The following is a 70000-nucleotide window of genomic DNA, read 5'->3' on the forward strand; positions in this document are numbered from 1 at the left end:
GAGAAAGCGGAGGAGATTTTTTTTTAGATTTTAAAATGTTCTTTATTTTTACATTAAGGTTGTTGTGCAATCACTCCATGGCTTCTAGCCAAGGGCAAACAATACATACATTAATCCACATTAATCAACAAATGCAATCATCTACAAAACATGGCTGTTAAATACAGCTCACAAAGCGTTCTTGTAAGACCACCTTGCTTCAAATGTTTCCAAATCATTTCTAAGCTTATGAAAATGAAAATCAGCAAGGACCCTTGACTTAACCAGAGAAGGAAACACATCTGAAACATCAACCCCAGGTATTCTATCTACTTATTTCCTCCGGGTAACATACTTTGTACATAGGAAGAGAGAGAGATGGTGAGAGGGCGGGAAAGAAAGAATGACAAAGAATGAAAGAAAGAAAGAGGAACTGAGAGGAAGACAGAGGCGAAAAGAGGAAGGCACATAAAAGAAAAGCCAGGGGCAAGAAGAGACAAGTCCAGACGCCTTGCAGTGTGACACATCAAGTGTAGAACAAGAGACCTTTCACAAAAGGTTTCTCTCTCTCTTCCTCTCTCTCTCCCTCTCTCTCTCTCCCTCTCTCTCTCTCTCTCTCTCTCCCCCCCTCTCTCTTACATACTAAGTTATTTACGTATTTGCTTGTGTTGAATTGGTAAGCCGAATTGAAAATGTAATGTAAAGGTGTCATTACATTTTAGTTATACCGTATGCACCTCCCCCTCTCTCTCTCTCTCTCTCTCTCTCTCTCTCTCTCTCTCTCTCTCTCTCTCTCTCTCTCTCTCTCTCTCTTTCTCCCCCCCCCCTCTCAAGCCTCAGCTCTTTGATTGCCTCAGCAGGGGAAAACGTTCAGAGCGATCCAACCACAACAGACGCTGGACTAGCTCTCTCCCACTACACCTCCACCACACTTCCACCACCTTTGCAGCTTCCACAACCCCCAACAACCCCCTCCCCCCATCTCACCTTCCCCTTCACATTACCAGGAAAAGTGCTTTACTTTAAAATACTATCACCCCCCAACCTCCGTCCACCACACCCCACACACCCTCTTGCTCTGTCCCGCCACATACCTCAGCTCCACCACCACCTCCTCTGCCTCAACAACCACAAACCACCCACACACCTCCCTCCCTCCACCTCACCTTCCCCTTCACATTACCAGGAAAAGTGCTTTACTTTAAAATCACCCACCCCCCACCACCCCCAGTCCAGCCCAGTGCAATGCACCTCAATGCCCCCCTCTTCACTCTCTCCAGCCCTGTGATTACCCCACTAAATCTATACCCCTGTCATGACGCATCACGGCTTCCTGTTCGGTGGTGCGCAGCATGACGCTGTACATAGTTCTGCAGTCCCTGGCCAGAGATGATGAATGCTGCACTGTAATAGCCTACTGTACTTTTCAAGAGAGAAAAGGGCCTTTCATTGTATGGTACTGTCTGTTCACACAGATCTGCTAAGTCAACATGAGGTGTTAACTTCAATGACTTGTTTCAAAGAGGAGACGTTGGGGTTTTGTTTTTCTTCAGAGGAATCAACTTGGTTAGTCAGAGATGAGTAGACTTGGTCCATTGTTTTAGATTGTGTGTGACATCCGTTGGTCCTTGTTTTAACAGTCCTGAAATGAAATTGTCCTTTTTTCCCCTTCCTTGTTTCTTTTCTTTCTTTTTTTTTTTAAATTCAGTTCTTTTTCTTGAATTGAAGAACGTTTTCTTCTCAGATGAGCTGCTTGTCATGGAAAATTCCAGAATTCCTCACTCTTAGGTAACTCCTTTTTATTGGCATGTCCAGCACATTTTTCAATATAATTTTACATCGCTTGCTCAACCATTTGCTATTTCCTAGCACCCTATCACATTGTACCCTGTCATGTTTTCATGAAGGATATCTCGAGAGGAACATAACTGAGGTATGTCGCCTCATTGAGGGCTCACTCCTAATTATCTCTTTATTATCCTGCATTACAAGCGGGAACCTCTGACAGGCTACATAGTGGAGAAATCCTGATTCCCACTACTGCAGGGGTTCCCAACCTTCTCCAACTTGGGGCCCACTTGAAAATCTCACACATGTTTTGGGGCCCACCTCTGGCCCAATAAACCAATACATTAAAACAGCCAGTCAACAGCCAATAGGGGCTTGCAATGCTCAGGCTTTGAAAGACACATTCAGCAATGAAACATATACAGTAATTCAGGACAGAACTTTGTTTTATTTTCACACACACAAACACTGTCTCTTTCTCTCTCTCTCACACACAAACACACACACACACACACACACACACACGCACACACACGCACACATGCACGCACGCATGCGCACACACAAATATAAATAGGCCTATTACTTTTTTAGAATATGCTTTCATGGTTTACTTGCAATTTTACTTCTGCGGCCCAGCAATGCACCCCGTCCTACAGGTTGGGAATCCATGCAGTGCACTAGTAAACAATGACCACACAGCCAGCCACGGATCATTACATATCCATCACCCGCCAGGGCTCATTGCTACCTAAATGCTGTACATGGGGGCCATCTTGTGTGTGTGGAAGCCATCTTCTCAAACAAGCCATCTTCCAAACAAGCAAACTCTGGTGGCCGTGTCACCTGGATACGACACAGTTGTCACAACAAGACGGTGGGAGGGAGGCAGATGAAATGATGCCTTGTTTCCACTCTGAGGTAATCAGAGCAGGTCAACTTGCGATGTGCTTAGAGGAGGTGTAGTGAAGGGTAAACACAAATAAAGCTGAATTTACTCACCTCCCGAGTTTCAAAAATAAAGAGTATCCAAGTATACAACTTAGAAAAGTGGATCCATCCATCCTTTACTTGTCTCCTACAATAGGCTACTATTAGGATGTTAGATGTCCCCACTCTAGACCCTAACAATCATAAATGCAGTGACATGTTCGACAGCATGTATGACCGCTAACTGGTGGATGCATGAACGGGAGTTGCTGCTTACCTCCTCGGCCGTAGCGTCGACGCATCTGGGTATCAGGGATGGCCAGCGCAAGCAGCTGCCCCTCTTCCCGCAAGCTCTCCTCCACGTTCAAAGATGGCCGTGGGAACCCCAATGCACATTCGAAACTGTGAGTCCGAATTCCACTGCACAAAAATCAGGGCTCTAAATTAACACCAGCCAACTGGCCAAATGCTGGTGAAAGTTCAGTTGGTAGGAAAGACCAACTTACTAGCCACTTTCGCCCATTAGTGAGTGTGTGTTTGGCTCGTAAGAGTAGCCGCTTAATGCACGCCGTATCTCCTTTGGCACAATGCAATAGACATTGAGGGTTAACATCTAAGCCATTTTGGCTGGTGATGAAAAAAGTTAATATAGAGCCCTGTCTACAATATTCCTCAATATCTTGGGAAGGCATGCGGTGTACAAACAATGAAATGCTCACAGGTTTGCTCTTAGCCTCAGTGTCTTCTTCATCCTGAACCAAACGTTCTGTGATCTTCTTCCTGTTTCACCCTCATACCTTTTCAACCTTTTGTAGGAACCAAGACATTTAGGCCAAGTGGTGCCCCATGTGGATTGGACGTGTCAGTGTTCTGTCTATTCTGTGCCCTAACATCTTAATACTAACAGTCAATATATCTGATGTTCCAAAGTCACAGTACATCATCATCTGCAGATACTTACAACGCGAACATTAGGGATCATTTGAAAGCCCTCCTATTGTTTGATATGGTGCATCAACCACACTGTGATCACCCAAATTTTAGATTTAACTTAATATCATGTCCTTGGTGCTTTAGGTTTAACCGAAATATTCACAAGCCATTACAAACACCCTCCTATAAAACTTACAAGTTAAACAAACATGTTAATAACACGCTAATGTCTCACAGGGCTCGTAAAGAGCTTATTCTCATTCAGTTTATATTTGTCCCTAGCCATTTCATCACATGGAGCAAAAAAAAACCCAAAACGTTATGGTTTGGGAGTAAAAAAAAACCTAAATTGGGATGACAAGATGGTTCATTAGAGGTTGAGTACGTGGTGCAAACAGGCCTGTGTGAGCCCTCAGAGGGCTTTCTGTGGGCAATGTGGGTTTCTGGGAAACCAGATCAGATACCACACGGGCCCTCCGTCTGCATTAGCTCATCGCAGGGCATCTGTTTCACATACGGGGCCAGGGAAGCCGACAGTAGGGGACACAAAGGGGTCAGTTGTCCCAGGCCCAGGGAGATGGTGCAAGGGGCCCAGAATTTGCTCCTCATTTCATTGTATGTATTCGGCAGGGTGGGCCTTTCAGACGACTTTGTCCTGGGCCCGCCTAAAGCTGTCCGCGGCCCTGTAAGTGGGGCCACTGTGGGACCAGATCTGGGCACGGTCAATTTGTGCACACAGCCACAGAAATCCCATGTGGGCAGCAGCCTGGAGTGCGGCCACCAGGGTTAACCACCTTGCGTGGGTCACATCGTCTTTACAACCAACCCCTCCCCTTCCACGCTCCCTCCACCAGAACAGTTGGCTCCTTCGCTAGTGCGGATTAATTGTGAACTCACCACTTATTGCTAGGACACGGAAAAAAAGTCACATATAAGGCCACTAACATAGCATAGCGTAGTAGCATAACGTGTGGCTGCCATCCATGTGAGGTACTGCAGGCTTATTATACTGCCAAAGCCACATGGGTTAAATTGCCCTCAGGAATCCCACACAAGACCCAGAGCAAGAGAAAGAGAGGGAACCGATTCGGGCTCAAAGCAGACCTTCAGCCCTGTGTGAAAGCACTGGGGATGTCCCGATGCGGCCAAGCCCGCTGACATTAAATAAGCGGTAGGCTAACGTCATTTAGGACCTCAGCTATCTTGCATACTTCCCAGATACACAAGGGCTGGGTCACCCTGATGTGCGGGAGCAATTGCTACTGACATGCATCGAGCGCTAGGCCATGTGTTCGGTGAAGGCCATCTCTGTATGCCTGACGACAGAGCTGCCCCACTCTGTGAAACTAGACACCCATAGTACATCGAAATGGGAAATGGGATGAGTACGTCAAAAATAAGGGGAAGGTGGGTTGGGAATATTGAAAATATGTTTTCCTTAAAACGATTTCTCCCTTTTTTTTTTGAATGGGGGAACAAGGACCTGAGGTGACCTCTTGTCCGTTAATAGGCAGGATTCATGGCCACACTCTGTCAACACATGAAAGGTTAAAATCTTACTTTTAAAGTCACACAAAGTGGTTGTCGTAGTAGGCTAGGTTTTTTTCTTCAACTTAACAATGTTTCCTGACAAAGCGTCAACTCTGATACCATCTTGAAAGTGTTGACCTCGGCCCTGCCGTGGCGAAACGGTAGGGCACTCATCTACCATGCGGTTGACCCGGGTTTGACTCCCGGCCTGGGTCCTTTGCCGGCCCTTCCCCGTCTCTCTCTCCCGACTCGCTTCCTGTCACCGCCTTCACTGTCCTATCATAAATAAAGTCAAAAAGGAAGAAAGTGTTGACCTCAAAAACACTAACTAGTTGTATGGCCCTTTATTGACCCCTTTAGAAGTTACGTCATCACTGACTACACGCGCATTGTTAACACACACACACACACACACACACACACACACACACACACACACACACACACACACACACACACACACTCTCACACACACACACACAAACACACACACAGACAGACAGTGCAGACCCTAAAGAGAGAAGACCTGTGGTCCTGAAGCGTGTACGGTTGTGAAGAGATCCTAAAAGTACACTTGTTACGCTATTCCAAGGGAGAATAGGCTGTTCCAGAAGCATAGTAGATGTTATAAGAAATTAAACGTACCAACTGGACAGAGGACACCATCAGGAAGGCCCGTGTCTGTGGTGCCTACTTCATATCTGAAGTTATCGTTAATTAGTCCTGTATAGACTCAATGATAAATATACAGTAAGTGTGTGTAGCGAAGGGGAGTAGAGTTGCCCAGCTGGGACTCGAACCCAGACCTTCTGGGGTAGTAAACCGGGGCTCTGACCGCTACACCAAAGAGCCAGGCTCGATGGCATGTTAGTCAGAACACACCCACAACCCTAGTGATGGTCACTCCATCACACTGCCTTCCCCTTCGGGAAGCGCACCCGTGCGCTTCACACACTCATGGTGTCCCTCACGCAACTGCCCATCATGCTTCTCCCATCCAGTGTGCCCCATCATCAATGCTTCACCCATCACTGGGGTCCCTCACACCGGGGTCACCAATCCTGGGGGTCCCTCACATGGAATTACGGCTTACACACAATGGGTACGCTTCCGATGGCCTCACGGTACCATCCCACTTCTGACACCATTTGTAACGAAGGGTAGTAGAGTTGCCCAGCTGGGACTCGAACCCAGACCTTCTGGGGTAGTAAACCGGGGCTCTGACCGCTACACCAAAGAGCCAGGCTCGTTGGCATGTTAGTCAGAACACACCCACAACCCTAGTGATGGTCACTCCATCACACTGCCTTCCCCTTCGGGAAGCGCACCCGTGCGCTTCACACACTCATGGTGTCCCTCACGCAACTGCCCATCATGCTTCTCCCATCCAGTGTGCCCCATCATCAATGCTTCACCCATCACTGGGGTCCCTCACACCGGGGTCACCAATCCTGGGGGTCCCTCGCATGGAATTACGGCTCACACACAATGGGCACGCTTCCGATGGCCTCACGGTACCATCCCACTTCTGACACCATTTGTAACGAAGGGTAGTAGAGTTGCCCAGCTGGGACTCGAACCCAGACCTTCTGGGGTAGTAAACCGGGGCTCTGACCGCTACACCAAAGAGCCAGGCTCGTTGGCATGTTAGTCAGAACACACCCACAACCCTAGTGATGGTCACTCCATCACAGTGTGACTGAGGTGTTCCTGGGAATTACACCCCTCGGGTCTCGAACTCACCACCTCCTAGTCGACACAACAGTTCAAGTATTATGGGAGGCACAGCACGATATCGCTGAGCTAAAGGACGAGTCCGATAGCTCAGTGCTACCGATACTGTATGAGGCGTCGGGAGGGAGGTTTACTAACGTTCCACGCTACCCTCTGCTAGTTGGTCTCCGTTACATAAGGTAAGTATGTATAGGCCTACTTTGTAGATTCATGTGCAGGATCAGTTGTCTTATATGTAGATTAAGGGCCTGTGTCCACGGAATGTGTTTTTGGCACAATCTGCACCTCTGTTCAGTACAAATCTTGTGTTTCAGTGTCAAGACCACAAAGCGCCTCCTCAGTGATAAAAAGATGCCGACAGAGACCATTTTTTGGATGCGGCACACTGAGTGCTGTGAGTTGAAGTTTGTTTAACGTCAGGTCCTGGTATCCTGCAAATGTGTGCATTGTTTGATATTGGATAGGCCGTGTCTTCGTATTACTAAAGGTAAAGCTTATGTATTTAAAAATGATCGGTGACCATTCAGCAAGCTATCATGCTAACATACCATAAGTAAGCAACAACATCCACAGAGTCCACAGAACGTCAGAATGTGGCTGGGATTCAGGGTTATGAGTGCTCTCTGCAATAAAAACATGCTGTTGACACAGGCCGTCTCACACAACAGCTCTCTCTCTCTTTCTCTCTCTGGCAAGAATGCTGTGTGGTGCTGTGGGCTTCACCATTTTCTAATGTCAGTGCTTGAGCGTACATTCTGTGTCACTTTCAGATTGATTTAAATAATTCATGTGCAAAAATAATAGTAGCCCACGTTCACCCAGAAAAAGCCAATCCAACCAAATGATAAAAGTCAATCAGCGGGGGTGTACAAACAAATTATGTGTTTTTTGTACAAGGTTTTGTACAAACAGTGAAATGTAATAGCTTAAAAAATCGCTAAACAATACAGTTTAATCTACAAATATGTTACTGGTAGTAGTCATAGCAGGTCATTGGGTTTGGAGGGTCTGGTCCTCTTTCACAGCAATGCGGGTGCAGCACATACTAATGTGTCAGCTATTTTGTGTCACTTCTGAGGCCTGTACTGTAATTGGGTGACTGTGCGTGTGTGTATCATATCGTGATGTGGGAAAAATGTCACAGACCATAATTATTCTGAGTCTATGGTCTGAAGCGGTCACATCAAAGACAAACCACTGGCCCCATGATGATAACACAAGTGACAAAAACTATATAGGACAAAAAAAACACTGCAACCAGACCTCATAGCGAAGTAGTTACGTGTCACATTTCTCATTCACTCCTAATGTCATATCTCTTTCCCCATAATGACGAGTTCTGACGACCCCCCTTCCGTATCCTCACTAACCAGTTTTGACGGCCCCCTCCGTATCTAGACACGGTATGGGTAAGAGGAGACCGGTCACTCGTGTAAGCATCCATAGAATTGAGGATTCGTAACGCAAATATGGCATCTACCTGCACATCTCCCGCCTTTCTGGCAACAAGAGCCAATTGCCTCTGAGCTGCGCTGTCATTGATTCAATTATCTGGCTGCATCGGCTGCATAGTTGCGAAAAGCTGTCACTCTCGTGCTGTTATGGAACTACTGCGCCTGCGCTCTGTCAAAGAAAACGTGAGAAAAGGGGCTTAAAAAGCTTTATTTTGACTTAAATGACACAACTTAGCATTCTAGATTGGTCAACTTTTCACGGCGGTTTCAACCATATGGTTTTCACAGCCGTTAGGTTCCCTCCCTTCCTATACTCAGTTATCCCATTCATGTTTCCCATTGACTCTCAGATCTGGTCTTACTCATCGCGAATTAGCACCACGAAGGCATCGCCAATATGGCGGCCGTGTGTCTCAACTTAATAAGGGAGTAACTTTGCCTTATCCATAATGACGATATTTGACGACCCTATGAACGTCTTCCAGATTTTCCCCAAAGTTAGCTAAATTAGTGACCAATGGTATTAATACCAATAAACACAGATGGGTACCAATACAAATATATAATATGTTTATGATTCAGGCATATTGGAGTGTAACAATCACTTGTAATCGCATGAGCAGTTTCACTTGTTTTATTGAATTAGCCTATACTTCAAGGGTAGCCTTAGAATGTTCTACAAGGCTGGTTCTTCTTAAGGCGTTCCATGAGGGAAAGAGCTAAAGCACTAGAGTTGAAGGTCAGTGAGTCAGTGCCCCTGATCTTAATTTCCGAATTTCCTGTATTTCACAACAGACCAAACCCTGAGATATGTAGAGCAGACACCACAAGTTAAATAAAGGAAGATAGGCCTACTTCGTGACATGGACGCCATGGGACCGCTTTGTTGTTGTGTGTTTTCAAACCATTTACACGGAAAAACGTCACTTACCACATCTGGCTGCTGTCAGCTGATAATGTACGGACAGGAGGCCTCTATTTCATGAGTTTGGCATCGAAGATGGAAGGAGGATGCATGTCATTCAACAGAAATTGCGTCTCAGCAGATGCGGATCTATCTCGCCACTATTGGGTCCGCGTAAGCATGCATTCTTCCTGAAAGACTTCAGTGTTTTTGTGGCTGAGGGAATGTTATAATCCCAGGTGGGAGATGCAGGTGTGTGTGGGTGGGTGAATGTTTTTAGCAACATGAGGGCACATACACACATACTACACATGCACATGCTCATGAACCAGCATACACACACAAACACACACACACACACACACACACACACACACACACACACACACACACACACACACACACACACACACACACACACACACACACACACGTGTATGCACACATGCACACACACACTGTCCCCTTATTACTTTTTTTTATTATTTTTTTTTACATATACACATAATACACATACATACATCTGCATATAAATCTAGATATAAACATATGCATACACACACACACATAACCATGCATGCATACTCCACATCACATGCACTTTGTGTTTTAAAACAATCTATTACTGTGGATCCCTACAAGCAATTATGTTGCCAAGGGTCTTAGTGTTCTGGAACATTTTCTGAAGCAATTAAATGACTAAGTTGAATGCAGATGTGGTGGGAAAAATAGAAAAATACAGTATGGAAAAACACAGTGTTGAAAAGGAAGAAACATACTCAGAATGTGTGACCAGGCCCGTTTGACGTCCAGCCTTTCCCAAAGCATGGAGGATGAGGAGTTTTAAAAACCTGCTATTTGAGAACAACCTATCCCACTTTTAGCCATGCACATCAATGGCAAAGAGGCACATTTCATTATGATCATTTGAAGCATTAAATAGATTATTCACTTTCTAAGAAAGGGCACACAAACTACTGTACAGTTCTGCATCACAGGTAAGAAACACCACTAAACATGTATGTGGACAGCTTTTGCAGCAGTTGTTAAAGTTACAAAGCTATTTAATTTAATCGTAATGTTTAATTTTGTGGTTCCATTCATTGATTCTATAGCAGGCCTATATGTGACAACATGTCCACTGCACATACCTAACAAGGATCCTTACTAGGGGTGACACATATGTCTGACAAAAATCATGGACATTTCAATATTAATTGATCCATCTGCTTGTAAACAATGGCTCCATTGATTCAGTGTCCCTCGGTAGACCATTAAAAAAAACGGGACACTCAAGGGAAAATTGGGACAGGTGGCAATTCTAATCCTTAACCTTTCGATGTTTGTACAGTTTACCTACATAAGGAGCCTGTTCACATCCACACATGTAAGCAAGTGACTCATGATAAACACAGATGAAGTGAACAGTAACCAAAATGTTTTGGAACCTGACTGCTCAAACCATATGTGGTGGTGTACTAGCCCAGTGTTTCTCAACCTTTTTTTAGGCGAGGCACCCTTTCAATTCATAAAAAATTTCAAAGCACCCCAAACCAACAAGCCGTAACATGGCACCGCATCCGATACCACACAAGCTTAGAAAAGTAACACATTTGGACACATTTGCAGCTGACTGGGGCGACCTATATTTTCTTTATTGTGCGTAAATGGCAGATGAGATTCCACTGACTAACATTAACTTGTCAATTTAGACAAATATGTATTATACATAATTTATTTCTCAGCCACGTTTCCGCGGCACCCCTGAGGGAGGGCTGCGGCACCCCTGTTGAGAAACACTGTACTAGCCCCTTAATGTGCACTGTTCCACCCGTGGAACACTGTAATAGTCACAAAACCTTTAGTACCCTACCACACCACTATGCCTGTGGAACACTGTAATAGTCACAAAACCTTTAGTACCTAGAACCACACCACTATGCCTGTGGGGCTGACAGTAGGTCTGTGGTAGTAATGCATTACGACTTGGTCATTGCCATTCTGATAACAGCTCATTTATAACAAGGGCTGTGTCACAGGGTTCATAGCCATATGTTGTGCAGTATGAATGCTCACTGTGCCTGGTGTCTTTGACCAGAGTTGTATAAAGTAGAAGTACTCTTACAGATGCAGTGGTGTAGTCTACGTACAATCCCCAACTCCGATGAAGTTGGGACGTTTGGTAAACAGTGCATAAAATCAAAATGCTATCATTTTCAAAACATTCAATCTATTCATTAGATGCAGAATAGTGAAAAGACAACATATTAAGTGTTAAAACCGAGAAAAAATATTGTTTTGGGGGACATATGTACTCATTTCTAATTTGATAAATCCAACACGTCTCAAAAGAGTTGGGACGGGAATCAGTGAAATTTAGTAAACATCCAAATAAGATAAAACAACAAAGAAGAACATTTCAAAATGAATTGTACTGACGGACAATATAGGTGTCCAGGTATAAGATCATCACAGAGAGGCTGAGTCACTCAGAATTAAAGATGCAAAGGGAATAATTACCATAGTTATTACATGCATTTTTGAATTCACTTTGATTTACCACGATTGAGTGTATATAAGACATATTTTTGTTAATAAAATCATTGTATAGGTTCATGACATCATGACATATATATTGGCTGTAGTCTCACTCTAGCACTCCAGGAATTAGAGCTATTGAAAATTTACCATATTAAGAATGCTTAATGCATGAAAATGATACAGGGGTGTAACATTCTCCTAAGCACCTGAGCTCACTTGAAATAGACCCAGAAGACATGGGAAACTGTCCTTTGCTTACAGAAGTCAGTAGAAGTTGTAGAAGTCCATTCTTTTTGACAATAATAGAGCATTGCACATCCTGTGCTACAGTGAAAATGGACCATCCAACTTGTGTTAGTGCTAGCTTCAAAAGTCAGCCTCCATGATGGCATGCGGGTGCAGTAGTGCATTGGTTAAGATGTTCTCACTCATCTGTAGAGTTAAATACAGTGCTGGATGGTATAAATGGGTTTTAAACAGCATGAAAAGCCACTCATGCATTATATTTTGAAGGGAGATCTTCGATTACTGCCACATAGTGAGGTCAAATTACATTCTCTACTATGTTTTAACAGTTTGGCTCCATCATAAGGACCAGCAGGTGATAAAACGGTGGGTTTTTGGTCAAGAGCTGTCACACTGTAAGCACTACAGAAAGGAAAACATTGCAAAAGATGACAAGGAATACACCCACCATTTAAGCTGGTGAAATCATGTCCAAGATAGGAATTAACACTGTTTTTTATATAAAATCATCTCATCGGTTAATGTATTTAACGGTTAAGTGTTGAATTTTGTTTCATTTTTAGTCTTCCTCGACATATGCTGCCATTTATTGTCCCCGTCCCAACTCTTTTGAGACGTGTTGGATTTATCAAATTAGAAATTAGTACATATGGCCCCCAAAACAATATTTTTTCTTGGTTTTAACACTTAATATGTTGTCTTTTCACTATTCTCCATCTAATGAATAGATTGAATGTTTTGAAAATGGTAGCATTTTGATTTTATTCACTGTTTACCAAACGTCCCAACTTCATCGGAGTTGGGGTTTGTAGAACCCAGGTACACACAGTATACCCACTTCAAAATTTCAGGGGTTTCAGTATGCCAACTTAACATTGATTGATCCATTATTTAGAACAGTACAAATGTATACAGTATACCCACTTACAGTATACCCAGAAATGCTCAAATAAACAGTATACCCACCACAAAAAAGTGGACTACACCAGTGCTTCCCAACCTTTTTTGTCCTGCGTACCCCCTTAGCAACTTTTTCATATGATGAGTACCCCCTCGCCCTCATTCAGGCTCTGTTCCTCTATCCCAATGTGACTACACTCAATATATTTGTTATTATTACATTTTTCTGTGTACCCCTTGAGGCAGAGAGAGTAGAGAGAGAGAGGTTCCATTGGCCCATTGTTTCCGGGTTCTATTATTGCAAGGGGAAGGGGGGGAAATCCCCCTTTAGGCAGACCTAGGCAGACCTAAGGACTGTTCTATTCATACTAGGAGCATTATGACACGCCCCTTTAGGTAGACCGGAACCTGGTCATGTTAGGTGCCCATAGCAATTACTTTAACATATCTCTATATACTTAAAGAATCTCTGCTTGAGGTGTGCTCACGTACCCCTAGTGGTACATGTAGCCCTGGTTGGGAAACACTGGACTACACTACTGTGCAGATGTAATTACAACACAAGGAGTATGATATTACAAAGTTACAAGTATGTAATACTATACTCATAGTGCCGTCATTACATCTGTGAGAGTGCTTCTTCTACTTCTACAACTCGTCTTTGATCATGATGTAGCACTTGTGAAGGCCATGCTGAGCATTACCAGAGGGTTACTTTTTCATTCACTCACAAGCATATGATCTACTAATGTCTTGACATCCTTTTCAAATCACACTATGAATGATTACAAATGACTACAAATGATTGTTTGCTTTTAATTATTGATAATGTTCATTAAGAACTAGTCATTTAAAACGATCAAAAAAAGGCTGTGTCTAAGACCTTGCTGTGGTCAGTATTTTTTTTAGAGACTATCTGAAGCTCCTGGAGGGCTAACTGTTGCTCGGCAACATCACATTGGTGACGCCTGACATCGAGAATGTAGACTGTTCTGAATTATGAAGATAGGCTACAAAAGGCAACCTGACTGGCGGACATCAGGTAAGACATAAGACCACTAGTGTGAAGAAAATGAATCTAGGATTAAACAGTATCATTATGAGATTTACTGAGGACACATATTGCACTGACTAGTGTGAACAACAGGCTCTTGTTAGATTTTGTGCACAATTTTGGTAACAATGTACCTGATTGTGGGAGGTAACAGTAGACAGACAGTTAGGTCATCCGTGACACACTGTGTCACATGTTTATCCACATCAGCTTACTTTAATATATTTTAATTGGTAGCAGAACCATGATGGGGGAATTCCAAATGTAGCCTAGTGCAAGCATAGTCTGATTGTGCAAGTGACTGAGGCTTAGCTCAGGGACATTTAGAAAAGCGGAGAAACGTCTGCATTCAGTATTCTATATGACTGAGAAAATTGCACTTTTCATACATGAAAAGTGGAATCTTCTCTATGGTCCACCATGTTGAATTTCCAGAAATATACACTTTTGGCTGCAAAACTTACTGCGCTTTGGTCATACAAGTAAGTATTGGTTTATTATTCAGAAAATATTAATGAAAAGATCAAATTTGGCAATAGGCAGTACAGTTTCAATGAGCTGCATAGCCTACAGTAGTTGCAATACCTACTCTGGCCACCCTGCGCCACCATCTTACACGGTGCACCTTTGAGGAAAATGGGATTAAATGGCATCCATCTTAATATTATGATAATAATTGTATTTGTATAGCACTGTATCATACAAGGCATGCAACTCAAAGGCCTTAACAAATGGGAAAAACATCATTGTTAGAGATGGATTTAAAAGGAAAGGTAGAGAGGAGAGGCAGAAATAGCAGGAAGGAGATAGATAGAGATTGTAGAGTCATAAGGGTCAACGTAGGTTAGGACCAGGATTCTTAGAGGCGTAAGGTGTAAGTGGCTGGGTCTAGCATAAGTCATAGATAGTCACACTGAATTTGGGAGCTCAGATGCAGCCCCTGGTGGCATCAGGGGTGAGGAAAAACTCCCTTTCGCTTGATTCAAAGTTTGTAGGTGGAAAAAACTCAATGAGGTCTGAGAAAAAAAACCTATAGCAAGGAAGAAACCTCAGGCAGAGACCAGCGGCCACCTAGGGGAGCCCCCTGTCAGGGCTGGTTGTGAACAGTAAGGATGCTGCGGCAGCTGGGACACTGTGACGCCTTGGCAGCTAGGAGCGGGCAAGGATGAAAAGGTGGGTCTTCAGCTGCTTCTTGAAGGAGTCGACGGAGCTGGCTGATCGGATCTCGATGGGGAGGGCGTTCCATCTCTTGGGCGCATAGCAAACAAATGCGGCGTCGCCAATCTTCTTTTGCGGGGGGGTGGGAGTCCTCAGCAGCTTGGCATCAGTGGACCTGAGAGCTCCAGCAGGGGCATAAAAAGAGAGCATGTCAGAGATGTAACTAGGGGCAAGTCCATTTAAAGGGCCGGAGGGTTATAGTCCCATTCCTATCTAACGTATGAAATGTGGGTACAGACATGGGCATAAGGTCGCTTTCTTCATAGACTTCCATCAAATGAACTGATTTGGGGTTATCTCTTATTAACAAGAAGACATCCTCAGAACAATCGATGAGAGAAAGGGTGAGGCCAGATCCACACTAGAGCGTGTCGGCCGGTGTGTTCTACTCGGCCTTTCATATCGACAGCGCAGGCGTGCACGGCCTGTCCTGTTCAAAGTGCCCCCCCCCCCCACAGCCAATGCTAGTTTGTTTCTTTGCCATTCATTTCAATGGGGCACTGCCATGTAAATTCTGCTCAATGGGTGCAGAGCAAACCCATCTCTCGTGCCGGTTGGTGTGGAAGGACAGATCTGTTTCAATGTATTTTTGCCACCACCGGTAAAAAATGCTTCCGTCCCATCCCGCTTCCCCGCTCTGGTCTGAAATAGGCCTACAGAAATAGGTGATCCAGATAACAGCTTCTGATAAATGTTCTTCAAACAATGCATCAATTGACAAAGCCAATTTCTCAAACCCAGTGATGCCCAATGGTGCAGATACATATGGAGTATTTCACATGTTCAAACAGTTTATTTCCAGTTTACTTCATACATGCAAATCTGGGGTGCTTAGGGACAGTTCGTTATTTATTTTCGGGGTCTGTTTTTTTTTTTTTTTTAAATAAATGGGCCATACATTTTTGAATGACTCTCCTCTTGAGATTAAAAAAAATGTCGGGTTGACCCTCAGCGCAGCAAATAAACTGGCAAAGAAAATGGCAAAGAAAATGGCATGACCCTCCCCTATGTTCCTCCGGTGACCCTGAAAATGAATAATGAACAGTCCCTTGTGATTTCGGATGAAACGGATGAAAGCCTGCCACGTGAACTGACGGAAATCTCGCGCCATGTGTGCTGACGATTAGAAGGTATGGAAAGAAAAATGTATGTAGGCCTATGTAATTGACAAACGTAGGAGCCTTGAGAGGAGGGTGGGGGGTTGTTGTCTGAGTGCCACCACCCCTCCAAAACGCTCAATCCTCTGGTGGCATCCGGAGGTCTTTGGATAAGGGGCGGTGGCACTCCCACAAAGTGTCGGCCGAGTGACACGTCGTGGCATCGCAAGGGCCCACTTGACCAAACAACATAGACCCATGACGACCTGAAGTCAGGCATGAAAAAACATAACATCATCACACACACACACACACACTAACCCCCCATCACACACACACACACACACACACACACACACACACACACACACACACACACACACACACACACACTAACCCCCCATCACACACACACACACACACACACACACACACACACACACACACACACACACACACACACACAAACCCCCCATCACCACCGCCCAAGCCTGTCAGAACTCTTCATAGAGGCAGTACCAACACAAACATGGCGTGAATGGCATAGAGATATAACTACAAGCAAACCCTATGGCAACAACAGTGGTCCCCACGGTAATGAGGCAAATGTTTCAACCCCTTCTATTTGGAAGAAGGGCGGGAGGAGGAAAGAAGAAAAAAAAGAGAAAGAAAGAGAGAATGAATGAAAGTAAGAACGAAGAAAAAAACACGCACACTCGTTTGGTTCATTTTTCCTCTCAGACGCTCAAGGGCACCTGTGATGCAGTTTCCCCCTTTTTTTTCCTACTGTGGGCGATCAATGATGACATCACTGCGGGGGCGTAATCAAGGCAATGACAGATCAAGAGCACAAGAGTGCGTGTTTGAAAGGGATGGAGGGGTGTTGTGTTTTGGGGTGGGGGTGAGGGTGAGGGTTATACCGTTAAGTCATTATTATCCATGACTTCACTTATGAATGTCTTGAAAGTTGTTTCTGTGTGTGTGTGTGTGTGTGTGTGTGTGTGTGTGTGTGTGTGTGTGTGTGTGTGTGTGTGTGTGTGTGTGTGTGTGTGTGTGTGTGTGTGTGAATACTTTATGGTCTCATGTCCTCCAGCAATTCCTAATCCCCAGTATTTGATCCGTGAATGTGTGTGTGTGTGTGTGTGTGTGTGTGTGTGTGTGTGTGTGTGTGTGTGTGTGTGTGTGTGTGTGTGTGTGTGTGTGTGTGTGTGTGTGTGTGTGTGTGTGTGTGTGTGTGTGTGTGTGTGTGTGTGTGTGTGTGTGTGTGTGCATGTGTGTGTGAATGGGTGAGTGTGTGGTGGGTGGGTGGTGTGTGTGCACATGGCTGCATCTCATCTTTGTGTTCGTGTATAAAGCTCAGGCTCCTCAGGCGCGGCACTCACTGACAGATGAGGCTGACTCAAGTCTACTGATACACACCCCGCTGTCTTCCTCCTGAAAAAAATCTGTGTGTGTGTGTGTGTGTGTGTGTGTGTGTGTGTGTGTGTGTGTGTGTGTGTGTGTGTGTGTGTGTGTGTGTGTGTGTGTGTGTGTGTGTGTGTGTGTGTGTGTGTGTGTGTGTGTGTGTGTGTGTGTGTGTGTGTGTGTGTGTGTGTGTGTGTGTGTGTGCATGCGTGCACGCATCGGTGTCCATCTGTGTATGTATGTGCGTGTGCGTGTGCGTGTGTTTGTGTGTGCACCATTGCTGCTATAGCTCCCTCCTGTCATTTCCCTCTCTTTACATGTCTTTGCATTTGCAATTTAGTCAGCTGGCAAAGATTTGTATCCAAAGCAGCCTCTTGTCGAAGGCTGAGGGGAAAAAAGAGAAAAAGCCAGGTATGTTTCCCCTTCCCAGATTGTCAGACACATCATGTACTATATTTTTCGGTGGTGTTGTTAGCAACTTCTTTTAGCAGTTGAGCGACAGGATCAAGAGATGAATTGCCCAGTGTTTGCCATCACATCACATCATGGTCTCTCTCTCTCTCTCTCTCTCTCTCTCTGTCTCTCTCTCTCTCTCTCTCACACACACACACACACACACACACACACACACACACACACACACACACACACACACACACACACACACACACACACACACACACACACTGTGCCATGCATGCACATATTTCCACTCTCTCTCTCTCTCTCTCTCTCTCTCTCTCTCTCTCTCTCTCTCTCTCTCTCTCTCTCTTTCTCACAAAGTACACACAAATGATCAAAAGACTGAAAGGCCCCGGCTCTGTGTGAGTCGTGCGCTGCCGGCTGCCATGACAAAAGCCTCTTAGGGCTCAACACTGAAGTTCAAAAATAACAAGGCAAGGAAGCAAGATGGAAGTCCGATAAGTGGCTAAGTAATTTTTATGAGGGGGAGACCATAAAGGTGTGTTAAGTCATCAGAGTCATTTTATTATTATAAGGTGTGAGTAAGATACTTGTAAGTGAGTAAGTGATTGTAAAATGGCAAGGCGTAAGCAGGAAAGCTTAAAGCAACATTAGATCAAATAGGTTTTTTCATCGTTTCAGTGGTTCATCAGGTTGTAAACAGGTTGAAAGGTACTTCTCAGTTCGCTCATGGGCACACACACACCCACACACATGTACATCAGCCCAAACAAAGGTGTGGCATCTTTAATGATACGCCAGTTACTTTGGCAAAGGGAACTGTGCAGGGCCCAGTAGGCCCATTCACTACTCCATCCAAAGTCAAACTCCTTACTGTAGGAACAGACCGGAGTCGGTAAAAGTATTAAAAAGCTGAAGAATCCCGACTGAATTGCACAGCCCAGAGAATGCAAACGCAACAAAAAAATTCAACTTCTAACATTAGACCACGGAGAGCGACCAACACGCTAATGTGTAGAAAAATATAGGCGTTCTGTTAGCTGAAGCCGAATATATTGTTTGGCGAAAATCAACTTCTGTTTTGATGCCTGAGACGCCCTTGACGTCAAAACCACTTTTGCTGCTTGATCTTCCATACAAATTTTGAATTTATTTTGCGCTTTTTCTGTCTGCGGTCTGTTCCTGCAGTTAGTCAGCCCACAGAATCAGCCAGACAGGACCGTATTGAGACATTGTGGTGCCCTGGACCGGGCACTACACCTCACAGGTCCCCCCTTTATGAACAATATTTGTAAAGTTTGTATCATATGGTGCCCCTTAACTGGCTGTAAGTGGTTGGTGCCACTGCCTCTTATGGATAATCCGGCCCTGCTCCAGGTGTCCGTATCATACATGCTCTGAAGAAAGGTGCAGCATGATGATGATGATTGTAAGAATGGTGCTGTGTGTTGCACCCAAAAAAGGACAGTAAGGGCTAGTATAAGGATACACCAAACAACACAGGCTTTCCGGCCAGAACAGAAATTAATAACCCCATTGAAGTCACACACACACAGTTTGAAGGCCTCGTGCCCCATGGTCTGGCACCACGACAGTACACCAATCATACCATGCACAGCACTCCTGTGCATGTTCCCAGAGCGTGACTGCAGTCGTGACTGTGTGATGGATAGATACTCTGTTGCCAGAATTCTGAAGGATGATTGTACAAAAACTGTCCTGAAATAGATGAAAGTGGTGTGACTAAGACTAAGCCTAAAAACAAAGCAGTAAAAAACACAGCACTTTGGAGCCATAGAGAGATGACGAGGATGTGTGTGTGTGCGTGTGTGTATGACGTGTATGGGTGTTTATGGATTCTGCGAATTCTGCGATATGCTCTGGAGTTTTGCAAAATGAATGAAAAATCTAATTGAAGAGTGCATCTAGACTGGGGGGAGGAGAAGCATGACGGGAGTTGGGGTTAGGGAGGGGTGGTTGGGTGTTGGGTGTTGTGGGGTTGGGTGGTTAGTGTGAGTGGACGTGCAGACACTCGTAACAAGTCTCCCCTCACCTCCCATCCCCTATCTGCCCACTGTCCACTGCATGCATTGCTCACCCGATCCACTACACCCCACCCCACTCCACTCCACTCACCCCACCCCACTCCACTCCACTCCCCATCGGCCATGGTCATAGTGGAGCCCCAATACAGGCCCGGCCCTGGCCCTCTCAGCTCAGATCAGCTCCCACAGCCCAGCCAAGAACAGACACCAGGTTTCTCCCATGCAGCCTCAGGATTTACGGTGTGGGCTACCACAACTTCCAAGAAGCCAGGATGACTTTTACGAGCCCGCTGTCCACATGATTTAGCCTAAAAGTATGAATATTCAAAAAAAAAAAGGAGAGAGAGAGACAGAGAGAGAGAGAGACGGAGAGAAAGAGAGAAAGAAGTCTGTGTTGAAAGAAGTGGAATGTCATGTTACGCACGACAAAAAAAATATCTCTTTGAGCTCTCAGGCAGGTCATTTTTTAATATGAAAAAAGTAAAATATTTCACTTTCTTCCCCCCGCTTTGAATAAAAGTCCAAAAATAACACCGTAACAGGAGCTATTTAAATGGGAATACATCGTCTAAATTTAGACGGTGTTCGTGTTCCAACCAGAGAGCCTGCTGTTAATCAGCTTTGGGTGTGACAGGCCCTGGACCATGTTTTCAAGCCACCGATGCTTTCTCAGACTTATAACAGTCTAGATGCATGGGAGGAGCACACACTCTTTAGGAACAACACTAGGCCTCTTTCAGCCTTCAGCTATAGACAAAAAAATAAAAGATGGGAAAAGTTTTAGAAAAAATAATATGTGTATGCAACAGTCCCTCGAAAGGTGTAACTGAAACTAAAGTGGTCACACAGATTGGTTTTCACGTTGTAAAAGAAATAAGTGCCACATTTTTTCCTGTGTACTAAAGTGCCTACTAAACTTCCAACGCTATAACATAACATAATGTAACATAACCTGCACACTGAAGACTTGCGTCACCACGTGGCATATTTTCATGTTTTAAAGTGGATGATGAATGTGGTGTAAGAGTGAGATACATGAACACCCAAATGAAAATCTCCTTTAAGAGGCTATCAGGCTCAATGCTTGTCCACGTTCTTTGCTGTTCTTTGGATTTATTGCCCGCAGTAACGTGACGTTCAGAGCAGACTAGCGCTGGAATGCTCTTCACAATGTACTCGTGTGAGGGTCAGCCAAGTAATGCATAGCTCAGATAAGGGGGTGACGTTGGACGCCGGGCTCTCTAGCATCGATCTGATCCAGAGCTCAGCTGAAACAAGCTAAGCTGTCAATGACTTACTGTAGATCTCTTCTCTAAACCATGTGTGTTTCTCAAGAGCTGATTGTTTGTGTCACGGCTGCTTTACACAAACCATGCACAGAAACCGCCGGGGATTGGCGGCTTGGCTGCCTGCTCCAGTTGGCAGTGCTGCGGAGGAGCCACCTCATTTTGGTTATTTGACAAAACATTGGCACTTGCTCCTGCGGCTTGAGACATATCAACACAATTTAGTGCAGTGAAACATAAGCAAAAGGGATGAAACTCCTGATATACCTTGCTTACCAGACAGTGTGTGTACAGTAGCCTATACTATACCTGTCTGACCATTTTCTTTCTTTCGTGTCTGCTTGCCTATCTGTCTGTCCATTCCACATCATGTTTTTAGTTCTGACAGAAACACAGTTCTGTGGTAATAATTGATCAGTCCAGCTAAATTAAAAAACAGAACCCTGGTCCTGTGATCTGGACAAATGCACGGCTGATGAAAACAGGACCACAGACCCTGAAAAGCCAGCAGGATGAATCTCTGCAGTCGAAATTCTCGGACAAAACCAAAGAGAGGGAAACGGATACCACTGTTTCTTGGCATGGCAGTCGGAAAATATCCAACCGGTTGGGAAAAACGAATTTGAATGTGTGTTTGAAAGGTTCATTTTTCTGTTTTCCTTTTTCTCTCGAGCTGAGATCAGTGTAAGAAGAAGTCTGAAGAGCGGAGTAGAATTTGATGTGGATTCCGAAGACTTCAGTTGTGCCTGGTTGTCAGGTTAAAGGCCATAATAAATGACTTGAAGGGCTCTTTCACACATTACGGTGGCTGACGCAAGCTGGATTATGACCAAAATAGGGCTTGGCATTTCAATCTTAAGTGCATGTAAAGTAGCTCTTTGTCGTGAGCCAGCAACGTGATTAATCCAGGAGCAGACTTCTTGCATATCTATGAATGCAAATAGGCCACGTTGCCTGGTTACTTTATGATGTCATCAAACAGTGTCCAGATTTACCTGATCTATCCACGTGAATGACTCTCAGCTTTGTGTAAACAATTACACACACGTGCGTGTGTGACACAAAGTAGCAGTCTGCAGTGCTAGTGCATGTGTCAAACGGCTTTTAAGAATACATTTTTACAGTCATAAAGGCATAAAAGATGATGCTTCATTTGTATGTGGTGTTTTGCTGTGCGTCTACTGAAAGAGTGAATCTACAGTAAATGTCTTGTGCAAAACGGCATTCCCCCTCAGGCTCTCTCACATAGAAACAGGGCTCCCTGAAAGTGTCCCCACATGTTACATGGCACAATTCCTTTGAGTTTTTTTTTAAGCACTGACATTGGTCAGGAGCCCAGCGCAGAAACACAGTCCACAATCACAGATTGTGAAAGTGCTGGTCATTAATGGTTTCCAACAGCGTTTCCCATCCAACTTTTGTCTGGAGTAAGTAATGGTTTTCAGCAGTGATTTTGAATGCTGCTCCTCCAAGGCTTGAGTACAGCATAAATGGAAAAACTGTAATGTCATAGTGGAGATGCCATTGGGTTTGAACAAGACATTAATTACTACAGTTTCTATGGCCAGAGAATAATATATAATATATATAATAAAAGAAAGTACATGTCGAGAACCATGAACAGAGAACTGTATAGATATACTGGACATATCACACACACACACACACACACACACACACACACACACACACACACACACACACACACACACACACACACACACACACACACACACACACAACCATGTGCACGCAAGCGCACACACAGACACAGACACACACACACACAATTCTCTCAAATACATTAACACACATACATACCCATATGTACACAGAGACTTTGCACTACCCCCCTCTCTCTCTCTCTCACACACACACACACACACACACACAATTCTCACAAACACACACACACACACACACACACACACACACACACACACACACACACACACACACACACACACACACACACACACACACACACACACACACACAATTCTCTCAAACACACACACACACACACACACACACACACACACACACACACACACACACACACACACACACACACACACACACACACAGACTTCTCACTCCTCTCTCTCTCTGCCTCTCTCTCTCTCTCTCTCTGCCCTCCTCCTTCTCTCTCCCTCCACCTTTCTGATCTTTAAAAGCTGCCGTCGGTGGTGTCTGGGGCAACAGTCTGCTCTTGTGCGTGATCATCAGTCTCAGGTTGCTGCTTTTTGGGAGCGTCTCCCACTTCGGCCTCACAGCTTCAATTAGCCGGCACACTGGTGGAGGAGCGGCAGAGGAGAGCAGAGGAGAGAGAGAACAAGACCACAGAACACCACGAACGGAGGGAAAAGAAGAGGAGGAGGAAAGGAAAAAAGGGAACAGAAGAGTGGAGAACGACAACAGAGGAGAAGAAAGGAAGACAAGAGATAACAGAAGAGAGAGCCAAACATCTTCATAGCTGGGGGCTAGTTACTATACACAGGTTTGGGCAGCACCCCCACTTGTTCAAAACCTCCTTTTTTTGGACCGTTTTGTTTTGAGAGTGTGTGTGTGTGTGTGTGCCGTCTCTTGTCTGGACACCCCCCAAATGAAAGCCATGCTGCTGTTCCCCAACCTCCTGACTCTCTTGGTGATCCTCCCCTTGGCTGTGCCCGCCAGCAGGGCACCGCTCCCCCGCCACGGCTTCCGCAAGATCTGCCCCACCTGCAAGGACGCCTCGGGGGCCGGCAAGGGGGGCCGGGCAGCTGCTGGTGGTGGTGGTGCAGGGGCTGGTGGTGGTGGTGTGGCCACAGCAGGGGAGCGTCCGGTGGAGGAGAGCACGGCGGCACTGGGCCCAGGGGAGCTGTGCGGAGTCTACACTCTCGGCTGTGCCCGCGGGCTCCGCTGCAACCCCCCGCCGGGAGACCCCAACCCTCTCCACGCCCTGCTCCAGGGAAAAGGGGTCTGCAGCCATCTCAGGAGCCCCACCACAGGCAACCCACAGACCACAGGTAAGCGCACCAGAGTCCCCCCCCCTCCTGATGGGGGGAGATGATGGAGGGATGAGAGCGAACGAGAGAGAGAGAGATGTTTGAGGTTTGGATCGGCTTGAGGTTGTAATTTTTCCATCCAAGGAGCAGTGAGTGGAGCGGTGGAATTTTTAGAATGGAATTCTCTTTTGCTCCACAAAGCCACTAGTTGCTTTAATTCCACTCCTTTAGACAGCTCCTTTGTTTACTTCCTCTTCCAAAGTGTGTGTGTGTGTGTGTACGCTTCCACCATGTGTTCAGGGAGAAAGTTGGAGAGGAGAGGTTCCTCTCTCTCTCTCTCTCTCTCTCTCTCTCTCTCTCTCTCTCAGCCTTGTGAATTCCATCTTTAACCCATTTAACTTTCGCTTTGATGCCATGTTTCATGAAACAGTGAAAGTTTTGGACCACTTTGGTTTCCACCTTCATTACCTTAACAGAGGACCAAAATGACTCCCACACACACACGTGCACTCTTCCCTCCATAATGTAACATATACATGTTATGTAGCCTAACTTAGAGCCTTTATTCAGTTTCTTATTTGTATCCATTGTTCAGCCCAATATTCCTTGAATGTACAACTCCCCATGGTGAAGAGTAATGAGTAGTAATACATTTTCTGTAAATTAATTATGGATTTTCTGTCAGCAGAGAGAAAATAGGCTATAACCCTAATAATGGAGCCCGTTTGAATACATCAGCTGAAACATAATACCGAAAATCCTTCCAAACATTCCACCCTCTTTCCAAGATAAATACGCACACTTTGGCTGATCCTCTTATGCTCAAAGATATATTGTGATACTGAAACCACCCGTGATATCCCTCAGGGGGTAGAACTAGAGTTTAGGAGAGTTCGAGTCATAATGCGTCAGTCGTGAGGAATCCCCGGCTTCATGCAATGCACGTGTGTCATAGGGGTCCACAAAACGATGGCTGCCTGACACACCCCAATCTGCTCGGCTCGCCTACCGAGCTAGCGGAGTCAGGTCAGTTCAGGTGAAAAAATGACCTCCTTTGGTAATGAGAAAAATGGAGCTGAGTTGAAGACCTGCATGCCAGTAATGCTGTAGGCTAGGGCATGACTGTCTATTGGCCAGCTGCCATATCTGAAGCACATTAGGATTTGCACGTGTGTGTACGTGTGTTTAAAAGTGGTGGACTTGACAGGCAAGGGTGGATTTTCTTTCAGAGAGGGATGATAGATCTATTGGGCGAGCTCACCGCTTGACATACCTTTGACAGCGGCCTGGCCAACCGAAACACGCAGGCTATCTTGGAAGAAGGTAGAGGAGCGGACGGAGATGCAGTGATGAGCCGTTGAAATTGAATGACGATGAAATGGCACAGGTGATGACATACGTCTGCCCGCCAAGCCAGGGCGCACACTCGCGCTCGTGCTAGAACGACATGGCCACGCCACTCGTTTATCGCGAGCGCACGAGTCACAAATCACTTTTATGCAGCAACTGCCATTTATGATGTTGTTGCCTACATGTTTCTTCTCAGATTGAGTGTGTGAGAAGAAAGACTGTTCGTTCAGTGGTTGTCCGTCCTCGCAGACATCCAAGAACCAGGGCGTAGCCGTACCTGCTGTTCTTCAATGGTCATTCGAACTCCAAAGTATATTTTCTTTGGCTGCGGTTCATTTCATTAATATAGTGTGGTTAGCCCGGGGCACGCTAGATTAGACGAGGTGCATTCTCAATGAGACATGCTGTCAGCAGACAGGTCTACTTCTCGTTATTTATGGAGTGGTCATTTTTTTGATGGAGGCGGCTTTTGTTGTGGGTGGGCCACACTTTTGTGAGTGCAGACACAGTGGTGGGCGTATTTCAAAACCGTAGACGCTGGAGCGGTGCCGTGCTGGAATGCTGAACTTGTACTCAAGCTCTCAGGAAAGAGTCCACCCTGTTTTACGATGCGCAGTGGTGCGCTGTCTGTATCTGTTCTGCGGCCTGACTGGGCACTTGTGGAAGAGAAGAGGGAGGGAGGATGAGAGGAGGTAGAGCTGTAGGTTCGAGCCCGTAAGGGAATAGATGGAAAGTTCTTTGGAGTAGTCTCATGTAGCCATAGTGTTTTTGCCCTTGATGAGTGATCATGGGAAATACAAAGGTGTGTTTGTGGGTGTGGTGATGGCCCATCAGGATTTTTTTTTTCATGACAATAAAGCTTAGGCTACCCTACACCTTCTTCACACTCCCCTTAGGCCTATAGGCTACTGTCCTTGAACATCATGTACTTACTGAATAAAGACGCCATATTTAATACATCCATCAGTAGCCCTGATGCAAATCAAACAAGCCATTACGAACAGAGCAATACAAGGAATTCGAAGCAGGTGTTCAAGGCTCTAGTAGCCTAACCACAGCGTTGCGCCACCGCAAGCGATCCATTGGTAGGCAGCCATCTAATGGCTATATTGCCATCTGGTGGTGATATAATGTCAATACACACTTTTCTTTGAAAACCTGTATTTTGGGCTTTGTGTGTTGTAAAAAAATTTTCCCCTTTGTATTTCAGTATCACAGCCATCTACAACAAGTGAGGACTTTGAAAAGGTAATTCAATTGCAGACAAATGTTGACAACCAGAAGATAATGACACACTTTAGCCACTCTTTGGACCATGCTTTGTCTTTGTGTACGTAGATGATGTATTCATGTATGGCATGTCATGTGTTTGGTTGAAGGGCCCGTGCCGAAAGGAACAGAACAGAATTCTACCTGATCTGGAGCTGAAGATCATCCAATCGGATCATGTCATTTACATCCCTAACTGTGACAGAAGAGGTTTCTATAGGAAGAAGCAGGTAAGCACAGTGGCATGCATCAGTCTCACACATATCTCGTAGCTTACTTGCATACTTACTTGAGTCTGTTGCACGGGTAATAAATGTAATTGAAAGTCATTGTAGCCTTATAAGGAGCAATGTTCCATCAGTGGGACAATACATATTTCAGGGGAAGTGTCTTAACACAATGCAGTTATAGTAATATTTCTCTCTTTCTCTCTCTCTCTCCCTCCCTCTGCAGTGCAAGTCCTCGAGGGGGATACATCGTGGGGAGTGCTGGTGCGTGAATGAATTGGGAGCGCGGATGCCGTCAAGAACAGCGGAGGACGGCACCGTTTTCTGCGATGCGGTCTGAGGGGAGCCTCTATTGCCACAGCGGCCCCTGGACCCCTTAGCCAAGTGTCTGCTTGTCTATGGGCCTTTCAAAACCTAGTGCAGTGCACTTCCAAGTGTATCAGCCTAATTAGTCACACCCAGTGATTGGATACTCTTTATTAGTCACACCCAGTGATTGGATATTCCGTAGAGTTCACCAAAGAGTATCCAATCACTGGGCATGATTAATTAGGCTGATACACTTGGAAGTGCACTGCACTAGATTTTGAGAAAGGCCCTGTGTGTCTGTCTGTCTGTCTCTGGCGTTGTTCATAGAGTGTGGCGTGCAGTTAAGAATACACAAACTACACAATTACACAAGCCGACACAAACAAGCAAATATCCATAAAAAGGGACCCTTTTCTGTAGGCTACACAGGCCTTCTTTATGAAAGACACAAAATGGAGTAGGTATAAAAAATGCATATTTCCATTGGTGAGTGGTCTTGATGTTTTCTTGTGGAGAACATTCTGTACATCTCCATAAGCACATTTCTAATAAACTAGAAACTGGAATATGGCATAGACAAGAAATAGGCAAACTACATATGGAGGGACGCCATACCACTGAATTGTGAACAATTACTGAATGTGTAGTTTTCCGAGGAAGACAGATGCTACCCTAATATGGGCCTGTTCTGAATCATAGCCATTGACAACTTCATGGTTTGCTGTGGTGTTTGATGTTGCAAATCAGTGCTCTTATCAAGATACTTTTGTATATTTACTTTTTTATAAACCTATATAAGTTAATTTGAATTATTTAACAAACTTTGTATTTTTATAATATAATTTTCATTGTTATTTATCTCTATTGTGTACCTTTTTTTGTACCGTGATGAACTTCCACCTGGTATGGTGGACACTTAAATGCCATTCGAAAGCTCATACCTGCTGAGGAAAGAATGATTTTATAAGAAAATAAACACATTCTCATTTAAATACAAACTGTGTATAAGCCCATTGCCTTTGTACTGCATAGACAAGGTATGAAGGTGTGTGTGCCCATGTGTGTGCGTGTGTGTGTGTGTGTGTGTGTGTGTGTGTGTGTGTGTGTGTGTGTGTGTGTGTGTGTGTGTGTGTGTGTGTGTGTGTGTGTGTGTGTTTGGCAGAGGTGTCAAAAGAATAAATAGATTTATGGTGTACTGTAAGTACAACACTAGTATATTGATGATTTAGTACTATTATTGCGGCACTACCCTGCAGATCTATGATACTCTACAACTCCAAGGCTTCATTGTCTAAAGGGGGCCGCTGTCATTTCCCTGTCTGCAGAGAGGAGCCCTGACTTTATGTTGCATTAACGTGAGGGGGCTGATGTTTGGCTGCGGTATAACCCAGAGGCAGGGTGAGCTTAGACCTGGCGAACAGCCCACGTGGTGGTAGTCAGGCCAAGAGCAATACAAACACGATTCTGAGCTCCGGAAAAATGGGAACTCCTCCCACTTTGTCAGTGAGCAAACAACCATTAGCAAACTAAGGAAGGTGGGAAATGTTATTTGTTATGCTCTTGGTCAGACCAAGTCTCGTAGAGATTTGAAAGTCGATGATAATCAGGCTAACGTGATGGCTCTCTGAGCCGGCGAATCCAAGCGCCTCGTTTCGGTAGTTCATTTAATTAGGAGAGGGTAGGGATACAGGTAGGTCCGGTCCTTGCATCATCAGGTCCTGATCATCACCTCCCGCTCCTCATTTATAGGGCAGTCCCAAAGACAAGCCAGCACACTACCCTATAGGCAATGAGCTGTGTCAAGTGACAGTGTACTGACCCCTCCCATTGCAACACTGTGATATGACATAATGTATAGTATATTGGTGATTTTAGTACAATGTTATTACATAATTCATGCATCAGTTATTCCACTGTATCGAATGAGGTAAATACACTGTAACAGAGACCTCAAAAACCAAAGACACCAGAGACCAAAAAACGTCAGAATCAGCTCAGAATCAGCGGGGTGTAGTAAAGTCACCTGTATTGGAAGGGAAAAATCGGCAGATTTTCAGTTTTCTTCTACTTCTAATCAAACCTTTGACACCTCTGGTGGAGCAGGGGTAGGTTATAAAGGGTTTTTATTATAACTTCAACCTTGACTCGAAGGCAAGGCAAGGCACGTTTATTTGAATAGCACATTTCATACACAAGTGCAACTCAATGTTCTTCACAAAAACAAAAACAAAAAAATCAGACGGGCACAAACGACAGCAAGGGCCCAGAATGCATTAGATTCATTAGAAATAGGCCAAAATGAAGGGACAAAAACAGTGTGTGTGTGTGTGTGTGTGTGTGTGTGTGTGTGTGTGTGTGTGTGTGTGTGTGTGTGTGTGTGTGTGTGTGTGTGTGTGTGTGTGTGTGTTTGTGTGTTTGTTTGTCTGTGTGAGTGTGTGTGTGTGTGTGTGCCGGGCCACTGACAGCTTTCACTGGGCCCCGGACAACAGTCATTTGAAGGGCCCCCCAATCCAAAACGTACATACAGTACAAAAGAAATATCTTTAAAAATCCCACCTTCAAAGACACGCCATAGGATAGGCTACTGTGTGCATAAAGGCCAGAAGGTGTATTCAAAAGCAACAGACAAACCAAGAAAAAAGAGGATCTTCCAGCCAGGGTTGATTCCCTTGCTGGTCTCTGCTTGTTTTCGTCCATGTCTCGGGAAATACAGATGCCCCTTCTCTTCCAAGGGTGTCACTGAGGCACAGCAGGCATGTCCGTGTAGGGAAATACCTGGACAAAGGGAAACTTTGTTAAGAGAGGCAGCACAGGGCCGGATCCAAGTGGCGGTAATCTGAAAATCTCTCTCATATGACAGGGCTGCAGTAAACACACACTGCTGGTCCAGTGTTGTTGAGGCACATTGTCGAAACCATTTTTGACACAACCATTTTGGAACTGTTTACAGCTGCCATTTGCAGAAGCATAATTATTTATCATGTAAATGCATATTGCTACAACAGGATGCCCTGACATGATCTGAAATTCAATAAAGCATGTAGAATGTGAGGTATGCCACTCAATTTGTTTCTGTGTGAGGAGTGAGGCAGACAGAGAGAGAAGGGGGGGGGGGTGTCACATGAAAGTCAACTGATCGTTGACACCAGCCATCAGAAACAGTCATCTCAGAACTTTGCCAGAGACAGCTGAGAGAAGAATCTGACATATTTGCATTTACCGGTACTAATCAGCACGACATGTAATGTGATGATGACGTTCGCACAGCTAGGGGCACTGGTGTAAGGTCTGCTCATGTTGACAGCCCTGGTCAGCCAGGCTTTTGGGCAGTCCCACTGAAAAGCTTGGTCACTGACGTCATTTGGCAACTTAGCTATCGGTGACGGCAAGTGTTTGTTTTGGATGGTAATGAAACAGCTGGAATTTGCCGTGGTTCGTGCTCCATCCGTGAGCAAAGTTTGATCAAATCTGTAGCCCCTCTAACTTCGGGGAACAAAAGTTTAGTCGGCATCTATCTGGAAATTCGCTTCAACTGTTCGATAAGGAGACCAGCGTACGCGCAAAAGGATACGGCCACCTGGTTGTAGCGCACGGAGCGAAAGGAGACAGGTGGGGGTAGGCGGCTACCGCGAACAAGTGTCGATTTTTGTAAACTTTTACTCGTTTCCGGGTTTGGCTGTGGAAAGGACATGTCTTCTCCCGGTAAGTCACCTCGCCTCCCACATCCCGTGAGAAAGCTAGCTCGAACCAAGAGCAAGAAGAAACACTTTGTGCATCAGAAGGTGGAGGTCTTCCGGGCAAGCAACTCTGTCCTCAGTGTATTCATTTGGGGGGTCAACCATACGGTACGTGGACGGACCTACTGTGTGTTGTGATGTTGAGATGCTGAGAGTTGATGGTGGAGTTCAAACTGTGCACTGTATACAAGTGTGTGTGTGTGTGTGTGTCTATGTGTGTGTGTGTGTGTGTGTGTGTGTGTGTGTGTGTGTGTGTGTGTGTGTGTGTGTGTGTGTGTGTGTGTGTGTGTGTGTGTGTGTGTGTGTGTGTGTGTGTGCACGCGTTTGAGTGCGTGCGTGTGTGCGCGCAGGGCCATTTGCAGGCGCTTTGTGGACATTTCAAAATAACCATATAATTTCTGTTAGTACATTACAGCCTCAAAACAAAACAAATCACACCCAGTGTGTGTGTGTGTGTGTGTGTGTGTGTGTGTGTGTGTGTGTGTGTGTGTGTGTGTGTGTGTGTGTGTGTGTGTGTGTGTGTGCACGTGCGTGGGTGCTCCGTGTGTGTGTGTGTGTGTATTTGTGTGTGTGTGTGTGTGTGTGTGTGTGTGTGTGTGTGTGTGTGTGTGTGTGTGTGTGTGTGTGTGTGTGTGTGTGTGTGTGCGTGCGCGCGCATGTGTGTGTGTATGTAACCCCTCCGCCTGTTAATATGATATTATTACCTCTACAGTAGCCTACTTCGACACGTCTGTGTGCGGGTCCTCTTCATGTGTGTCGATTTTCCACCATGTGTATTTTTACACGTAGTGTCCACTCCTCTCCACAGATAAATGATCTGTCCCAGATACCCGTCCCTGTCATGCTGCTTCCGGACGACTTCAAAGCCAACACCAAGATCAAGGTGAACAACCATCTCTTCAACAAGTGAGTTGTGCACTCCCAACAGACACTATACACAGAGCATGTGTGTCTGGCTATGGTTCATTGATGTTTTTACTGGCAGAACCCAGGTGGTGCTACTACTGTATTTTTTGTTGGTTTATATTTTTTAAAATGTGCCTTCCATGTAAAGGAAGCATGTTGTGAAATTAAGTAATTAATGGACTTCACCATGCCACCCTGACGTCTGCTTGTAACCTCTTAGTGCAGATGGGGTCGCCAGCGGGCCTATTCACTATTTTGTTGAAAATACTCAACTACATCATAACAACATTGCTATGACATTACCGAGAGCCTTCAGTAACAGACTAAGACATAGCTATTAAAATTTTGGTGACAGTAAGGTTATAACACAGGCTCTGCGCTAAGGGCTTTAAAATGTTAATGACCCTGATGTGTGCAGTCCACAGCAAGCTGCAGCCACTGGTATGATAGCATGGGGGTGATTCCCTCAGTCAGGTTCAAAATGAGGTACATTAAGACCTACCACAGACCAGGCCCGGACTGATCATCTCAAACATACTACCCAGAGTCTGTTCCACCATTACTATGATGTACTCACACAGGACACTGCAGGTAAATGAAAAACAAAGAAAAAAAAAGCACAAGTAAAAGGGAATTCAGTCCAGTATTTTAAAATGGAAATAGATCCTCAGAGGAACTATTTATGTCTCCATTTGGACAAAAACAAGGCAGATTTAGCTTCACAAACAGTGCCACTGGACTGTGAATGATTAATAAACAGTATCCATGACTTCATCTGTGCCGGTTCCCACATTACGGGGGGATTTAGAATAGAAGGGAATGGCTGGCACACTGCTCCCCTGTCTGCTTGTAGCTGAGGCGTCCTATTGAAGACTTCCTGGTACAGAGGCCAAGCTTCAGTGTGCAACAGCATGAGCAGTGTGTGTCTGGCAGGAGGAAATAGGCCGATGACATGGGCATGCTACACAGAACAGGCAGCTGTGGCCTAAAGGGTGGAGAAGTTTCCTTGGGGAAAAGGACAGTGAATGGGTCAGTGACAGTGTTTCTCCTTGTAGGGCAGTCATGGGTAAGCATAGGGCAGTCATGGGTAAGCGGTTAGCGCGTCAGACTTGAAGCCCAAAGTCTCCTGACCCGCCAGGTTGGTGGGGGGAGTAATTAACCAGTGCTCTCCCTCATCCTCCTCTATGACTGAGGCCTGAGCATGGTACCGTCCCACCGCAGTGCTCCCTTAGGGCGCCATTGAGGGCTGCCCTCTTGCACGGGTGAGGCATAAATGCATTTTTTTGTGTGCAGTGTTCACTTGTGTGCTGTGTCTCAATGACAATGGGAGTTGGAGTTTCCCAATTGGGCTTTCTGGGCTTCTTTCTTTGTACTTCATACTTAAAGCGAGCACCTTGACAACCAACACCCTTAACTAGGTCCCCTGATAAGATGGAGCCTCATACAATATCAGTAGTGCTGGGCCATCTGTCAGGACCTTTATCTCAGCAGTATCATGCTGTGCCTCCCTGTCCGAACTGGAACGTTGACTTGTAGGTTGTGGGTTCGAGTCCAGAGTGACATACTAGCGCAGATGACCTTGGTTACACTGGACTAAAGCAAGTTTCCCTAAAGGATGTATCCTTGTAGCTCATGATGTGCATCGTTCTGACTTTACTACCACAGACATAATGTCTGCAAAGACATTCTGAAGAATCTTAAAGGGACACTGTGCAGGAAATGGTCAAAAAAAGGTACCGCAACAATGCTGCTCATTGAAACGGGGCTGCCTATTGCCAAATTTGATCTTTACATGAAAGCCAATTTCGCTAAGCTAGTGAAAGTCAATGAATCCGTGTAGCATGCTACATGCTACACGGATCCATTGACTTTCACTAGCTTAGCGACATACTCCCTCTTTTAACTTGTCTTAAAGCAAGACAACGCTTAAAATGAAAAATAAGACACTTTACCACCTTTATAAACTCCAGCCAATGATTTTAACTGTATTAAGCCCCAAAATAGTGGCATACCCCTTTAATTGTTGTGATTTGAGATCTTATCTTGGATTTATCCGCCACGCACACATGTTGCACCTCACCCAGCATCAGTAGTCTACAATCACGGTTAAAATGAGGATGCTCTGGCTCTATCAACATGGCACATTTGCAGTAAGAGAATAACTAGACAATAATGCATACTGTAACCTTGGTTGGTGAATAAAAATGCATCTTCCACCTTAAAGCATAACTGCATAGGTGACATTCAAAAGACAAGTTTGAAGTGCCCTTTATCTCATTATTGCTCATCGTCATAACTAGTCTGACTATAAATTAACAAGTTCAAGAGCTGCGAGTTATCAGTTGGCCACACAGCTGTTGAGCTGAAGGCTTTCAGAGAGAGAGAGAGAGAGAGAGAAAGAGAGGGAGAGAGAGAGAGAGAAAGAGAGGGAGGGAGAGAGAGAGAGAGAAAGAGAGAGAGAGAGAGAGAGAGAGAGAGAGAGAGAGAGAGAGGGAAGCAGGAAAGCAGAAACAATCAGAGGCAAGCACAGGGTGAGGTTACTCCATGTTAGCTCAGACTTCACACAGAGGACATCTCTGTACAGTGGGGGGTGGGGGGTTAATTAGATCACTGATGACACATGTCCACTGAAAGGAAGAATGTGAAGAACTCTCTTTCCGTGTCTATCTGTCTTCAGTTCAGTTCAGTTCAGTTCAACTTTATTGGTACCTGAAGGTAAACTGGGTTTACAGTTTAAGAGGAAAGATGGCTGTCCTTACATAGAAATCACAAGACACATGATACATAACATGGAGTCTAAAGGGCGGGTTATGCTTCCTACTTGCGCCACAGAGTGAGCTTGTCGCAGCCATGATGCAGTTAATTTTGGTTTATGCCCTGTTTTGAAGCACGGTCTGCGCGATGTCATTCCACGCTCAAACTGCCTTCAATACAAAGAGTAACCTAGACGTGTCGGTTGTTTTTGTAGCTTCACAGACTCGACGACAATGAAAATGAAACATTACATCTTTATATCACGTGCATGTTTGATCGCACTGGCAGCCACCGTGGTAGTTTGGAACAAAGAAGTGGCTCAATTGTCGAGGACGAAGCGGAATGTTTCCTCGACCTCGGAACCACTGTTCAACTGTCCAAATAACTTCAGCATGGTAACTTGCAAGCGCACGTGTTGTCTTTGGTTCGTGTAAATAAATCAAACGACAAAGCACGGGCAACTTATTTAATGAAGAGCTCACAGTCCGTAGACCGACGAAGGTTAGAACAAGGAAGTAGCTCTCGACTCGAGGACAGAGCAGGCTGGTCGAGAGGACCAATCAGAGACCTATTTTCGCCCCTCACGCCGTCGCTCCCTGCGTCGAGACACAATTTTGGGGAGGTGCCCCTGAGTACCTGCGTGATGGGGGGGGCTTCACTCCGTTAACTGCGCGGCTCACTGCATCACGACGCAGGGACGCTGATCTCGAGGCATAAACCACCCTTAAAACCACATATAGGCTACACAAAGAATAGATAAATAATAACACAAGGACATTTGTAGTACATTTGAGTATTGGTGTTGTGATAATGTGTGTAGAAGATGATCATTTATCCAGGACATGCTACTCATAAGACTTAACCCGTTCACCCTCGTGCAGAGCCACTGTCACAATCTCACTGTCACCAAAATGTTAATGTCTAAGTCTCACAGTAATTGTTTACGTAGTTACGTTGTAGTTGCGTTTTTTCTGCCTGGAGTTTGAAGACATTTTATTATTAGGCCAAAACACTTACTCTGCAGTTCTGGTTCAGTTTAACATCCCCACACTCTCGCACAATACAAACTCTTTACATTTGTATTGTGTCATTTTAGAGAGAGAGAGAGAGAGAGAGAGAGAGAGAGAGAGAGAGAGAGAGAGAGAGAGAGAGAGAGAGAGAGAGAGAGAGTATGTCTGTGTCTGTGTCTGTGTCTGTGTATATCTGTGTGTATATATGTGTCTGTGTATATCTGTGTCTGTGTATATCTGTGTGTATATATGTGTCTGTGTATATCTGTGTCTGTGTATATCTGTGTGTATATATGTGTCTGTGTATATCTGTGTCTGTGTATATCTGTGTGTATATATGTGTCTGTGTATATCTGTGTCTGTATATCTGTGTGTATATATGTGTCTGTGTATATATGTGTCTGTGTATATCTGTGTGTATATCTGTGTCTGTGTATATCTGTGTGTATATATGTGTCTGTGTATATCTGTGTGTATATATGTGTCTGTGTATGTTTGCACAGTAGGTATGATGAAAAGGGTATTAGGTTAGAAAACCAATTCATCTGAAGTAAGAACTCTAAAACAGTTCTTATTCCTTGTTTCCCAACTCGGGCAAGAGGGTGGGATTTTCTCTGGCTTGCATAGGATTTCTTAAATCCTTTAATCTGGTCTGGTATTTAGGTGCTGCCAAAAGACCTTTTTGAGGATTTTGAACAGCCCGAACCAAAACGTTGTCACAGTAAATCGCCAAAATGTTTCCAAAGGTGTATTGAAATGCTCTTGCGTTTCATCTTATTTAAGTCTATAGTGTTGTTATTGAAGACAAAATCTCTGTATTTATTTTCAGTGTTTTGTTCCCCCACCCCCAGTACTCTTAACATTAGTATGCACAATGTATTAGTGCGAATGGCTTTGTAATTTCACATTCAATTTAGAACCTCTGAAAAGGAGAGAAGGCCCAAGTCGATATGCAATTACACTTGTTTTGACATCCAAACAGTTAAGATTTAATCTTTCGCATTGTACAGCATTGTCTGGGGTTGTAAGCCAAATAATGCCTTGAACTATTGACTTGGGTGCTGCTATCTCCTCACTCAGCCATTGAATGTGTCAGACTAGTGTTTCTCAACGGGGCTTTTACAGCCCCCCAGGGAGCATTGAGGAGCCCTAGGGGGGCATTGAGAAGTATACAGATGGATGGTGCTTAGTTGCCATTGGGGGGCATTAGTCCATTTATTTTTTAATACTAAGGGGGCATTGGAAAACTTATTATGAGGTCAAGGGGGCGTTGGAAGGCTTGTGATGAGGTCCAGGGGGTCATTTATTCAAAAAGGTTGAGAACCACTGCATTAGACTATTGATGCCTGGTATTGTGATGCTGCTAATGCTGCTGTGTTTATTTGCTCTTGCTACAGGGAGAATCTTCCTGGCCATTTCAAGTTCAAGGAGTACTGCCCACAAGTCTTCAGAAACCTCCGTGAGCGATTTGGCATTGAGGATCTGGACTACCAGGTGTGCAGATGCATTTTGTTGCTGTTGATCTTTTGATAGCACACACACACATGTTTGAAGGCACACACTCGGACACACTCACACACATGCATGCACACATACTCGTACGCACACATACTCTCTCTCTCTCTCTCTCTCTCTCTCTCTCTCTCTCTCTCTCTCTCTCTCTCTCTCTCTCTCTCTCTCTCTCTCTCTTTCTCTCTCTCTCTCTCTCTCTCTCTCTCATGCACACACATACACACTCCCCCCTCACTTTCTCTCTCTCTCTCGCTCTCTCTCTCACACTCCCCCCCCCCCTCTTTTATCTCTCTCTCTCACACACACACTCATATTGAAGGTTGATGAGGAAGTATTGATGGTGCGGCAGTTGGTAGGTACAATGAGGTGAAGGCGTGTATGTGGTACATCATTTGAATTGACATTTGCATACCGGTAGTTTACAAGGGCAGCCATGATGTGCCTTCAATATATGCTCTCCAGAAATCTTTCACTACTCGTGTGGGGGCAGTTTCATGACAACTGTATTATAAAGATACAACAAGCATGCTGAAAAATATTAATTTATTCATAACTACTGTAAATAAGGCTGACATGCACAGCTTTTACACGTTGAGAGGACAAAGCAACTATAAAAATCATCTCTCCATAATTTTATTTCAGGATCAATAAAGCATCTCTCTCTATTTTACTTAAATTCAAAGGCATACATATCTTATTGATTTAATTATTTGCACAGAAATTGTTTTCTGATTGTTCTCTTTACTATCTGGTGTTTTTCCATTCCCTGCATCATAGTTATGCTTGTCTCATTCCTGCTCGTTTGATGCTATTATACTCAATACAATAGTACCATTTAAAGAGTATTGCATTGTTATTTTGTGATAACCAGGCCTCCTAATGTGGGTGGTTAAGTGTTCAGGATGTCTCACTGCAAAAACAAAGCCTGATGCATCAGCCGGTTTGATTGTGCTGCGGTTGTTTGATTTTGACTTGGAATTTCTGAACCACGGGCAGGCAACAGTGGCATGCATAGATATTTTGGAGGGCAGGTGCTCAAGGGAGCTGGGGGACATCTAGCTGCCTTACAAGGCTATAGATATTGTACATTATTATATTGATGCATTATTGCCACACACTTTTAATCGGCAAACATTTCTAGATGATAATGTCAACATAGACCACAGTACATTGGGAAAAAAACATTCAAAAAGGTGTTTTTTTTGTCCAGTACGGCAAAGGGGCAGGGGATTTAGCACCATCTAGCCCATATCTGTGCACACCTATGGCAGGCAATGTCATGGCCTCTGTTTGCTGGTTGTCACAATCACCAGCACCTAATACTGCCTGGTTTTCCAGAATGGTCTGTAGCAATAGCTCAGATACCTGACCTAGTTGTTGGAGGAAACTTAAATAAGAGGCACGAGGAGGAGAGGAGGCACTAGCTGGTGACAGCCCGGCCAGCAAAAATATGCAGATTACCTGCTAATCACACTTGCCTTGCCCTTTAGGGAAGTCAGACCAGAATTTGTTTACAGTGTATCTGAGAAAGACGAGTCATACTGGACACATCATTCAGACAGAAGAAGTAGCGCCATAATGCATGCAGTGGAACACTGTAATAGTTATTGAAATCGTAGCCTCTTAGTGCAGATGGGGTCGCCGGCGGGCCTATTCACTATTTGTTGAAAATACTCAACTACCTGTACACCATAACAACATTGCTATGACATTACAGAGAGCCTTAAGTAACAGATTAAGACATAGCCATTACAATTTTGGTGACAGTAAGGTTATAGCATAGGCTCTGCGCTAAGGGGTTAACTACCATAGTGCTACCCTATGGCCTTTAGTAATGAACTATGACTAGGTCATTGCCATGCTGGTAATAGAAGGTAGAGCTGGTGTCCGCGCCTTTGTCTTACTTGGGAAGTTTCACTCGGTGCGTAATTCCAAAACAGTAATGATGTAGGGAGAAAAAGGAGTCGCTCACAGGAGCTGGATGCTCACAGTGAAACTGTATTAAAAGCAGAAAAAAAGAGACAGAAAACAAAGTGGTGGTAAGTGCTGGCCTGGTAATAGCAAATGTATGATGCCGTATCTTAACGGGTTGAGAAATGAATAAAAGTGGTGAATTCCAAATGTGATGACATTTTTTGGTTTACAACTGCCTTTGAGTTATATGACTTTTGACACTGACAACACAGGGTCTGCTACTGTATGTTGTGTGTCCTCTTGGCCTCTCTGATGTGCAGCATCATAACTCATTACCATAACATCAACTGTAGTTTAACGTCTCCCAACACCTTCTGACACAAAAAATGCTTTTGCCACTTCTCTTCTTGATTGTCTCATTTCACTTTTGTCATTTAGTTTGGTCGTACGGTTACAGTCTCTGCTATTGTTCCTCTTTGGTGTATGTGTATGTCTCAAGGGGCCTATACTACAAAGCTGGGTCAGCAGTAAACCAGGTTAAGTTAAGAGGTAAATCATCTAATAGAAGAGCCTGGAGTCCTCATTTTCTCAAGAAAGTGAGGACTTCAGGCTCTTCTATTAGATGATTTACCTCTTAACTTAACCTGGTTCACTCCTGAACCAGCTTTGTAGTATAGGCCCCAGGCCTCCCTGGCGCATACCCCACCTTGCAGTCTCAAAGCTCATTGCCATAAAGATAATTTTGCTGAGTTTGGTCTGTTGGCACGGTTACAGTATTGGCTATGGTGCCACCCGTGTGTCTCCCCCTGCAGGCCTCTCTGGTGCGCAGTCCCCCCATAGAGCACCCGGACTCCAAGCAGGAGGAGGGCCTGCTTCTCCTCTCCTACGACCGCACCCTCATCATCAAGGAGATCTCCAGCGAGGAGGTGGAGGACATGCTCAACATCCTCTCCGAGTACCACCAGGTCAGTTACTCTCCGTTCCCACGGCGGGCACTAACCATCTGCGGTTGATGTGGGCGTGTCTGACAGAAAGGGGGTTGTCTTGTTTTGTGTTCTACTGTACATTCATACACGCGATCTGATTGGCTGATGGATCAGCCGAAATGGTCAAATATAACAATTCTTGGCCCAGCCTTGGTTCTAACGGCTGAGAACTGGACTGCAACGCGGGCGACCTGGGTTTGATTCCTGACCCGGGCCGTTTCCCAATCCTTCCCTGTCTCTCTATCCCAACGGTCTGGTGGGCGCTGGTGGCTCAGGTGGTAGAGGAGCCTTTCGTCAACCAAAAGGTTGCAGGTTCGAGCCCCGCTCAGCCTGACCCCATCAATGTGTCCTTGAGCAAGATACTTAAGACCATGTTGCTCCTGGCGGTGGGTGGTACCCTATGTGGGAGCCACTGCCACCGTTGTGTGAATGAGAGTGTGAAAGGGTGAATGTGAGGCATACAATGTGATTTTGAGTGCTCGAAGTAGTGGAAAGGCATTATATAAATGCAGTCTATATACTATTCATTTACAATTCATTTCGCGTCCACCCATGCGAGTCAATGGGATCCATCAACAGTCAGTGCCGTGTAAACCTTCACTCTCCAGCCAGCCTGCAGGCTACAGCTTCTGCCGACTAGCCTGGCAAGACAGACTATAGCATGGTAGGAACTGTCCAACACAGCACTACCTACTGTCAATGCTGGAGGTTAGATGGAACCAACCATTTGCTTTCAAATAGCCTGTAATAGGTAAACCCAGCCATGTCTTCAACTTTTTATGCCCTCATCACACAGGTTCAAACAGGAAAAACTCGCTGCTCAGATAGAGCTTTGTGATCGAAGTACAGATTTCGCATTATCTCCAGTGTAGTGCCATTCAAAAATATTTTCTGCTGCTATGGTTCACCTAGTACTGTAGTTTACCAGCTGTGATATAAATCAGCATTGTTGAAGAATAGCCAGGTGCAATTACGTAATAATCACAGATGTGATGTTGGTGTACAAGCCTGGATGCTTTTGATACGCAAACCGGTGTCACAGAATCGCATTGGTGAGATTTCCTTTTTGCGTGAGCTGACATCTTTATTTGGACTTGATATTTGAGATGTGTTCTTGTTCCTTTTTTACTTATTTATTCACATCAAACTTCCCTTCACCACCAGGAACACAGTTGAAAAGTAGAAGTCAGTCACTGACCCTACAACCCCCACTACAACTAGACACACATACACATGACATGCGCTGGCGCACCCGCACACACACGCACACACAAACACACACACACACACACACACACACACACACACACACACACACACACACACACACACACACACACACACACACACACACACACACACACACACACACACACACACACACACACACACACACACACACACACACACACACAGCTTGTTTGTCATGGCACACCATATTCAGGTTGGCTCAGTCCCCTATCTAGGCATAGTAGCTCATTTGAATACAGTCTGTTTGTGTTTCCAACGGCCCCTGTACCAGATGTACTGGAGATAATGTCAAAGATGTTTCAGTCCTCCTACATCCTTCATTGAGTATTTACAATAGGCTTGTAATGCAAAGTGTGCTACCAAACAGCAACACGCATTACATTACATTACATTTAGCTGACGCTTTTATCCAAAGTATAATAAATATACAGTACATGGTAATGGTTACAGTCCTTGGAGCAGTATGGGGTTATATGCCTCCCTCAAGGGCACCTCAGCCATGGAGTGTGATAGAGAGTGGAGGGGTGAGGTTCAAGCCTGCAACCCTCTGATCAAAAGCCCATCTCCATTTACACCACGGCTGCGCTAACACGCAATAATATGAATTTCGGCAACTTTGGTAAGTGGTTAGTACAGACAGCTGTTCTTCCATGAATGGCATATCATTCACATAGAAAGGTGATAGCAATCTTCCATGTTAATATTTTACATCCATCTGAAAAAAAAAAAAATTTGAGTGCATTTGAGTTTACCAGAATAATAATGATACTTCTGTACAATATAAAACATAAAATGATAATACCAAAGACGGTTGGAACCTAGAGAATCTTTGATAACACTCAAAAAACGGTTCTGTTTTTTTCTATTATCTTCTATTCTATTCTCTTCTCTTCTCTTCTCTTCTCTTCTCTTCTCTTCTCTTCTCTTCTCTTCTATTCTATTCTATTCTATTCTATTCTATTCTATTCTATTCTATTCTATTCTATTCTATTCTATTCTATTCTATTCTATTCTATTCTGTTCTATTCTATTCTATTCTGTTCTATTCTATTACATTCTCTATTCTATTCTATTCTGTTCTATTCTGTGCTGTGTCCATGGTGCAGCACATAGTGACGTGTCATGGCAGTACGCTGCTGCCTCAGTTCCTGGGCCTGTACCGGGTCACGGTGGAGAGCGAGGACACCTACCTCATGCTCATGAGGAACATGTTCAGCCACAGACTCGTCGTGCACAGGAAGTACGACCTCAAGGTAATTAGTGGACACATTTGGTACATACACAGATACAGATACAGAGAGAGAGAGAGAGGGAGAGAGAGAGAGGGGGGGAGAAAGAGAGAGAGAGAGAAAGAGATAGAAAGAGACAGACACACTGACACACAGACAGACACAGAAATACAGGCGCAGACAAAAAACACATAGACAGAGAGGTAGCGCATGTAATGTTGGTCATGTCACTGTCCTGTTTTTGTGTGCTCCATCTTTGCACCCCCTCATCCTGCATCCCCCATCATTATATGTAAATTACTATGTGTCACATTAACATCTACAGGAGTGCAATTCCTTGTGCGTACATGTAAATACATTGTCTAAAAGCATGGTCAAATGTGAAGTGAAACCTTACCACAAGGGGGCATCCTAGTGGAGTGAAGCGGCACTCTGATGCATGTCTTCATCTAACCAAGTGCAGATGAAGTCCTTCATATAATCATCTGGCAAATACTGTCTGCTATTAATCATTTGTGGCAGCGGTGGTACTTAATGGTTTGGGAGTTGGCCTATTGAGCAAGGCAGCTAATCCCACATTGCTGCTAGGACTGTATCATTGGACCTAAATAATGTAAATGGCTTTGCATTAAAAAAAGTCAGTTTATTATAATGTAATGTAATCAGGGTTCTAAATTAACACCAGCCAACTTGCCAAATGCTGGTGAAATTTCAGTTTGGCTGGTAGGAAATACCAACTTATTAGCCAATTTGACCCATTAGTGAGTGTGTGTTTGACTAGTAAGATTAACATCTAAAAAAGTTAAATTAGAGCCCTGCATGTAATGATTAAGATGGGACTGATCTGTGCATTAGTACCATGCCATCTACATCAGAAGAACCAAGAAAGGACTAATCAAATGCCAATGTTCCCTTGAAGGGTTCTCTGGTGTCACGTGAAGCAAGCGATAAAGAGAAGGTAAGCGTTATACGGTTCCTTAAAAAGGACAACTCTTTTCTACTCACTCATATCCACAAACATTTATCGGTACTGTGTATTACTGTAATTATATTACTGTATCCCATCCTCCACCAATGGGTTTTACTTCTTTCTCACTCACACTTTGGACAAACATTTTTACCATGTATTCTCTCTCATCCACCAATGTATCACACCTTTCTCACTGATATTAACAAACATGCATGTGAAACTGTCTCATTCCACGTCAGTGTTTTTTCCTGGGACTTTAGAATTTGCGATATGGTCCGATACAGTAAAATGTCACTGTTTCATCTTATCTCCTCAAGAAAACAGGTGAGAGAGTGTTACAGTGTCTTTAAACTTTATTACTCATTACTCACTCATATCCACAAATATGCACTGTGTAGAACGATCTCATCCTCCACAAATTTATTTTACTCCTTTCTCACTTCTTTTCATGAACATGCACAATTCCACTGACGCCCTGCAATCTCTGGTGCACCCCCAGGGGGTGCCCACATCCCAGGAACCACTGCTCTAATGTACTATATCATTCCTTTCTGACTCAGTAGGCCTACTGTACTTTACTGTGACATTTAAAATTGTAATATGGTCCTTGGTAATATGGTCCTCTTCTCCACTGTTAACAGGTGAAAGAGCTGCCTACGTATAAAGATGTAGACTTCCGCAATAACATGCAGAAGGTGTTTGTGAGCGAGGAGCAGAAGGAGAAGATTATGGAGAAGCTCAACAGAGATGTAGAGGTACAGTACCCACTGTGTGTGTATGTGTGTGTCTGTGCGTGTGTGTGTAACGACACAAACGATACCCAGAGAGCAAAAGGGTGTTGACTATACGATAATCGGTGCCGATTCAATGCCCCTTTGCTATCTGTGTACCTCCTGTCAAGGGCGTCGGATCCCGTTTCAAAGTGGTGGTGCATGTTTTTTCTTCATTCTTTATTTCTTAACAATGTTACTGCTGCTGCACTCCACTCATTCCCTGCTGTGTGCTGCGTTAAGGTATACTACATTATGGGACTAGTGGCAGTCCTACAATCACTGATGCCCTCTCTGGCGCCCCACCTTCCCAATCACGGCCCTGCCCCCCCCACGAAAAAACATCACAAAATAGGCAAAGTATGGTAACTAATGATAACTACTACCATGTTATTATTGGGATAGCGTGGTAATAGCACAGAAATGAAATGTTAATTGTGCTAATTGCCAATTTCGTAATGTCGTCAGGGGCGGAGCATGACGATGGTGCCGCCTCCTTACGGGTACAGTCTCCTGCCCCTGGGCAGCTGCCCGTTTGGCCCGCCCCTAAGACCGCCTCCGAGGAGCACCCTTCTTCATTTCCTTCAGGATAAATAAAACACTCGCCTCTACTACTCTGCTAGTTCCTGGTGCAGCAGAGGATCATGGACTACAGCCTGCTGCTGGGCATCCATGATGTGGACCGGGGGGAGCGCGAGGAAGAGGAGCTGGAGGATTCCTCGCTGGAGGAGGAAGAAGAGGTAGAATAAAATATCTTTTAACATCTTTTATTTGTCATCAAGCACAACGAAGCAATATTGGTAAGCAATAAGAAATGAATTCAGATAAAAGTTTAGAATAGTGCACAACACCTCACACCTCCACACATACACATACGGCTCAACCGCACACATCACACCAAGTGCACACAAGCCTCACACATCCACCCACACATCCCAGCCAGCCAAACATATCAACAATCATCGATATACATTTTAATTTGGTATACTTTGGAAGCACAAATTACTTTACATTGGTATACTTCAGAAGCACAAGTTACTTTACTTTGCTCTACTTTGGAAGCATAATTTATAATTTGGGCAGCCGTGGCCTAGTGGTTAGAGAGTTGGTCTTTCAATCTAGGGGTTGCCGGTTCATATCCCCCCTGACCCTACATCTCCATCCATAGCTGAAGTGCCCTTGAGCAAGGCACCTAACTCCACATTGCTCCAGGGACTGTAACCAATACCCTGAAAATAAGAGCTGCAAGTCGCTTTGAATAAATGAAAGCGTCAGCTAAGTGTAATGTAATGTAATAACAGCAGCAATGGCTGCAAACTGTTCTGGCCCTCAGGTGGCGAACGGCATCCCCCTGCCCCCCGGGGCCCAGGCGCACTCCGCAGCCGGCTCCATGGGCACCTCCCCTGAGGGGATTGCGGGATACATGAACTCCTTCAAGCCTTTCGGACCTGGAGAGTTTGACCCCTACATAGACGTGTACGCCATTCAAAGTGACGTTGGTGAGTGAAATTTTATTTGTTAGTCATATTCTTGTCTGTCTTGTATGCTTTTCTATCTGTTGGACTAGCTGTCTGTGTGTATGGGTGCATTTTCTGTATATTTGTCTGTTTGTCTTGTTTGTGTCTGTTGGACTGTGTGTGTGTGTGTGTGTGTGTGTGTGTGTGTGTGTGTGTGTGTGTGTGTGTGTGTGTGTGTGTGTGTGTGTGTGTGTGTGTGTGTGTGTGTGTGTGTGTGTGTGTGTGTGTGTGTGTGTGTGTGTGACTACCTGTCTACCTGCCTGCCTTTTTATCTGTCTGTCTGACTGATAGACTGACTCCAAATTAGAATGAGAATGTCAAATAAATTAAATTCAATCAATCAATTTATGATTTGATCCATCTGCAATTATGCTCAAACATTCTGTCTGTGTGACGTGACGTCACTTCCTGTTGTGCCTCAGGTGCTCCCCAGCGGGAGGTCTACTTCATGGGGCTGATTGACGTGCTGACGCAGTATGACACCAAGAAGAAAGCTGCCCACGCTGCCAAGACAGTCAAACATGGGGTAAGTGTAACCTGATGTATTACTGCGCACCCCGTCCCCCTCGGGGGTGTGAACTCGCCACCATGTCAATGGAAGTCACAGCACGATAGCACTGGACCAATTCGAAAGGACCAATTCGATAGCCCATCGATACCGATACTGTAACGTTCCACGCCAAACTCTGCTAGTTATCCTCCGTTACTAAGCACAGGCTATGTTTCTAACACGGCAACACACAACATAGTACACAGCCATTATGCATGATTGGAGATGATTGAGGTATCATAATAAAATAACGGTGATGGATGACGGTGACATTTAAATTCCTCCACGCAGCTTGTAGGGTGTCCCTACTCCAGCTCCCCATCAGTTTCGGGGTCCCTAGGCTGAAAAAAAAACCAATGACGACGAGACCTGTTGAGGATTTATTGGTGTACTGTCTCTGTCTATGTTGTTCATGATGATCATGTGCATGCAGTCATCCCACTTACTGTGGTGGTATGCTTGTGCGTTGTCTAGGCCGGCGCGGAGATATCCACGGTGCATCCAGAGCAGTACGCCAAGCGCTTCCGAGAATTCATCGCCAACATTTTCGCCTGAGTCCATCAAGTCACACGGCCTCACCACTCCACAGCCCTTTCAGTGGATGAGTACCGCAATCACTCGTTTTATTGACTGAATTGACTGAATGCCTAGCTCTTTGTCCTACTATAGAAATGACAAGAGATTGCTCTGCTGAAGGATTTTCGAGCCTGCTATTGAGTGAAGAAGATTTGATATATTGGATGTCCTTCAGGTGACATCAGTAGTTTGTGAAAACTGCCATATGTCATAGTTTGTATATGGAACGTACTGCGTTTGTGTTTACTTGTGTGATAGCTAAATGTAAGGTTATATTCAGGTGTCACCTATTTTCTGTTGACGCAAGAAGACTAGCAACTAGCATTGCATTTGGTCATAGCTATAAAAAAAATAAGCGGGGTGGCCCAGGTGAGAAGAATACACTGGCATTTCTGCAGCGTTAATTTAACCCTTACAGAGTAACACCAACACTGAGTGTCAGATTCAATTCTCTGAGGTCGTTGAATTAACACTGCAAAATGTACTGTACATTTTGTTCACAGTGAGATGAGAGTCATTTCTAAATCAGTTATTTATATGATATACTATGTGATTTATTAAGCTATTGTATCTGAAATGGAATATCAAAGTATGTAGTATGTTCTCAGACGATCTAATATTACACTGTGTTGTTTGAGTAAAATATGTGTTTCAGAAATATGGAAAGCATCACAAATATTGAAAGACTATATTGACTTTATTTATATGAAGACTATATTTTAACTGTACGCATGTGAAGAAATAAAGGAACTGGACTGGCCTTGTTCTATTTTTAGGAAATTATATCAAGTAGCTGTTCCATATAGTAGAATTGATTGACACTAATCTATAATGAACATGTATGTACAATTCAATTCAAGGCCAAAATGTTATTACTTTGTACATTAAATCTGGAAATGTGAAGAAGCACCGCACAGAAATAATGCCTGTGTCTGTTTACTCTCTTGGTTTATGCAAACCTTCCTATTCTCTCCCCAGTTAGTGTCCTTACCAAATGGATGATCATAAAGTCGACAAAGATTGAGAAGCCATTTCGTTGTCAGCTATTTGGGTGATGGTGATATGGTGCCCTGATCAGTCACTGGCCAAACATGATATCCACCATTCTGGCACTTCCCATAAGGCAGTGTCCAGTGAAACCACTGATGTAAGAAAAATCTAATATGAATCTAATGTGAGTCTGAGACACCGCAATAAGACTCAAGACCCAAGTAATAATATAGGCTAATACCTCATATAAAGTAATATGTCACTCTCTCTTGGCTGGCACCTTTTGACCCCAGCCCGCAGCCCCCCCTTTATCTTTTTCCTGTAGGGCAGGGGTTTTCAACTGGCTCTAGCCCAGGAACCACCATTTAGAGATTTGTTTTGGTTTTTTTCGACTTTATTTGATAGGACAGTGTGAGAGGTGGACAGGAAGCGAATTGGGAGAGAGACGGGGAGGGGTCGGTAAAGGACCCGGGCCGGGAATCGAACCCGGGCCAGCCGCATGGCAGACGATTGCCCCACCGTTTGGCCACGGCAGGGCCCGGGGCCACCATTTAGATTAAGCAATAGTCTGCAGCGATCTCTTTGCATATTAATATATTCGTAGTAGCTAAAATGCATATCAACTCAAGCTCAACCAGCTAAATTGCCACTCACCGCCAGTGAGGCTTCGAATTTAACCCCTTGGTGTAGAGCCTATGTTACAACCTTACTGTCACCAAAATTGTAATTGCTATATCTTAATCTGTTACTAAAGGCTCTCTGTACTGTCATAGCAATGTTGTTATGATGTGAGTATTTTCTGCATGTAGTGAATAGGCCTGCCGGCGACCCCATCTGCAGTAAGAGGCTACGTAATAGTAAGTAGATAGAAAGTAAATAGAGAGTAATTTATCATATATAAAGTAATATGTCACTCTGGGCTGGCGCCTTTTGTCCCCAGCTCATGAGCCCCTAGCCCCCTAGCTCATCTGTTTCCTGTTGGGGGTGTCAACATAACAAGCCCTCAGCCTTCCCCTGAAAGCCCCCACATCCTGAGCCACATCCCACCATTGCCATCGACAACAAACCCATGATTTTCTCAGCTCAGTCTCTCTTGTCAACTGGTCCACATGACAACCAAACCACTCTGCTGTCTCTTGATCTCAGGTTCGGGGCAACAATCGGCTGCTGAAAAGTCCTAGCTATCAAGGATAATTTTAAGAGACTTAACAGCAAAATAATATGGTCCAGAAAAAACGTTGCTGAGGCCAACCAAGAACTCTGTTCTGAATCGTCCTTCAAACTCCAGAACACCCTCATTGACACATCATAAAGTAACCTAAAGTAAGTATGAAGCCATCTTGCAGAGATTAAATCATTCTGTAAAAATAGCATTTTGGAAGCAGCCCTGATATAACAAAAAGATGATAATTGCTGATGCATCTGTACTTCTTATACCATTTATGATGGTTGAAATTTGTGATGTTTGTGATTATGCATCTAATGTATCTTTTGGAAAAAGTTTTATTATGAGTATTGTATTGTTAATTGCATTGTATGAAAATGTTTGTGTGAGAATACTTGTTTTTTTCTGATTCTTGATCCACTTTCAATAACCACTCAAAACTTCAACAATAACTACTGCTCTGCTTGTCTATGGTCCTTTTTCATGTGACGACAGACACCTTTGAAGCAGGTACCGTAAGTTGCCTATAGTGTCTTAGACATATACAGTGCATACAGTACTTGCCTCTGTGTTGGGCCTTAAACTGGTAGTGATCTGCTTTGCTTCAAAATGGAACCTGTTTGACATCAAAAAGGCTAATTGAGCCTGCTACTATTAGCCAGCTCACGCCCTCCTAGTGACGCAACATCTTCTGCGTTGCTTCTTAAAGTCTCGAAGAGATTTGAAAGTCGATGATAATCAGGCTAGCTATTAAAGTCGACCTGAATAAACGGAATAAAGTATTCATCGTTTCACGTTTGCTTTTTAAACCAGATGATGTACGACGACAACGCCACCGACGATTTCTGGCACGTGTTCTTCAGCTGCTCGGTGGAGCTGGACCACAGATCCAGGCGCATGATGCTGTTCTTCATCTACCTGATGTCCTTCGTGGTGGGCCTGACGGCCAACAGCGTGGTGCTGTGGGTCAACTGGCAGCGCCGGCACTCGTCCAGCCCTGAGGTCTTTTGCACGCTCAACATGTCGGTCTCGCACCTGATGGTGATGACCATCATGCCCGCCTTCCTGCTGGAGGTCATGATGGACGACGTGTGGACCTGGGGCTCCTTCATGTGCCACTTCACCAACTTCATCTACGAGTTCAACTACTACAGCACCTCCTTCTTCCTGGCGTACCTGTCCGTAGAGCGCTACCTGTCGGTGACGCGTGAGCCCACCGCGACCGCTGCAAGGCCCTGGGGCGTGAACGAGAAGAGGCGGCGGGCAGGCATATGCGCGGGACTCTGGATCTTCGCCCTGCTGCTCTCGCCGGTGATGGTGTCCAACATGCAGTTGATAGAGTACCACGAGCCCGGCTGCTACCTCCTCCCCGACAGGAACCACGAGTTCTGGATGGCCATCATCACCATGACCTCCTTCGTCTTCCAGTTCCTGATCCCGGGAGGCGTCATCCTCACCTGCAACTGGCTGACGGCGCAGGCCCTGAGGAGGTCGCCGGAGCTGCAGAGCCGCACGGACGTGGACATGAGGATGTGTCACGTCTACTCGGCCGTCTTCTTGCTCCACTGGCTGCCTTACCACATCATCAGCATCATCATGATGGTGGACACCCTGGACCCGTATCAACTGAACTGTGACACCATCGCCATTGTGTACTACTCCGCATACCTGTTGCTCTCTCTCTCACACTTCCATTACATCACCAACCCGGTCCTGTATAACCTACTGCGGCCTGGCTTTCGCAAAACTCTCCTCAAACAGCTGGCGAGGTATGTGAGGAGGCATGCACAGCTCCCAGGTGAGGATGGAAGGGTGGAGGAGGCCGGGGGGAAGGGCAAGCCCCAGAGAAAGATGAGTAACGCCAGCACCACCAGCCAGTCAGACGTGGAGTAAATGTCACACAACATTGCTGCAAAGGAAATTTTGTGTCAGCTAGGAATTTCCTCCATCTGTATGTTGTGTTTGGTGAAGTTCATTTCATTTTGTACAGAGGGTCAGCCTGATTGCACGTCATAAGATGATGTCAGCGGTCGGGCAGGTCAATAGGTCAGACAGAACCATTATTTTTTCATTTAAGTGGAGTCTAAACCTTCAGGACGAAAAACAGCAAATAAATGAGGTGGCTCTCAATGCAGCAAACCCAGATCACCTGTATGAAATGAAATGTACTGTTATAACCCCTCATGTTGCATGTCATATGAGGGGTTGTCCCTAAAAAAGTCCCTTAAATGGAGATATCAGCTAACTGTTGTTGACATTGTAGATGTTGCTCCAAGATTTGCCTCCATAGTGCTTCAATTTCTTCAGCTCTCTCTCTGATTGAATTTTTTTTCAGCAGCTGTTATGGTCAGATTTCAAATCTATTTTTCTTTGAAGAATGCTGTGTAACTCTTTAAAGGCAAATAAAAATGTATGTGTATGTCTGTGTATGGTCAGACCCTGTCCTGCAGATATTGGCACTTTGGATATTGGAACTTCCATACGCATATCATTTAAAAACACCATCTTGGTGTCCTTGAATGGTTTGACCTTGAAAGGTCAATGGTTTTCTATGACTCACTTGACTGCATAAGAGAGATCTCTTCAGTCAGTGTCTATACCCTCTCAAGTGTGTCCAGGTCCAGGATCCTGCGTGTAGGCTAATTGTTCAGAATCCAGTGAAACACCCTGTTTCCTGCCATTGTGCCTGCATCAGAGTAAGATGGTGTCAGCATTTCTGTGCATGCTTGGAATTCGGTGCAAGATTGCAATTCTGCGAGCGTTTTCGTATGAATGTGTTGGTGTAATCCGTGATTGGTATTATGAGTACAACATGATATTACAATGAAGGCACAACGATACTAATGGGTGCGATCAGGTGATCATTTAGTCTATTTAATGCATGGTTTTAAAAAGTTAGCGAACACCAACATCTATGTGTTATGAATTTGTGAGCATAGTGGAACATTATAGTGCATTATAATGACTGAAACTCGGAAGGAGCACAAATTCAATCTAAAGCAGTACAGTAGCTGACTATCATTCATTTAGGCGGCGATCTAAAGAATTAAGGTAAAATAAATGACTTCTTTTTGGAGTTTGGCAACAAAAACATTTCTTAAAAAAAAAAAGATTAGTAGCTGCCGTGGTACTTACAGTAGACTGGCACAGGGTAAGTCTCCATGGAGCAATGTGATGCCTTGCTCAAGGCCACTTTAACCATGGAAGAGACGTTTTTTTTCAACTGCCACAGGAATTAAAGCCTACAACCCTCCAACCCCTAGATCAGATCCCTAACCATCAGGACACAAATCTTTAGTATGTAATAAAACACTGGGACAATGACAAATGATAGTATAAGATAGGATAGGATAGTATAAGAGGGGACTTTAGGGACAGAGTAGCATCCGAGCAGTGTTAATTCATAGCATAAGGCTTTAATTCTACTGCAATGTGTGTATGTAATAGCCTGTTGGAGACTGGCAACTGTTGGAGACGTTTATAGGGTGATTTCCAAGAGATTTTTATGCGAATGCAGATGGCAGACAGCAGACAACAGAGACAGATGGGCATCTGACAGAGATCCAGTATGCGGATGACTAGGGCTATATATAGTAGGTCTACATAAATACAAAAAACCCCACAAATATTTTATAAAAGATTTATTCATGTTCTGAGTTGTTGTCTTTTGATCAGGTTTTGTATTACTCCGCTTTGTATCTGCTGTTTTCACATTTTTAAAAAATGAAAGCAAAAGAATGTCGTCAATATACACCATCTCATCATGAAAATGGATCAGGAAGAAAGACAGCAGAATGCCTCACAGTTCATTTACACACAATGGAAAATGAGGAGCGTCTAATGCTGACAACGGACAATTGGTTTTCAGAGGTGCAGAGGTGAGGCTAAAGACACGCCTTGCAGCTCACGGCCTCTCACAATTAATCAGCTGGGATGAATCCACAAGGTTCGGCTTTGCTACCACTAAGAGTGAAGTGAATTTGATGGCTCTCTTTCTCTCATTGTTTATATTCTAATTAATTGATCCACAGAATATCCAGAAGACAGCTCCATATTGATTAAACGGCATGTTTACCTTGCAATGCATTTTCAGGAGTACCAAAGACCTCTGCTACTCTGTCAGTTCGCAAAGAATTATAAAAGGACCTTGGAGATTTTTTCATGTTTTATGTATGAACCATCATATAAATGTCACTAGTTGGACAAACTGACAGCAGTTGTCCCAAACGGTATTATGCCAGTACAGATCAAAACCACATCTTTTTTCATGTAACAATCTCATATCAACACAGGATGAACTGATAATAGTTTTTTTTCATATGCCACAAAATAATTGCAGATATTTTATGAGAACACACGTTTAAAACCTCTTCGTATTGCAGGTATAGTCACTGATTGATCAGTGACATTTTCAGCGCTGAGGAAAACAAACTTCACCATCAACATAATTCATCAGAAACTACAAACACAAAGTAGCTTACTGTACATTCACAATGGTCCCTGGTTTGTTTGTAGCACAGACATAGGAACCCATTCAAATAATGGAATTTAGAGATACAGTACATTCAATCACTCAAAGGCATCTCTCTCTCTCTCTCTCTCTCTCTATCTCTCTCTCTCTCTCTCTCTCTCTCTCTCTCTCTCTCTCTCTCTCTCTCTCTCTCTCTCTCTCTCTCTCTCTCGCCCTCTCTCTTGGCAGTGTGACTGACTGATAAGCACAAAAAAGGTTGTTAAGATACATCCTGCTAATGTCATATGGTCCCTCATGTAGCCCATATGCTTCACTTTTTTTCTTGACCAAACAAAGGAAAAGAGAAAACGAATTAAGACTGATGACCGAATGCAAACTCCTCAACAGTTAGTCAAAAATCTCTGTATATGGGAATTCAGACAGGAAAATCAAATAGTACAAAGTCCAGTAGTAGCCTACATACAGTCACAGTTTTCAAACATTGGAACACTACTTGCCATCAGTGCTATCACGGTAGTCTATCAATCTTTTTTGTTTGTTTTAATCCATAGCATTTTGGACATCATGTACAATTATTTGTCTGCTCTTTTAAAAGTAGAAATTTCATACATTGTTTTTTAATCTGCACTCTTCTTTTCTGTCATGGCAGACTATTTCTATGAGTGCACCATGGTATGAATGTACCAACAACGCCACTCAGCAATCTTTTTGCTGTTATGGACAGCTGACAAACATCCCATGAGTTAAGATTTCAGAGAAAGGTCCTTCAGTTTTTTTTCTTTGTTTCTGTCCCCATTTTGTCTTATGAATTCTTTTTCCAAGCATATAAGAATGCTTTCATTATATTCACAGTCTCTTGTTCTCTTGTCTCATTCCAATAATACGACTTTCCATTTTTTTCCTTCATAAGAGTACAGTTAGCATATTAGAACAGTTTTTTTCCTGACGCATCATTTCCTTTGTTTCCGTAGCGACTCAGCACACAGAGCAGGTCAGCAGTGACCTTGTACTGTTCCTGCGACCTTGAAAAAAAGAAAAGAAAAAAAAAACACTCTGCCAGTGTTCCGCACCACGAGTTGACCCTTCTTCTCTCCCCCCTTCCTAAGTCTACGCTAGAAACTGAAACAGGGCACCCAAAACAGACGCCCGTGGAGTGTGGCGTGCCGTACCGCATTGGCCTCCTCCGCATCAGCTTATGAATCATTATTACTGGTGCTCTTTTGTCCGGGCGGCTTGTCCTCCAACACCACCCCCAGCACTGTGGAGGCCGTTGTTGGCTGGGCTTGTTATCACTGCTTTGAGAGAGGGCCAAGAGTCCACAGGCAGGCTGCATCTCTGTGGCATTCAGCTTGCCAAGCCTGCTCTGGGCCTCCGTCTCTGTCTCTCTCACTCACTCTGTTTGTGTGTGTCTGTCTCTGTCTGTCTGTGCCTTGTCTTGCTCTCTGGCAAGGCAAAGCCATTCCGATGCACGGCGCACATTGAGGAAGTGTTTCTGTGCGTCTGTGTGGCAGAGGGAGGGAGGGAGGGGGGAATGGGCATTGCAGGGTTTTGTCGGAACACTAAAGGGGTGAAACTGCACTCCTTCCTGCTGTTATCCCATGGTATGGAATAACCGCACACACATATGCACGCACACACACACACACACACACACACACACACACACACACACACACACACACACACACACACACACACACACACACACACACACACACACACACACACACACACACACACACAGACAAACTTATACACATTTCCACACATACATATGTACGCACAAAGACACATGCGCACACACATGCTTATGCACACACACGCACAAATGCAGACATGTGCACGCACACACACACACACACACACACACACACACACACACACACACACACACACACACACACACACACACACACACACACACACACACACACACACACACACACTAAAGGTTTTGCTAAAAGGTTGTCTGTTGCCTATTGTCACAGTATAGATTTGTGTCAAGTGGGACACATTCAGTGGCAATGTAATCGTTTCTACAGTCATTGCTGTTCTTTTGTTCTCTCCGGCCACTGCAGTGTATGAACCAGTAACTGTCATCTCCCTGTTCACACACACACACACACACACACTGCACACATGAAGTACATACTTACACACATACACATATACTGTTGTTCACACACACATATACTTGTACACACGTACTGTACACAGAGACATACATACTGTGCACAAATACACACACACTTTCATCACAAACATCATGCACCTAGAATAAGATAGGTGTGCACGCACACACACACACTGCAGACACACACGCGCGCGTGGACACACACATACACGCACACACACACATGCGTGGACACACACACGTGTGTGGACACACACAGACACACAAACACACACACACTCTCTCTCTCTCTCTCTCTCTCTCTCTCTCTCTCTCTCTCTCTCTCTCTCTTTATTACACCGCTCTTCTGGAGCTGTTGCGACTGAGGCTGGCTGCGCTGGTCTTGCGTGCGAGGGTGGGGGTGCTGGAGGAGGCAGAGGAAGAGGGGGCTCCCATACCACCACCACCAGCGCCTGGAGGGAGAGGGGGCCCAGAGGAGCAGGGCGAGCCCAGGGAAGAGGTGCCGGGGCCAGGGCCAGGGCCAGGGCCGCCGGTGGGGGTGGTGCAGGGCGTGGAGCTCTCGTTGGGGCAGCCGTACTGCAGCAGGATGTCGGCACACTCCTGGCTGCCTGCGCGGCGGGCCAGACACAGGGCCGTCTGACCCTGCATGTCGCGGCTCCGCACGTCGCTGCCATACTGCACAGGAAGAGGAGACACAAGAGATTGAGAAGGACAGGAGAATGTATCTTTAATATAAATGCAATACTGCAACTCACTCATGACAGGTCTACCTGCTTGTGCGCTAAAGCCTCTGCAGATGATCCAGAATGCGGCGGCACGGTTGATTTTCAATCAACCCAAAAGGACCCATGTTACTCCTCTATTTATTGAGTTGCACTGGTTACCGATCGCCGCCCGGATCAAGCACAAGGCATTGACCCTTGCCTACAAAACCATCACAGGATTATCTGAAGGACCTACTAACGCCTTATGTTACTGGAAGAGAACTGCGCTCATCCAGCACAAGCCGTCTGGCTCTGCCATCCAGTCGCTCTAGGTACTCCCAGTCAAGATTGTTCTTCGTTGTGGTACCCAAGTGGTGGAACAGTCTCCCAGAGGCAGCAAGACTGAGCACATCTCTTGCAGCTTTCAAGAAACAACTAAAGACATTCCTCTTTCGAGAGAATCTACTAGACTAATGCTTGAACTGGCCTTGCCCCTGGGCAGACTCCTGACATGATGTTTAGTTTAGTTTAGTTTTGTTTGTGAGCGTGTGTTTGTGTGTGTGTACTCGTTATTTACTCTTTATATTTAAAAAAAAAAACAAAAAACAAAAAAAACACAACTAACCCCTCTTTGCAACTGCACTTGTTGTTCTGTATATCTCCTGTGCACTTTGTATTTGCTTGTGATGTTGGCTTGATTATGTCCTCTTTTGAAAGTCGCTTTGGTTATAAAGCGTCTGCCAAATGCAATGTAATGTAATGTAATAATAAATCTTTAATTTATATCATTTTGAATGACCTGTACAATTACTGTATGTGTTTACTCTAAAGTACACCTTTCACATATTGTAAATGTAATCATATTTGTACTGTATTGGTATTCTTTTCTTCCAGGAGTTGGTATGCATGTATTAACAAAAGGAGAGAGAATATGCACACACATGCAGTAAGGCAGGTGCAGGACCGAAAACTGAACTGAAAAGAAATAACACAGGTCTGATAAAGCTTTTTTCCACATGGAACCCGGCTGTGCCATGTCGTGTCGAGCTGAGTGGTGCTGTTAAACCAGCCCGGTTTGTGTTTCCATTACAAACCGTGTTACCCGGAGTATAGTATGTTAGAGGTACGTTTTTGGTAACCTGACTCTCGCGCAGATGGATTGTCATCCATCTGGAATTTTGGTGGTAACCTTGCTGTTCTAGCTCGAACGTGATTGGAGAAATTAGGTAACAGTGACGTACTACTTCAACCAATCACATCGAAACGGGCCGTGACGTAGTTGTCTGCGACGCGCGATAGAAGCCACAACAGAGCAGTTAGCATGTTGACAGTAGTTCCAGTCCAGCTAGCATAATAGTGGATCATTGGTGGCGTTTGAACGGCAAGCCGCCTGTGGTATGCCACCTGTGTCCGACATCGGACCACTGACGGTTACAAAACACACAAGGCATCGGTGGATTTTGGTTGGCAATCCGACATAGTGCACGAGTACTCTGCAGGGTCCAAACAGCGGCATGCTACCTGACAATCCACCTACGTGAGAGCCAGGTTACATGCTACCAGCCCCTAGCACCAAGGAGGACCGGCTACTCATTTGGTGCCAGCATCGTTTGCATCAGATAAATCACAACAAAGATATGGTAAGTTAGATGTCTTGAAATGGCTATATTTTCTTTTAGTGAACACATCACGGGCATGGGTTTGTCCGTTTCTGACGGGGTGATAAATATTGCAGACAAAATGGACGTCTGCTTGCCTGCACAACCAATGTGACATATATTGATGAATAAAACTTAATCAAGTATGTGTATTTCGCTGAAAATGATTGACCAGCGATAAAATGTTATTCAGACAAAATTGCCAGCCATATGAAAACAATGCAGCCTCAACAGCATGCAGTTGCTACTAGCATTATTGGTTGTGTTCTGGTCACCGTTAGGCATGCCAATTTACCCATGATAATACAGTAAATCGTTTACAGTCCCATACGTTTTGTATATCCTACCATGAGAGAAATATACACCAGGATTGCATTAACTACTCCCGGTGTGCACGATTAACTTCGGGTCTGATTAACTTGGATGGCATAAAGAGCTGTTCACGTCAGACGAGACAGGATGGGGCGTCTTAAGTTCTATTATACACTTTGGAAACTGCATTACGGTTCGACGAGAGGACCATGCCGTCGCACTTTTGCCGTTGTTATTGTGCGCGATTGTATTCTCAAACACTTCAGCTGTGGTCAATTCAAATAGTCGATTCGTGAGTGTGCTAAGCACTTCGATAAGTTGTAGGTGACCATCCCTAGTTGATCGGACGACCCAAAGTTAATCGTGCTCACCGTCATAAGCTGGGACACACACACACACACACACAGACGCTGTGCCATTGTTAATTGATCAATGGTGATGTCTTTTCTCTCTCTCTCTCTCCATTATTAGGTGACCCAAGACCCACGGTTATATAAGGTATGTCTGATTTATTACATCCATTGCTAGGTCAAAGGCAAAGAGTACATTACTGAAGCAAGCAAAGCCGTATTGTTAAGGGGTGTAAAACCCATTTGTGTAAACAATTAGTTTTTTTCATCAGGGTGGGGATGTGAAATGACTGAGAACCTATTATCAAGGTAAATAGGACCCTTGTGACTCAACCTGTACCTGTGGCCTCGGAAGGTATCCAATGTTACAGGTTTGAATTCTTAGTAAGAGTAACTGAAAAGTATATGTGCTGTCCTGCACCACTATCCACCTAAACCTACATTAATTTCTCAAGAGACTGTACTCCTCATAACATTACAGTTGACAGACGCTTTTGATCAAAGTGATGTACAAGGGCAGTAATGCAACATGTGGGTGGAAAATACTCTGTACACAGAGTAAGTAGCATACCCTGTTGTTAATGAACTTTAAGTCACCTAGAAATATTTTAAAATGTGTTGCAATCAATTCCCGTGTTTTTGTTCAAAACCTTGTATGTAGCCACAATTGTCACACATAACCTTCTGAAATGTTTGTCTAATATACTTCTATACTTCCTTGGTCTGTGTCTGAAGCCAGGAGGTGTATGAAGAAACGACAGCATAGAGGACCCAGCACATCCCCTCACAGATTCCATGCCTTTCAAAATATTAGAACAAGATTTCAAGGCATTTTCCTTAAAGAACTTGCAACATTTCAGGAGTGCGTCACCATTTGGGTTTTCATTTTGTACAATACATCACCTAACACCAAGAACGCTACATTTTGTAAGCTATGTTTCTTGCATTGCCAGTAACCAATATTTAAAAGAAAAAAATGTGTATACTGTATATAAATTGATATCTTATTTGTCATTATTTACACTTTCATTACTGTACATTGAAAAAAATTAGACAGTGTTTTCTTTTCACAATAAAATTGTATTTACATATGTTCCAATTACTTGTGTACACCATTATTTACACCATTTGTTCAATATTCGGTTCGATATTGTGACAAGATTCCACTTCTTTGTTCCTAATGGATGATGGTTAGATTCTGAACTAATGCTGTGTTACATGTTCCATTATGTCTATGAATCTGTCATTAGGGAGAGTCAGTCACAAAAAGCCTCGCTCACAACCAGTAGCATGAAGTACCTTAAAACCATAGGTTGTTTTGTAAATGATGTCAAATGTAAGGACTGTTTGTTGACTGCTGCCTCATTAGGCTTTGTCCAAACCCAGAGCAGACAGTCTCGTTAATGAAAGTGGCACATCTGGTATTTAAGTACACATGTTCTGTACAGCTGTCAGCAGACCATGATAACATTTCCAACTCTTCAGTAATGTCTAGATCTTGGTGGAGTAGTGTAGTGTAGATTCTATACACATGTGGTTGTACAGGCGCATTTTGAAACAGGCTCAACACAGAAGACCAAAGAAATGGAATTGTGGTAGGTGCAACACGTATGACCTGGCTGGCTCCACACTTGTGGTGCACATGCTCTGTGCCAGCCATTACTGAACTCACTGTCTTGTCTACCTAGAGTGTTCATTTGATGGTTTACAACAGTACAAGTGAGGGAAGAGCCTAATTCAATTTCCACTGTACATGTGTAGCAGCTGGATGACCCGGTCTGTGATGACAATCCCAGCAGACGCTGCCAACTCCATGACTTGCCTACCTGAAAACAACACACATAATATTAAAATAGAATCTGCAAACAAGGCAACTGTAATTCTAAAGACTCTATAGGACTAGTATCTGCATTTGAATTCATACCTATTTAAGGCTAAGACCTGAACAGCAGTAGGCTACTATTACTTAGTTTTAAATTTACTGCTGACAGAAAGGGAGACTTGGGGTTGCCAGTAGCTGGTGAGTGACAGGCCTCACCCTGTTTTTATTCCAGTACCCTCTTGTGTAAAATTCTGTTTCACACGAAGTAGGTCTCTTAACCATGCAAAATCTGTGATTACTTTAGTCTTTACCATCGAAACAGGTTAACAAACTAGGGCAGAAAAGTGAAAAGGGGAAAGCCCACAGACCTATACCAATATGTATAGGTCTGTGGGGAAGCCATCCTGGTGAGTTTGAAGTCAGAATGTCGTCGTGAAATAAACATTCCATCTCTCACATGCTGACGTTTTGGGACATGCTGCATTGGCAGCGATCACGGGGATAGTACATTTAATTTAACACGAACTTAGCATAAACAAATTGGTCTGAATGCGACATCTTGGCATACTATTATGATCAACAGCACTCAGTCACCATAGCATGCGAGGTCTGGAAATGAGGCTTGTACAATATTGAATTACCGGCACTATGGGGGCATTCACAGTTGTAGCCTACCATGTCAGTCATTGTTTCACACACATCAAAAACACGTTAGAAACAACCAAGAGGTTTTCACTCACCATTTATATGTGGCATGGACCTCGACTAAAATCCCCACTTAAAGTTGGTCTTGTAAACAGTTGAAGACTGAACATCGCTGCGCTCTGCTCATTCTCCTTCAGTGGATCATTGGAAGAAGAGCGAGAACGTTCTTGCCACCAACTAATTCCTTGTTTTCTGTTCCTCTCTCAAAGAATGAATGTTTGGTAGTTTTGATAACACTTGAAATCGCGGAGTTCATACAGTATGCAGGCCGCCGTTGTTGTGCTAGCCACACTGACTGAGGGGTGTGCTAGCAGCACTACAGTGATGTCGCGCAAGATGCTACGTCATACCCGTCAACGCCTCACTCCACGATGATTGACATTGACATTATCCAATGGTCGGGGCACGTTTATTTTCTACTCGAGGACTTCGGGCTCGACAAGGCTGAACCAGACCCCTGTGCGAGCTCACGAAGTGTAACGAAGATGCACGAAGCACTAGGGGTCTCGCGAGAGCCAGGCTACGTTTTTGACATAGTCATGTAACATTACTTTACATAAACTAATTGACTTGACGTTAGGCTGACAGATATCTGATCTATCCAAGTAGGCTATAAATAGTTTCAGCAACATCATATTTGGTTGATTTTGGCCTTCGATTTTAAAGTCAAAGTAATACAGTGTCAAACTAGGGATTCTGGGTAGTAGGCAGCCAAAGACCCGCACAGCTCGGTTCAGCCGGCCAAAAAGACGAGGGCTGGTTTTCGAGCTGTGTTGTGCTCTGTCGGGCCGTGCCACTGCCTCTGTAATGGAAAGGCAAGAAATGGTGGCCGAGTCATGCTGTGTCGAGCTACAGTATACCTGGTAGAAAACATGCAGTGGAAAAGGGCCTTTAGACACTCTCAAACATGACTTTACTAGGACAAAGGTTTAGACATCTTGTCCTAAAATAAAAATGCCAAAAGTCCTCCATCAAAATAATGGCAAGAAGTACAAGATTTTGAGGTAGAAATACCGTGCCAGGAGCATTGACCAGTGTGTGTTAACTTTTTGTCATGTCTTTTCATGAATGTAATAACACTATTCAGCAGTCCTTTGCCATTACTGACAGCTATCAAGCAGAACATTCAACGAGGAAAGACTTTAGACAAAGGTTGCTTTTCTCAATTTATTGTGCGGAGGACAAGGAAAGCGATGAAGAGTGGTGGAACATGAAAAAATAGTGGAAAAAAACCACAAGTGACATAAACTTGAAGACAAGGAGAGCACTAGAGAGAGAAAGACAGGGAGAGAGGAAGAGGGAGAGAGAAGAAAAGCAAGTGATTGAAATTGAGGAGGGGTTGGAGGTTGTGGAACAAAGGAGAGGAATGATGTTGAGCTGAAGAGAGCTGAATTTCAAGAGGCGGCCATAAAGCACGGCAGTGTGACATTTTAATGGCCAGAGGAGAGAGGGAGAGAGCCTCTGCAGGATACCACACACACACACAGGCATGCACAAAAGATGTGCACACTTACAGGCACACACACACACACACACACTCGCATCCACAGTCACACACACATGCACACACATGCGCGTAGACACATACACACATACACCCAGTACATGCATGAACAAAGGACGTGCACATTTACAGGCACAGAGATACACTCACATCCACAGTCACACACACGCACGTACGCATGCACACACACATACGTGCACAGACACATACACACACACACCCAGTACATGCATACACAAAAGACTTGCACATTTATAGGCACACAGACACACTTGCATCCACAGTCACACACACACATGCACATATACACACATGCAGACCGACACATACACACACACACACCAGGTACATGCATGCAGTGCACAGAAGACATGCATGACAGCATTCACACATGTACACACACGTGCACACACACAGACACTGACGCACACACACACACACACACACACACACACACACACACACACACACACACACACACACACACACACACACACACACACACACACAGAGAGCGAGAGAGAAGGTGTTTGAAAGGCTATGGGTGAAAAAATGAAGACAGCATTCACACATGTACACACACGTGCACACACACACACACACACACACACACACACACACACACACACACACACACACACACACACACACACACACACACACACACACACACACACACACACACACATACAGAGAGCGAGAGAGAAGGTGTTTGAAAGGCTATGGGTGAAAAAATGCTAAAGAGGCGGATTTATTTGATAGAATTGGATTGATTTTTTTTTTACCAAGTACGTGATACACTACTACCCAATATTTCTCTGAGGGGAGGTGAAACCTTGGTCCACTTCCCACCACAAAACAAAAGAGGGCGTTACTGATACCCATCATTGAGCAGCAAAAAGAAGAAGAAGAAGAAGAAGAAGAAGAAGAAGAAGAAGAAGAAGAAGAAGAAGAAGAAGAAGAAGAAGAGGAGGAAGAAGAAGAGGAAGAAGAAGAAAAAAAGAAGGGGGAGGAGGAGGAGGAGGAGGAGGAGGAGGAGATCGAGAAGATACCCGTTAATGATACCCAACATTAAACAACACAAAGAAGAAGAGGAAGAAGAGGAGGAAGAAGAAGAAAAAGAAGGAGGAGGAGGAGGAGAAGAAGAAGAAAAACAAGAAGAACAGGAACAGGAACAAGAAGAAGAAGCTTGATAAGGAGCCTCACCCAGACCAGCAGCTGGGTCATGACGATGTCGGCCAGCTGGCAGGCGGCGTGCAGGGCGGTGGTGCGAGATGGAGGCTGCTGCTGCTGATGCTGCTGGCCGGTGCCGTTGCTATGGTGCCCCATCCCCACCACGGTGAACACCGGCGCGTTGATCTCCTCCTTGGAGCTGTGGGCCAGCAGCAGCAGGAGACGGGGCAGGTCCCTGTCCATCACCGCCCTCAGGAGGCGGGACGACAGCGAGCCCTCCAATCCCTCGCTGCCGGCGCTGGAGAGGGGCGCCACAAACATCCGCTGCTCGTACTTGGCCCGGATCCACGACTCACGTTCCTCTCTGGGGGCCACAGGGAGATGACAGGAAGTTAGCGTCAACATGAGTTCTCATTTTTTGTTTTCCGTTGCCTGAATGACCCTGGCTGCGCACAACTCAGCCACTGATTTTTGGAAACCGCTGTCGGTCAAAAAATGTGCTATGTGGTTGGCTGCCAGTGTCTTGCCCCTCCTCACAACACCGTGTTTATAAACAAAAAAAACATGTATGCGATGTACTGGTATAATATAAAATATACATACAACATACTGTTGTTATTGGACAGGTTGGGAGTAATAGTAGCAGCAATAAGCGGTAAGTGATGGTTATGTGAAAATTTGTGCAGAACTAATTATCTAGTGGTTTTAATTACAACAGAGTAGAGTAGTGTAGAGTACAGTAGAGTATCATTTATTAATCCAGAGGGAAATTAAGGTGTCCAGTAGCATACATACGTAAATACAGAAACCTCAAACATTACATTATTATTGTACATATATTCACAAAGACAGATCTTCTCTCTCTCTCTCTCTCTCTCTCTCTCTCTCTCTCTCTCTCTCTCTCTCTCTCTCTCTCTCTCTCTCTCTCTCTCTCTCTCTCTCTCTCTCTCTCTCTCTCTCTCTCTCTCTCTCTCTCTCTTTCACACACACACACACACACACACACACACACACACACACACACACACACACACACACACACACACACACACACACACACACACACACACACACACACACACACAATGCAACCTTATTGTAATTCTTTTTGGCATTCTAGTCTTACTGTATATGCTAGACTGAAAAAGTGTTAGCTAACTATCTATACACAAGTATGTATATGACAGACTGATATAATATAATATAATATAATATGATATAATATAATATAATATAATATAATATAATATAATATATAATAACATTAAAATATGTAGCATATTCCCCCATGATGTTTATGCATGTGAGTGGGCGTAGGTTGGCTATGAGTCTGCTGTTAGTGTAAGAGTGAAGCGTAGGGTACTCTACTACTCTACTCTACTTTACACCGCTCCCAGACAAGCAGCTCCCATTAGGAATGAGCACTGTGGCATGATATTAAAAGGCCATTAAGTGGCTGAAGAGGAACGACTGCATCACACAGCAGAGCGTTCATCCATCCTGTGAAGGGATTCATCGGTCCAGGGCCTACATTGCACTACACACACACACACACACACACACACACACACACACACACACACACACACACACACACACACACACACACACACACACACACACACACACACACACACACACACACACACACACACACACACGCAAACACACACACTGTACATTTGCTGCATTGCACTCACATACATTTACATTGCAGATATCAATTACTCGTCACTGAGGCCACTCCAGTGACCACCACATATAATAGAAACATTAGCCTTAAACGCTAGGCTGGCTTTTTGCCCCACTGTCAGACATATCCCAATGTATTATGGCTGTTGTATATGAGAGCATGCCATTGTATGTAGCCCAATATCATTATCCTAAATAACAACATGAGCTGGAGCAGATTTATATTTGCCATTTCGTAACTAGCAGTGAATGTATGTTTGGGTAATTGGGAGGAAACTGGTAATTGTGAAGTAAATACTGTACATGTAGGCTATTTGATCCTGTCTGAGGCAAGTGCTTGCGTAAAAGCTGCTGATAAGTATCGGACTAATCTAATCTGGTAATTATGGTCGGCCATCCCTTGTGAATGCATGGGATATTAAAAAAGCCTGAAGCCTAGATTGGAATACATGCACCAAATAACTACACCACACAGATCAGATATAGCAGCCGCACTCTGCTTTAAAAGTAAGATGGGAAAAAAGTGGAAGAGTCTGTCACTGGGGTGCATTATGTGCATGTACTCTTTCTTAAACAAACATTTCATTTCCATAAACCTTGATTGCAGCAAGTACTGCTTAATGAAAGGAGAATGATAAGGGATGCTTAAAGAGATGTGCATAAAGATCGTCGAGGACTCAGACTATGGGAGAGGCAGACCAAACCTATAGGTACACTGTAACAAATAGCTGTTTATTTACGGCAATTCTGCAACAGCATTCTACTGTTTTTCGAAAAAACAGACAACTACTGTGAAAATATTACTTTGAGTCACATATTGAGCATAAACAGTAAGTACTGCACAATAGCAGTATTCGCAGTTGTGGAAAAAACTAGAGATGCACCGGATCCTGATTTTTATAATCCTGCCGGATACCAGATCCACTACCAAGATCCTGCCGGATCCGGAACCGGATACCGGATCCTACAAAAGGGTTGAAACATATAGTCTACTCGCACACGTGGGCCCTTTTTATTACGTTGGCGCAAACTATTTTTTAGACTCATTGGCTTATTGCCACACTGCCTGCAATAGCCGCTTCCAAAGGGATTTCACTCCATGCAGTGATAGGGGTTGTGAAAGACTGAAAAGCCTAGGCTAGACATGCACCAGACCCTGATTTTTAGGTAACATGCCGGATACCGGATCCACTGCTTAAGATCCTGCCGGACCCGGACCCTGTGAAAAACTCTATTATCCTGACGGAACCGGAACCGGATCCGGTGCATCTCTAGAAAATAACAAGTTATTTTAGGCAGCACCATTGAAACCCATTCATCCTCCACTTGTCCGTGATCACCATCAAACTTCAATACCACCTGAAGAACTGAAGTCATTCTGACTGGTTAAAGATTATCTGATACTATCAAGCATGATGAAACAATTTCTAAGGAAACTACAATACTTAAAAAGTGCTTGATGCAGCAAAGTGTGAGTAGCACATGCATTTTGATAGTGATGAAAGTGTGAATGGCTGAAACATTTGAAGAACTTGTAACACTCTTGCAACAAGCAGCCCCATCTAAACCAATCTGCTAATCAGTGCCTGGCCTCACCTGAGTAGGGCTGTTATGCCATTATTCAATTACGGGCGTCACCTGCCAAGGGCCTGATGACTCTGGTCACATGGTACTCTTGCACCTGTATATAAATCTGGACTATCAACACTTTAGTTGCTTGCCTGCCTGCTGGCTGGCTGGCCTGCATGGCACAGCATAGCACTTGCTTGCCTACAAGCTTGCTTACATGCTTGCACACTTTCCTCTTTGTGAAAGCTTGCTGTATGTGGCATCATTTGTGGCATTGTTGCATATAATGTGCCTGCTGCAAATTAGGCATTGCTTTGAGAGCTAGCGTGTAGTGCTGCTTGTTTGCTGTGCTACTTGGTGTAAAATATTTTTTTAAAGACTGACCAATGCTATATTCATCATTGGCTCATCAAGAGATACAGTAAAAAGCCCACCTTGCACACTATCATTGTAACATAGCACTGTGTACTCTGAAATTTTATTCATGCCCACACTTTCAAAGGACCACCGCAAACCATTTTCTCAATACAGCATAGCGCCATAGTATCATGCTCAAGGCACTCCAGTCATGGTGAACGATGGGAGGGTGGGGTGGTAACATGGCCAGGGTACCAGAGTTATGGAGAATGATGGGTGGGGTGGGAAGTTGCCATGGCCATATTCATGAATACAACTATGACCCAGTATTTGCCTGTCATCACACAGTACTATTCAACTTTTTAACTGAAATGTACTGTTATTTTTCTGTAGAGTACTGTTATTTAACAGTTCAATTGCTGCTGAAAAAAATTTATATACTGTGATGCATTAAACAGCAATGAGCTGTATTTGATTTTTGGTGTGAAATAACAGTAGAATTACAGGTAAATATAATTGCCAGTAACTGCCGTTATTTTGCAGGGAAATTTTCTTAGAGTGTAGGCTATGTCATGATCTGGACCATATGTTCTGTGTTTTCGTCTTGATCTCTCTGTCCATGTTCCCCCCTTGTGCCATGTTCGTAGCCTATTTTGGCTTCCTTGTGCCTTTGTTTACATTTCAGTTCTGTCACTTTCTCTGTCCATACGTATAAACGGGCATCCGGGTACTTTGCTCATGATCGTGAGTTGTTTTACAGACTAAAATAAACCACCATTAAGGTTAAGCAGAACAAATGCCTGCCATAATACATACTTTTAAGGGCCCTTCTGACAACCATGAAACATGCAGTAAGTGGTGTGGATGTTGCCCTTTTGTGTTATCAATTGTTTTACAGAGACATAATGTGCTGTGTGCTGACAGTGGTTTGCAAACAGTAAAGGATTGCATGGGCCATAAGGACACTGTGGTTAAACCACAATACACAGAGCAATTTGGGGTATCTAACAGAAAAGATTTCTATCTCACTGATTTGCACTTTTTAATATTTTAATGGCACAATTAAATTCTTCAAGTGCAGCACACGATGTGTGTAATGTGCACTGGGCCTTGTTAGCAGACTTCAGCTGGCCTCTGCAAACTTAATACAAATCCCCAATCCCCAAAACTGAGCTCTTCCTTCGCAACCAGCAGAGTGTACTCACCAACCTAAAAATGGTGTGCGCTCAGCTCCAGTAACATTGTTATGGTTTGTTTTTTTTCACAAGCAAAGATACAGGAAAGACCATTTGTCTCTCCTGTAATGCTTTGCAGCTGGCAATGTTTTTATTATAGCACATTGTTGGTAAGCACCAAAGACATTAGACATTTCTTTACCGACATCATCTGTCTCTTGTGAGGAAAAAAAGGAAATCTAATTATGAGGCAAGATGAAGATGCTAGAGACTTTAAAATGAAAGCTCCTCCATAACAGCGAGATGCTAAACTCACCCCTGGTTTCAGGGCTAATGCATTCTGTTCCTGGGTTTCATATTGCCATGAAACCAGGCTGTTACACATTATGATTCATTTTATAAAAGCTCCCATGATAGTGGTGAGTGACATAAGCATCATTTTATTTCATGATATGACTTTTTTTTTAATGTCCTGGTAAGACTGCTTTGGCCTTTGTACAAACTTCCCACATGTCACATTCATTCAATTTTATTTGTTTTCATTCACTCAATTGCTCTATGTCTAACCCTAATTCTCAAATTCCTGATAAGTTGGCACTGAGAGTGTGGTGTTTGGACGTGGGCTTGTGGTGGAGAAAAGTGTGCTAAGTGTAGTGTAATGTGTTGTAAGCTGTTACTGACTGTGTGGCATTTGGAGTGAGCTGTAATGTAATACAAGTTGTTAATGGTGTGGGCTTGTGGCATTGTGTAATGTAATGTAATGTAATGTAGTATAATGTAATGTAGTGTAATGTAATGTAATGTAAGCTGCTACTGACCGTGTGATGTCAGACATGGGCTTGTAGCGGCCTTGTGTATATAAGAGCAGTGTAATATATTGTGATGTAATGTAAGTTACTAACCGTGTGGCGTTGAGTGTGGACTTGTAG

At 44.3% G+C, this 70000-nt stretch overlaps 4 protein-coding genes across 6 annotated transcripts in view; 3 read left to right on the forward strand and 1 right to left on the reverse strand.

Moving 5' to 3' along the window:
• The first annotated feature begins 23683 nt into the window (after positions 1-23683).
• On the forward strand, positions 23684-28547 carry LOC134463350 (insulin-like growth factor-binding protein 5). The gene is made up of 4 exons (XM_063216562.1): positions 23684-24474; positions 27014-27051; positions 27183-27302; positions 27526-28547. The coding sequence occupies exons 1-4, from the start codon at positions 24072-24074 to the stop codon at positions 27637-27639; spliced, it is 675 nt and encodes a 224-aa protein (XP_063072632.1). The 5' UTR covers positions 23684-24071; the 3' UTR covers positions 27640-28547.
• A 2345-nt stretch (positions 28548-30892) lies between these two features.
• Positions 30893-48488, forward strand: pip4k2cb (phosphatidylinositol-5-phosphate 4-kinase, type II, gamma b). Of its 2 annotated transcripts, none has more exons than XM_063216563.1 (11): positions 30893-31453; positions 32154-32251; positions 37413-37509; positions 40254-40406; positions 42785-42931; positions 43827-43865; positions 44519-44632; positions 45271-45387; positions 45981-46146; positions 46587-46690; positions 47189-48488. In XM_063216563.1, the coding sequence occupies exons 1-11, from the start codon at positions 31298-31300 to the stop codon at positions 47267-47269; spliced, it is 1272 nt and encodes a 423-aa protein (XP_063072633.1). In that variant the 5' UTR covers positions 30893-31297; the 3' UTR covers positions 47270-48488. The 2 variants fall into 2 exon arrangements, with proteins under 2 accessions (XP_063072633.1, XP_063072634.1); XM_063216564.1 differs by having other exon boundaries at positions 30893-31310.
• A 792-nt stretch (positions 48489-49280) lies between these two features.
• On the forward strand, positions 49281-51919 carry LOC134463352 (G-protein coupled receptor 182-like). The gene is made up of 2 exons (XM_063216565.1): positions 49281-49603; positions 50259-51919. The coding sequence occupies exon 2, from the start codon at positions 50259-50261 to the stop codon at positions 51336-51338; it is 1080 nt and encodes a 359-aa protein (XP_063072635.1). The 5' UTR covers positions 49281-49603; the 3' UTR covers positions 51339-51919.
• Positions 51920-55886: 3967 nt separating this feature from the next.
• Positions 55887-70000, reverse strand: part of LOC134462712 (arf-GAP with GTPase, ANK repeat and PH domain-containing protein 1-like) — a 69389-nt gene continuing 55275 nt past the window's right edge. For both annotated transcript variants that reach the window (XM_063215886.1, XM_063215885.1), the window contains exons 17-18: positions 64312-64642; positions 55887-56725 (exon numbers count right to left, since the gene is read on the reverse strand). In XM_063215886.1, coding sequence (XP_063071956.1) covers positions 56384-56725; positions 64312-64642 — 673 coding nt within the window. In that variant the 3' untranslated portion in view covers positions 55887-56383. The remainder of the gene's footprint in view (positions 56726-64311; positions 64643-70000) is intronic.

Source organism: Engraulis encrasicolus, chromosome 14 (assembly GCF_034702125.1).
Source record: "Engraulis encrasicolus isolate BLACKSEA-1 chromosome 14, IST_EnEncr_1.0, whole genome shotgun sequence".
Lineage (NCBI taxonomy): Eukaryota > Metazoa > Chordata > Actinopteri > Clupeiformes > Engraulidae > Engraulis > Engraulis encrasicolus.

What these genes read in the sequence shown, in the direction of transcription:
- pip4k2cb (XM_063216563.1), top strand. Translation starts at nt 31,298, where the DNA reads ATGTCTTCTCCCGGTAAGTCACCTCGCCTCCCACATCCCGTGAGAAAG. An exon ending in AAGCAAGCGATAAAGAGAAG is followed by an intron (nt 43,866 to 44,518) that starts GTAAGCGTTATA and finishes CACTGTTAACAG; the next exon opens with GTGAAAGAGCTGCCTACGTA. An exon ending in AGCTCAACAGAGATGTAGAG is followed by an intron (nt 44,633 to 45,270) that starts GTACAGTACCCA and finishes CTACTCTGCTAG; the next exon opens with TTCCTGGTGCAGCAGAGGAT.
- LOC134463352 (XM_063216565.1), top strand. Translation starts at nt 50,259, where the DNA reads ATGATGTACGACGACAACGCCACCGACGATTTCTGGCACGTGTTCTTC.
- LOC134463350 (XM_063216562.1), top strand. Translation starts at nt 24,072, where the DNA reads ATGAAAGCCATGCTGCTGTTCCCCAACCTCCTGACTCTCTTGGTGATC. An exon ending in CAAGTGAGGACTTTGAAAAG is followed by an intron (nt 27,052 to 27,182) that starts GTAATTCAATTG and finishes GTTTGGTTGAAG; the next exon opens with GGCCCGTGCCGAAAGGAACA. An exon ending in GTTTCTATAGGAAGAAGCAG is followed by an intron (nt 27,303 to 27,525) that starts GTAAGCACAGTG and finishes CTCCCTCTGCAG; the next exon opens with TGCAAGTCCTCGAGGGGGAT.